At 28.9% G+C, this 72,089-nt stretch overlaps 4 protein-coding genes, 2 long non-coding RNA genes and 1 pseudogene across 9 annotated transcripts; 3 read left to right on the forward strand and 4 right to left on the reverse strand.

Moving 5' to 3' along the window:
* Positions 1-2,362: 2,362 nt before the first annotated feature.
* On the reverse strand, positions 2,363-4,207 carry LOC126552121 (uncharacterized). Its single transcript, XM_050206676.1, has 3 exons — positions 3,558-4,207; positions 3,233-3,490; positions 2,363-3,136 (listed from the first exon to the last, which is right to left on the reverse strand). Exons 1-3 carry the CDS (start codon positions 3,725-3,727, stop codon positions 3,010-3,012), a joined length of 555 nt encoding a protein of 184 aa, XP_050062633.1. The 5' UTR covers positions 3,728-4,207; the 3' UTR covers positions 2,363-3,009.
* A 1,169-nt stretch (positions 4,208-5,376) lies between these two features.
* On the reverse strand, positions 5,377-6,358 carry LOC126551959 (uncharacterized). The gene is made up of 3 exons (XR_007605815.1): positions 6,210-6,358; positions 5,940-6,061; positions 5,377-5,780 (listed from the first exon to the last, which is right to left on the reverse strand). It is a non-coding gene; the product is annotated as an uncharacterized LOC126551959 (long non-coding RNA).
* Positions 6,359-32,843: 26,485 nt separating this feature from the next.
* LOC126552474 (uncharacterized) lies at positions 32,844-36,650 on the forward strand. The gene is made up of 2 exons (XM_050207176.1): positions 32,844-33,292; positions 35,964-36,650. Exons 1-2 carry the CDS (start codon positions 32,957-32,959, stop codon positions 36,648-36,650), a joined length of 1,023 nt encoding a protein of 340 aa, XP_050063133.1. The 5' UTR covers positions 32,844-32,956.
* Positions 36,651-37,761: 1,111 nt separating this feature from the next.
* LOC126552003 (uncharacterized) lies at positions 37,762-40,692 on the reverse strand. Its single transcript, XR_007605861.1, has 3 exons — positions 40,367-40,692; positions 38,169-38,669; positions 37,762-37,832 (listed from the first exon to the last, which is right to left on the reverse strand). It is a non-coding gene; the product is annotated as an uncharacterized LOC126552003 (long non-coding RNA).
* Positions 40,693-43,295: 2,603 nt separating this feature from the next.
* LOC126552844 (uncharacterized) lies at positions 43,296-56,046 on the reverse strand. Of its 2 annotated transcripts, XM_050207883.1 has the most exons (7): positions 55,988-56,046; positions 54,686-55,480; positions 51,926-52,117; positions 50,154-50,299; positions 44,590-44,915; positions 44,330-44,530; positions 43,296-43,956 (listed from the first exon to the last, which is right to left on the reverse strand). In XM_050207883.1, exons 2-7 carry the CDS (start codon positions 54,771-54,773, stop codon positions 43,797-43,799), a joined length of 1,113 nt encoding a protein of 370 aa, XP_050063840.1. In that variant the 5' UTR covers positions 54,774-55,480; positions 55,988-56,046; the 3' UTR covers positions 43,296-43,796. The 2 variants fall into 2 exon arrangements, with proteins under 2 accessions (XP_050063840.1, XP_050063841.1); XM_050207884.1 differs by lacking the exons at positions 44,330-44,530; positions 55,988-56,046 and having other exon boundaries at positions 54,686-55,501.
* On the forward strand, positions 46,173-49,200 carry LOC126552845 (uncharacterized). Of its 3 annotated transcripts, none has more exons than XR_007606288.1 (4): positions 46,173-46,299; positions 46,868-48,129; positions 48,195-48,267; positions 49,142-49,200. XR_007606288.1 is itself a non-coding variant. In XM_050207885.1 (2 exons), the coding sequence occupies exons 1-2, from the start codon at positions 46,218-46,220 to the stop codon at positions 46,736-46,738; spliced, it is 345 nt and encodes a 114-aa protein (XP_050063842.1). In that variant the 5' UTR covers positions 46,173-46,217; the 3' UTR covers positions 46,739-46,761. The 3 variants fall into 3 exon arrangements, 1 of the variants encoding a protein (XP_050063842.1); XR_007606289.1 differs by having other exon boundaries at positions 47,410-48,129; positions 49,142-49,199; XM_050207885.1 differs by lacking the exons at positions 46,868-48,129; positions 48,195-48,267; positions 49,142-49,200 and adding an exon at positions 46,476-46,761.
* A 9,953-nt stretch (positions 56,047-65,999) lies between the features above and the next one.
* On the forward strand, positions 66,000-69,946 carry LOC126552824 (uncharacterized; annotated as a pseudogene).
* Positions 69,947-72,089: the final 2,143 nt, after the last annotated feature.

A 72,089-nucleotide genomic window follows, 5' to 3' on the forward strand; every position in this document is an offset into this window, starting at 1 on the left:
TGACGAGACATGGATAATAATAATTTTGTTGTGGCTTTAAAATGTTAAAGCATTATTATCGACGAAATGTTATCTATGCCAATCATTTAATCGCCCAGATCGGTTGTATGAAAAAAAAAAGTAAAATGTTTGATTTACAAAACGTTTTGTAAATATTACCTCATCCATAAGTATTAAGAACACAAAAATATTTGTTCTATTCAAATTATTCTTTACTAATTATAGCAAATGATGCCACCGATTGTGTAAAAAAATTATTTTATTTTTGCTCGTAATACAAGGTTAATATTACGCATCTTATTTAGGTGTATAAAACTAAAACATATTCACAGTAATCGATGACCGATGTGTGCTTAAAACAAAGACTGAGACGCTGAGTTATACAAATCAATTAGTTTTACCTATAAGCGATACAGTTAAATGTTAGTTAACGCTTACTATTTATATACTAAACTTGACATTTTGGTTAATAGGAACAGTATTTTTTTTTTCAATGCAGGCATGAAAATTTCACATTGGAGGCAATTATTATTATTATTTTTAAATTTTTTAGAGTTTAGAGATTTTAACATGAGTGCTAATGAATATAATACAATAGTTTTTTAATACAAGAATGAATTTTAAATACTCAAAAGAAAACCTTTTTCAATACACACACCAATATATTAAATTTTTAAATTGTTTACAACTTATAAAGAACTTTAACACTAATAATATTCTAATATCAGTGGCATAAGCATTTGTGAATAGCCAATAGCCACTAAAACTTACATTCCTCAGAAAAAATGCATTAAGTAATCATTATCTCCAAATCGACAGTAGGAAAATCTTACTACTCTACAAAGAATCAATTATTTTAATCAAATACCTATTCGGATGTAGGATGTTTATAGTGAAGAATTATAAATAAATAACTATTGTGTTATACATTTTTAATTGTTAAAGATTTATACATTCATTTAAACAATAATGAAAATTATACAATACATTTTACAATTTTTCAAAATGTTAAAATTACTATGGAAAATATATAGCAGTTTTTGAAAACAAACAAAATCATACATCCTCTCATCAGTCATCATCCATATTAATATTTTATTAACTTGAATAAAAACCCTGACCTTAAAAAATTAGAACGAAAACACAACTGTTTGATTAATATAATTAATAATTTATTTCAAAATATTATTGTAGGGTTATTCAATAATAAGTACTTATCATAAATATGGTACAGGAATATTAAGCTTCCAAAATATTTAAAAACAAACTCAGAATATACTTAACAAGAAATTTAAGATTAAAGAAACTTATTAATAAAGCAAATAGACTCTATTCATTACACATCAAATTAAAAACTGACATCAAAATTTAAATAAGATATTCAAAAAATATATACTTAAAAGAATACAAAATTAAGTATACTTAACAAGGAAGACCACTTAAGTGATTGGTGGTACTGGTGTAGTTACGAATATTTTTAACAAAAAAGAATTAAATGACTCTACCATAATATCTTTGAATTAGCTTCAAGCAATAATTGATTTTGAATAACAATTAAACACACAGTTTAACCAAAATGTTAGCCAGTATTATCAATGTTCATTATTTAAAGTGACAAATATTGTATAACTTAAGGTTTTTAATTCAGATGAATCATATAAGTTAATGAAGATCAACATTTTTTGTATATGCTAATCAACTTTTTTATACATATTTTTTATATTTTGTTTATTAAAAACAATAATTTTTAGAAAATATTTAGGTATCTGTAACAGTTCATTTTAAACAAACACGGTCCAAGCAAGTAGATATAGAAACTTATGTGACTGAAAATATATAAAGCACAAAAAAAGAGTAAAGTTTGATGTGATTATCTTCAGATGAATATTTAAGGTATTACTTTTATAATGGGAAATAGGTACTTAAGAATAAACTTAGATGCTTTAGTTAAAAAAAAAAAATGTTCATTTAGATAGAATCTATTAACCCTATCTGTCATAAAAATATTTGTGTATCCTATAAAACTAAATCTAACCAACATTTCATTAAATCATAGAGCATTTATTGATAAACATTTAACGATTAACCTTTGTGCTGAAACTGAAGTTAGTAAATAATTGTCAAACACAGTAGCTGTAATAAATACATTTAATGAAGATTTAAACAATGTAAAAGTTATTTTACTGCAATGTAGGTAGGTATATTAAATGTTTTAATTTAACTATATAATGTAATAAGTTTTTCAGTATATTATGTAAATATATATTACATTCAAAGTTAGTACACAGTACACACATCATAATATATAATATCATCATTCATTATCATATAATAATTAAATTAAATTATATGAAAATATAACCATAATTTTGAAACAGCTTTACATAACACTGTTCAAAGGATAATTCCCGAATGTCAGATGGTCGGATGTTGGTTCCATTATAGCCAGGTACTAATTTGACATCTATATATATGATTGTAAGACTGCCAGACTTTATTTTAACACAAATTATTGTCCATAGAGCATAGTACGATTTATCCAAACCCACAATATGCCCAGACTAATGATGAACAACCACGATGTTGCTACAATAGTGTGAATGGTATAATAGATCACAAATAGGTTTTATCAGACACCAAAATACAAATTGATATGATGATGATAATTTGTTTTTTCATGTTTTTGATAATAGATCCTAGCTCTTCCACATTTATCAGCACAGAGGGTCCCAAAATTTCCAGAAAAATTTAATATTCTGAGAGGATTTCTGGCGATTACAAATCTTACTATAAGAATGGGTACATAGGACCTTGTGGCGGAATTTTTGAACTATGTTCGTAACTATTGGATAAACATTGTCCGTCCAGAAGGTTTTACAGTGTTCGGATTGAACATCTGTACAAATAATTATACTGAGAGTTTCCATAGCATGATAGGATCAATTAGTGATCGCCACCCGCCTGTGTGGACTTTCTACGGTAAAATCTTATTTAAATAAAAAATAAAATTTATAGAAATAAGTAAACATTAAAACAATTAAATGATTCCGTACTTATTATTTGTAGATCGATTGCGTTCTGTTGAAGCCAGAGCGGCCGAAGGGTGTAAGATCGCTCTGGTAGAAATAACCGACAACTAAAATATAAATAATGCATTTATATTATTATGAACTTACTAATATTATATATGTATATATATTATTATTATACATTATATACATGTACTGTATACCTTTCAAAAAAGTTTTTTCTGCATACATTGTTTGCAATTACATTTGGTTCATCAATGTGTGACATGACTTTGGCACCTAAATATAATTGTCTGTCAATTAATTGAAATTGATCAATTTTAGGGTTTATGGCACTTAATTTTGTCTTAGTCACATATTCCCTTTTCAAAAAACATAATAATATTTCTTGAAAAAGACTAATTATCATTTCATGCAAATCGGTTATGACTACTCTTTCAGTCTGGAAATATTGGTTGAATCTGCAAATTTAAAACTATATTATGTACAACTCAACGTCATAACATATTTATATTAATTTATATAAACCTGGTAAATTTTGGCAAAATCCATTCCAGGAAATAAAAATACAGTTTCATAAATGGATCATTTAAACTTTTAAAAATTTCTTCGGTGCTCAGTAGTCTTTGGTTAATCCATGTATCCGTGAAGTATAATTTTAACGCATCCCATTTTTCTAAAATTCTACTCACAACCATGTTTAAAGATAGCCACCATGTTTGTGACGGATGTAACAATCAATGGGGTTCAACTTCCATAAATTTTTGAAATTGTGATAATTCTGCTAAGCGTTTTGAACTACTTTTTAAAAAATTAAATATATTTCGTACAAAATCTTCACAATTTCTTGGCAGTTGCTTGCACGACTCGCTTGCACATAAATTCACCGAATGGCAAACACATTATAAGATAAAAATACCAAGAAATGTATTTTTTAATCGAGAAGCCATCGAATTTACCAAACCCATCATCACGTTAAATCCATCTGACCCGAATCCAATCATATTGGTTTCAGGAATATTATAGGTTGAAAAAGATTCCATTAATAAATTATATAATTTTTCAGCGGTAGCTGAGCAAGGATTCAATGAATTAAATACTGGACGCAAGTCCCAAAACTTGCTTACAATCTTTCCAATATTTTTATCGAAATATCTAAAAATAAATAATTAATACCAATCGTAAATATTTTTTAAAAAATAGCAAATATTAAAAAAAAAAAAATCATATATGATAAAATACCTGACAACTATGCATGTTTTTACTGTTCCGATATCGGTTGACTCGTCTGTTAGGACACTAAATTTACTGTTTTTTAATGAATCAACTAACTCTTCTTTCGCAGAACTACCTATGACATTTTTTATTATAGCCGTCGTTTTGGTCCTTTTTGTTGAGATACCTATCAAAATAACAATAAAAATAAAAGAAAATATTTAAAAACTAAATTCAAATTTTAATTTAGCCAGCATTACCTTTTGCTATTTCCGAATCAGGAAAGCATTATTGCAATAAACCTGGCAGATGATCGGTTGCTAAGAATGCGATATTATGTTCTTATATAAAGGCGGAAATTTTAATTTTAGCTCTTTGGATCTGTGTTTTTAGTTTAAATTTTTTGTCTGTTTGTACAAAATTAGAAATTGATGTTTGTTTTACCGTTCCTGCAGTCACTATTTGTTTGTGTTTAATGCCTTTTCCGTGATTTTTTATGTTTGATAGTTCTGCAACCATTGATGATTTACAGAGACTGCATTTTGCTTTAAAGATGTCATTTTCATCTGGTATCAACCAATCTTTAAAGTCAGGAAGAGAACACCATTCTTTCCTAAACTTTTGAGCACGATGTTGAATTTTTCGAAGTTTACGGGGTGGACCTCCAATATGTAAAGGGTCGTCTTCAAAATCACTCATATTCACGACATATTAACCCCCGGGATATGCACTCGTACATATAGCATATGGTATTGTAAAATAGTAAAAAATCGTGACACCAGGAGCGCTAGGCTCCATAGAACAGTGATAGACTGATAGCACAGAAATTAATGATTATAATTTATAATATTACTTATAATATTATATTATGAATCATTTTTCTGAGAATTCGACATGCATAATATAGTAATAAATATACATAATATAATATTATATTATTAAAATGGTTGGTACTTGTATTATGAAATAGGGGGTACTATCTAGTATTTTGAAAATCAATTATTTTTGTATGTAATCGCCAATTGGTGTTATTAGTACCTCGGTGTTTTACTTCTCACTTTTTCTGTTTTCTCTAAATTGTACTTAACAATGCCGTCAACCAACTGTAGTGTTCTATGGTGTAAAAGTAAAGAAAGAAAACATGTTTTTCCTCAAAATGATGATGATTTTAATATGTGGCTTCAACGGTGTAATAATAACAAATTATTTCATCTTGAAAACTCTGTCGTTAGACGCCGATATGCGGTTTGTCATTTACATTTTGATCGGTTCTGTGACAGCTCAGGAACAAAAAAGTTATAAAAAGGGTCCCTACCAACTTTATTTTTACCAAGTAACAATGCAAAATTGTAACTGCGTGGAATCAACAAAAAGTGGAAACAAGCAGTAGCTTATTATTTTTGCCAGAGCACAACTAAAACTCCTCAACTAGTAAACTGTATCAAAGAAGTAATAACTGCTATCTAATCAACTGGTTTACAACTATTAACTACAGTGTGTGATCAAGGCGGAACAAATAGTGCAGCCATAAAAATTCTAAAAAATGAAACAAACAACCATTGTTTGCAAAATGAAATAAAAAAATCGTTATTTTGGTTTTACAATTAATGACCAAGAAATAATCCGTATCTTTGATCCACCACACCTACTTAAAACTATACGTAATAATTTAATAACCAAAGATTGTATATTCACCAAAAATAATATTACTTATGAAGCTTCGTGGGATCACATTAGAAAACTTTTTGAGTTTGACATTAAAAATGAATCCTGTGTTCTACGTACTCTGCCTAAGGTAAATCAGACTCATGTTATACCTGAAAAAATAAAGAAGATGAGTGTTTCAGTTACAGCTCAAACCCTAAGTCAGAGAGTAGCAGCTACATTAAAACTGATAGCAGATTATGGTAAATCAAAAATAGTTTATTAATTAATATAATATATATTATGTTAAATGATATTTACAATTTGTTTATACTATAGGTGAGGATGATATACTTTCAAAGGCACATGGAACAGCAGAATTCTGCCTGTGTATAGATATGGTTTTTGGATCTTTAAATTCAAGTACAGTAAAATCTAAAGATGGAAAGCCTTTAAGATCGGCAGTTACTGACAAGTCACCATATTTCCATTTTGGAATGAAGCCATAAAAGTCTTTGAATCCATGTATTTTATTGATAAATCAAATGGAAAAAAGCATACGACCGTGCGTAAAGAATTGGATTCAGACACTACATGCTTTTAAATATTTATGGAAAGAGAAATTAAAGAAGATTAGCAATTTTAAATTTCTCATTCCAAGAAATATAAATCAAGATTCAATTGAATATCTGTTTGGATCTATCCGTAGCCATGGTGTTAGGAACATAAATCCAACTTCATATCAATTTATTGCCTCTTTTAAAACATTGCTTATTAATAACTTTTCTTCAGTAAAGTCAGTTGGGAACAATTGTGGTCAGATGATTGTACTGTCTTGGATAATTTAAAATCATTTCTCAATGGTTCATCTACTCCTAATAGTACTTCAACTTCATATGAAAAAGTAAATATACATTTATCTCTAGATTTACAAACAATAATACCTAAAACAGTGACATATGGATTAACTATAGGTTATGTTAGTGGATATATTATTCGTTGGATTTTGAAAATTTGTAATAACTGTACAATTTGTAAAGGTGATATAACTCAAACTACTATAACCAATGATTTGATTAAAGCTAGGTGTTATTCAAAACAAAGTTTGAAAAATCCAACTAAAAATTTTGAAAACATAATCGAAAATATTTTTTCAGTATTATCACATTGTATGCCGAACATTTGCTATGAGACAAACCTAAAACAAAGGTTAGATTTTGCAATTGAATTAAATGTGCAATTTAATTTTAGCTGTAAAATTCACAATCTTAAAGAAATAGTCAAGAACAAAGTGATATTGTTTATTTTCTTATACCAAAAATATAAATAAAGTATTGAAGGGAGTTAATTACTGTAAAATTAACGATGTAATTGTAAATATGGCCAGTACATACTATAATAAACATAAAAGCCGAACAACTAAAATTAAAATTATTATAAACAATTATTATAGGTAATTAACCATTATTATTATTATTATTTTATTATTATAATTTTATTTTTATTTTCAATAAGACAATTATGTTTTTTCTTTGCAGTTTTATTTAAAGTAATTATGTAACACAGGTAATTTCATTCTTTACTTATTACCTAAATGTATATAGTTTGTTTTTAAAAATTTAATTTATAGGTATATATAATGTTGTTATATTTATTTTCAATAGTAGAAACACACTGTGGTTGAACTATACATATTTTTTGATATAATATTTTGTGTTTTAAATTTGAAATTTATCCACCATGTTTTCCTGAATAATTTGATTTCATTAGATTATGCCGTTCAAAATATAAGTTGCTGTATAAAAAGGTAAAAGTAAAACCACAATTTAAGTTAATATGTATATCTTGATTAATTACTAATCGTCAACCAGGCATGAATACGAAAAAAAAATATTTGGGGGGGGGGGATGTTCAAGACTTAAAACACAGACCACGGTTATAAATTATGTCTAGGTACTATAATAGATAACCGTGGTTTAAATGCTTTGATTTTACCATTCCCGGTCAGCGCTAGATAGGTAGGTAGGTTTAGGTTTAGGACATTGAAGCATGGGTGATGGGTTCGATTTAAGTAATCGACAACAATTGTTTGCAAAATATTTTGTAACCAGGATCGAAAATAGTTCATAATCGCAACACCCGTAGCGCTTCAACGGGTACCAACTGCGACGGCTGAGTTGCCGTTCTATATTATCTTTATTCTATGGGCATTTGGAGGCCGACTTCCGAGTATCCGATACGAGAATTTTACCAGATTGTGGTCGCTTAGTACAACAAAAATCCGCAGAACGCTAGTAGTGAGTTTGTCACTTGTTAATAAATGTTAATAATGTTAATATATTATGGAGAATAGATTCAAACGATTTTATGACTAATTGATTTATTTGATTTACTTATTAAATTGAGTTAAATATATTTCAGATCATTTATGTCAATGAATAGATTTTGAATAATGCCATGCTGCCATGGTTATATTTTAGATTTAGAAATAAATTAGTTAATCTTAATACTAAGTACCTATTAATTAGCTATCATGTTATAACTCATGCGTTTTAAGCAAATATTGAACACTCTTTAGCGGTTATAATGAGAATGTACTCAATCATAAACTTATTATTTTCTTATTAAATGAATAATTAGATACGAAGTTATACTATTTGAATTAGAGAGTGAGAAGAAGTGAAAATTATTATAGTGGCTATTCACGTGAGGGCCAGGAGTACTGGACCCTTGGAGGGAAAAAACCGGTACATATTCCTTCAGTAGGTATACGAGTAATTATGTTCTAAACTTAACTTGGAATTCTGTGTCCAAGTTCTGGCTAAATATAATGTGTGAAAAAGATAAGGTTAAGTTAAAGTTAGACTTTAAAGAAAATATATTAGGCAATGTTCAGCAAAATGTAAATTTTGTGAAATATTAAAAAGTAGTTTCATCAAAACGTGATTTATTAGTAAGCAATTGCAATATAATATAAAATTTACTACCGTTACTACTCTAGCGGCCGTTTCGCTACAAGGGTTCAAATGTAATTTAATATATTGCCGCGTTTTTTTTTTAATTAAAACGTAATTACTGAAAATCCTTATCCGTTTTATATATAAAAGAACAGTAATTTTTTATGTATCCATTTTGTGACAATGCTATTTCAATTTTTATTCACAGCATTTTTCCAAATACCTTCCTAAGTATCACCACGTTGCCCAATTTTCAAAATTTTGATTAGGTTAGGTTTTTCATTCTTGTCATACAGCTCCTTATTGTGTTTTTTTCATAAATTCATAGGTTTTCATTGTACACCTGTGCCATTTATATTTCTTAATATTTTTCTTTCACATTTAGCAAGTTTTCTACTATTGTTTTTCGTCGTAGACCAGGTTTCAGATCCGTAGGTTACTACAGGTCTATGGTAGCTTGTGTACAAAGTAGTTTTTGACTTTCTTGATAGCAATTTTGATCTGAATAACTTGTTTATGCTAAAGTAATACCTATCTCTATGCGATATTATTTCTTTAATTTCCATATACATGTTATTGTTGTTGTTTATATTAACACTCAAGTATTAGAAGTTATCCACCTTTTCAAAATTCATACTTCCCACATTCAGGTTTGACTGATCTACATTTCTTCTAGACAGTATCATAAGTTTTGTCTTTTTTCGTTAATACATAAACCCATGTTCTTGCTGACTTTTATTAGTTTAGAGAGTGAGTGGGTAATTTCTTCTCACGTGTTCCCTAAAAGAAAGATATCAGCAACATATGCTTAGACAGCTTCTCCACCAATAATTTCCATTATTCGATCTTCATAAGATTCTCTTATAACTTTTACTAGTCTCAGGTTAAACAGTGTTGGGGATAGATTATCTTCCTGTCACAATCCTGAATTAACCTTAAAGCCTGTTTGTAGTCATTAAATACCATATATAGGTCCTTTTCGAACTAATAATATTTCTCCATTGTTTGTCTCAAGGTAAATATGTGGTCAACAGTGGATTTACCTATTATAAAGCCACATTGGTATCTTCCTATGATGCCCTCTGCGTAGGTACGTCGTTATTATTCCTGAAAGGAACGTTAAAAATATCTTATAACAAGTTTCCAATAATGAGATTCCTCTGTAATTATTTGGATCTAATATGTCTCCTTATTTTAAAAAATATTGGACATAGTATTGCCGTGTTCCACTCCAGGCATTACTTTGGTTTCTCAAAATACCTTAATTGTTTTTTGTATTTCACTTTTAATCATTTCTCCTCCATTTTTTAGTAATTCCACCACTACGTTGCTTTTCCCAGATGATTTGTTGTTTTATAGTTCTTTTATGATGTCATAGACTTCCTGTATTGATAGAGTTCTAATATATGGTTCCGCCTGACTATATTGCATAACTATTTCTTCGTATGTCGATGTTGGAGGTGTGTTATTTAATAGATATTCAAAATGCTTTTTAAATTCTTCTACCGCAGATTCCCCTTTTGTGCCTAACTCATCTAATTCATCTAATTCTATCATGATATAAATCATTATTTCTTTGTTATTGTCCTTCGTCTGAATTTCTTCGGCATGACGGATGTATTTCTTCCAATCGTTTATTATGACTTCGTCTAATGCTTCATGTATTAACCATTCAATGCCAATCATTTTAAATATATTATTACATTTCATCACTTGGTCCTTAATACGAAACTTTATCAATTCTATTGGATTATATTTACAGTGGTGAGATGGCGTGCGGATTACCTCATGGCATTTTTTAATTGCGGTTTTATTCAGTTTTCATTTTTTTTTTTTTTTACATGGCAATAGATTTTTAACTATTTTCCGTAAATCAATGGGTGGAACTCTCATTGGATACAATGTTTTTATTTGTTAACCTTTGTTGTACATCGGCTTTTTTCAATAACTTTTGGATACTATTTTTCTCTGACAATTGAATACCAAACTATATATCTGATTGTTATAATCAGTTATATTTCCGGTATTGCTCAAAATACCAATTTCGTTCCGTCTACAAAGCCGTAGCGAGCACATCTAGTTTAACATACAATAAGTCAACCTCCTTTACCAGTTGGAACCTTTAGACCTCAGAGGTTCTTTTATTTGCTGGCTGTGTGTGGCCCCTTTTATCAGGTGTCATATTATTAGCAGGAGAATTCAATTTTTTATTACAAATATTGCGAAAAATTTAGTAGTTTCACCAAATATTTTGAGAAAAAATCCCTTGAAAACTTTAACTAAGAGTTTATTTTTATTGGGAATAAAATAATGAATAGTTGTATTCCTTGTTTTTTTTTCGGCGTCAATCTACGTTTTCGGTTTACCTTTTTCTCGTGAAAATTTATTAATCCAGAAATATAAGTAGTTCTTCTATTGTGAGTTATCATTAACCAATATGTAGTAAATAATTGCTCAAGTAATGTATTGTCAATTTTTGAATTACATTTTTCCCTACAGTTTGGTAATTCTTTAGAACATCTGCTTTCAATAACTTTACCTTTATTAGTGATATATTTGTTACCAGAATTCCTGTTTGTCTTAATGTAACTACGATACTGAACAGTATCACCTTTTATGATAACTCTTACTTTCCTACCAGTTGGATGAGCCTCTTCTTCCTTGTTATTGAACAATAAAGTATGTTCTGATGTGCTAAGAATATCATTATAAGTCAATAATAAAGTAGGTTTTGGGATGTCAGGAATATCATTGTTAATCAACAGTAAAGGATGTTCTGGTGTGCCAGTAATAATACTTATATCATCCGAATTCTTAGAATACTCTTCAAATCTGTCATCACTTACTTACAGCCTAAAGTAGAGATTGAATCAATATAATTATTCGAATAGACAAAAAATACTATTTTAAAGCAAAATATAAAAACATATATTTACTGAAATTATGTGGTAAATTAGTGAGGTTAAAACAATGGTTTCCGAACGTGATTATATTGTGTTATATTATTTTACGTACTGTTAAATATAATAAAAAGCGCTGTCCAAAACCACCAGCAACATTATTTCACTACCTAAAAACTTTCGACACCTACAATTTAATATACTTAAGTTTCAACTAATTATTATTATTTAATTTTTATCATGTTGAATTATAATAAATACAATCATCTATTGTAATAATTTTTATAAATATTTTTTTTTCATGTTTTTTTAGCAACTAAAATGTTTTGTTTAACAATGAAAACTTAAAAATCTATATATATATAAAGGAATTTGTTCTCCGGAGGGATCACCGTAGAGTAAAAACCACAGGGCAAATCTACTTGAAATGTTCAGGATGGATTAATATTATAATTTCACCGTGTTTAAGAAAAGGTTTTTTGAAATTCAACTCCTAAAGATAAAATTAAGTAGTTGGAAGTATACAACAGTGGCACCATCTATCAAGCAATATCTAATATTTATTTATTTAGATTATTAAATTATTATTATTATTATTATTGATTAGAGGTTGTCATTGGCTATATACTTTGTATGGTAGTTTGCTTCAAAACACTCAGGAAAACCAAAAATTTTTACAAATATATTTTGTTGGCGAATATGAAAAAGAAATTCAACTTAGATTTTTTTCTTTATCCAGAAGTTAAACGAGCATTAGTCAAACAGCTACAAAATATGCTGCATACTGAAAATAAGTATATTCGTGAATTTAAAACCACAGTAGAGAATGCAAGTAAACATTCTAATAATTTTAAGATGGTGATTAACGCAGATAGAAAACATACTAATGGACACAAGGCTGTTACAATGCAGCAACGGCTAATGAAGTAGCTTTAGTAATAGTTGGGCAGCAGTTTGAAAAAAGAAATATTATCATTTAAAGCCACGATAATCGACTACAACGGATTAGTGAATTACACAGATCCTACGACGCACTTCAATACCCTCTAATGTTTTGTTATGGAGAAAATGGATACTCGATAGTTGTTTTACAGAATAATACTCAGAAGGATGCAAATAAAAAATTTCTCCATAAAGATAAAATTGTATCAGTTACAGTTATTTATTCATACAGAATTATGGTTAAAAAATAACTAGATAATCATTTACTTCGTTATGGACCATTGTTAAACCAATACAGCAGATAAATATATTCATTTAAAAGATGCAGTTGGAAGACAAGATGTCAAAACAGATCAACTTGGAACATTAGTTATGTTGTCGTCATTTTTTTTCGGAGGTCCACGATATATGCATGAACGATCCCAAAATGCACTGACGAAGATTGTTTTTCACATGGTCAATTGTACGTGGCATGCTCCAGAGTCAGTACGCCCACGAGTTAAGTTATTTTGGCACCAACAGGAATTACAGCTAATGTAGTTTATAGAGAAATATTATATTAACAATGAAAATCAGCTAAATAAACAATTAATATAATATGACAAATTTTTTTAAACAATCTTATTTGTCTAATTGACGACAATATTTAATTTTACCAGATAACAACAATTAATAAACCCGGCAACGACGGGTAATTCAGCTATATATAATACCATATTTGTATCTTAGGTAATAAAATAACAAGGTATTTTTCACATCATACTTAAAAAATTTATTATGTGTTTTTAATATTTATAATTATTTTAAAAAAAATAGGGATGGACCTTAAATCTAATTCATCAAATTCAATGATTTCATTGGAACATTATGAAGTTTCAAATATAAAATTTAAAGAAATTGCAAAACAATTCATTCTTAATTTACCTGAAAAATTAGAAGAAAAGAACAAAAATTATAATGAAGTCAAAATAAATGAAGAAGTTTTTAAACTCAGTGTATTGGAAAAATTAAGTGACATTAACCAAACTGTAACAATTTCCGATCTAATACATTTGACAAATGTAAAATCGAAAAATGAAAAAAAAGCATTTAAAAAAATGTTGAATAATAAAGAAAAAATTATGCCACATGATATAGTTGAGTTGGTGAATCAAAAATATTTATATGACGATTTGAATAGACATTTTATACGGTATGATTTAGATTTAGAAGAAATTGAATACATAAAGTTATCAACTTTGTATATTGATAAACAGTGGATAGATGTAAACAGTAGTATTAGCCGAGATAATAATGATTACATATGTAAGTTCCGCCAATTTAAACAAGTAAAAAAATCGTTTTCACAATTCATTGACTATATAGAAAATCGGCTGAAAAATATAAAAGACGAAGTGAATATCGAAATAGCTAATACTAAAGTTCCAAAAAATGAATTAGAAGAGTATACACATGTTTATGAAGGTGTTGAGAATGAAGTACTTAGACTAATGAAACGCATAATGATACCAGAAGGTTGTTACATGATTTTAACATGGTTAAGTCCACCAGAGTGGAAAAAGAAGCTTAACATCAATAAGTTAAATTATGATTTTGTTAGATCTGATTGTGATTTTATAAAAGAGAATAATGATGACTATATGAGTTATGCTCATCAAAAACCATTAGAAGAATTTGCTAAAGAAGTTCGATTAGAACCAGTATTAGAAATGTACTGGGAATCAGAAGAACAATTTACAAAAAAATTAGTCATGTTGGATAAAAAAACAAGAGATAATATGTCTATTTTGGATATGATAAATAATTCTCATAAAGTAGCAAATAATAAGCAGCAATATTATGATGGTAGACGTAAATACAAAAATAAAATAAAACAGAATATAGTATCAAACATAGATGGAATCAATCAAATTTTAACTGCAAATCACCAAACAAGTTTGAAAAATATGAAATCTATATTTTTTAATGACACATTATTTAATATAAAATTAATGTCATTAGATATTTATTCAGAACTAAATAAACCATATGGAGATCTTACTAGACCTTCTAAAGTTATTATACCATTATTTAATCAATTATATAAAACGATTAATGATTCAGATGAATTTCCAAAACATCTATGGAAAAAAACAGAACAAATATTGAAATTAATCGAAGAGAGTAAATCAAAAAAGAATAAGAATATAAAACAAAAGTGTGAAGCAGTGAAACTCATTCAACGTGAAGCTAATAAAATATACGATTTGCCTCTTCCAAATACAAGGGTGCAAAAGCTTATACCTAATAGATTGATGATACCTAAACAAAAACCACCGAAGAAACCAAAGAAGGCAACACTAAATAATGGACAGCTCATGTACTTACAATGTTTTACAAATTTATCTCCTACAGATATCACCAATAATATAACTTCAGTGCCCATGTTCAAGATGAACTGAAATAAGTTTAGCAACATCAATACCTTGTGTGTCAAATAAAGCTGAACATTAGTTGATATCTAGCGATTGCTATTATTTATTAAAATACTAACAAATAATTCAGTACCTACCTATTATTTAATTTTGTTTATTTTACACACTAGAACAGCGTTTCCCAACCTTTTTGCAATGGCGACCCATAAATTTAATCTTTATTAGGTACGTGACCCCTCGCTAAAAAAAAAAAAAGTACGCTGTAAAAGTGTAAAGTGTAAATAAATAAGATTTTTATTATAATCAATTTTATCATTGAGTTTTTTATAAAATACAATATACTGAACAATAATAACTTAATAAATAAATATAATCGTAATAACTTTACGTCATTTATTCTACAATTCTTGTTAGACTTCACATTATTATTATAGAGTATGAAACAAAATATAACGTAAGAATTTATCAATTTACGGCTAAAATAACTGTAATCGTAACCACGAGTAGCGACCCACCAAAATACTTTCGCGATCCAATAATGGGTCGCGACCCATGGTTAGGGAAACGCTGATATAGATGTACCTTCTTATCACAGTACCTACCTAATAACGTGTTGTTCAAAAATGTTTTATTATATCGAATTATTTGTACCTAGATTAATTATACAGAAAAAAAAATTATAAAAATAGAGGCCCGTGACACCTATTTTTAAATTTTCAATAGCTAATCTAAATGTGGATTATAATGAAGATCGACAAAAAATAATATAAGCAACGTTGTTCGCGCTAAGCAATCTGTTTATCGCGGGACGGTAGTCTGAGCGACGTCGATAACGTCTTTATTACCTTCCTTCCTCTACATTCACCGCTCCGTCCATATAATCGTGTAATTATTATAATATTAATATTGTTATTTATTCTCTTTGTTTTATATTATTTTCTATTTTACAATTATAGATCGGCTTTATGCTGTATAATATGCTTATTATCATTAACTTAAAAATTTTATTATTTTCTGGACTTTATTTTTTTATTTACTGCACCCAAATTGTATGTTCACGTTTACTTTCACTTATTTCACTTATTAACCAAAAATTGCCACAAAAGCATCTTCATCAGAACTCATATTGACGACTGGTGTCTAAAAACAAAAATGAATCGGAAAAAATATTATATCTTGTTCGATTTTGTTTTGTCCAGGCACGTAGCTAGGATTAAATAATGAGGCCATTAGGGTGGTCTAATTATGGCCATCATTTTTCTTGAGTGGCCAAAATTTCTACCCCCCCCCCCCAGCATGACTAAAATTATGTTTGTATTGTTTATCATATAATTATAGAGTCTAAATATAACATTTAGTACAATATGTAGGGTTCTAAATTTGAATAAACAAAAATTAGATCATATTCATTATACACATAATCTGTATATTATAGAAACCTTATCTATAATATATATGAATTAAATATATTCATCAAATTTATGTTAAAATAAATACAATTTAAAAAATAATTTTACGATTATTATGCAAATTAATAGCAAATTTATCTACTACTTCTTCCAAGTCCAAAGATTTTGCTATCTTCTTTTCGATGCTCATTATAGATAAATTTGATAGGCGTTCATCCGTAATTTTATTTCACATGTATGTCTTAAGTATCCTTAGGCAAGAAAAAGTTCTTTTGCACCCAGCACTCGATACTGGAATTGTAATTGAAATTATAGTCATCTTGTATGTTTCATTAAAAACGATTTTATACTTTTCCAATAAATCAACAAAATTCATCAAATTTGCGATTTCTATTTTATTTTATTTTTGATATTTGTTTATTGTGTTTAGTTTTATTTTAAGTTCTGATTTAAGAAGTTCTGTATTCAAATTGTAATGTTGTGCTTAAGGTTTTAGGTCATCATAGCTCAGAAACTTGGCATTTTTTGGATGGAGATAATCAATAGCATATAAAATACTGAAATTCATGGAAAATCGTTTTTCTAACTCGTTAATAATTTTATCTAAAATTAGCAAGAATCATTTTGTACGAAAATCATTTTTTGATTGAGCTTTTTAATTTTCTAATGATATATTTTCATCAATAAAAAATGATTTAAACTTTTGAGGAACACGCTTTTTTCTTATATTTTGTATTTGTTCACTGGTCAATGTTATATTGTTTTCTTTACAAATATTCAAAGCTTCTCCGAACATTTTTCAAAACATATATAATTAATTGATCCACCACATTCATGAAGCGAATCGTTTGAATCATTTCTCATATTTTTAAGAGTCATAATTAACGATTTTATTAATACCATACTTTCTGCCATTTCGGCAATAAGGCCTTGTAAAAAATCACTAACTTTTTTGAACATAGTTAGTATGTAAGAAAAATTTCTAAATTCAATACAAAGTTAAAATGTATTTGATGTAAAAGACCTTTAGCAGTAACTGAACGATCTCCTTTATCGTTAATTAATTTATGAAGTAAAATTAATAATGGACTTAGAACTTTTTTAAAAGCCAAAGTTGCAAAACCTTGTGCTTTCCATCTAGTTAGACGGATTTTTTTCCAATTCTACAACTGATTTTAAGTTAATTTTTTTTTTGAATGTCAAAAAAAAGCGAATGAACTGCCGAACCTGACACAAAAACATATATTCTCTTCAACCAAATCAAAAAATAATTTTACATTAATAATATTTTACATATGTCGGCAATAACTAAATTTAGTGTATGGTTATAACAATGAACATATATTGTTTGTGGAACTTCGTCACTAAATAATTTTTGAACACTATTTAATCTACCGCTCATTACCGCAGCACCGTCGTAAGTCTATGCCACACATTTTTAAGTACTGCTTTTATATAATTTAATAAAGAAGACGCATTTAATTGTTGGGCAGGCTTATAGTCCAAGAACCATTCATGTATTGAATCTTGAATATAATAAGGTACTACTACTGATAATTGTTCTGTCTTGCTTATATCTTTCGTTTCGTCAACTATAAGAGCAAAATAATTACAGCTTTGTAGTTCAAAGCTTATTTTTCCAAAATTATTTGATTGAAAATACTTATCATTTCATTTTGGATTTAAGGACTGGTATATTTGGAATTTTTTGGTACATCGTGTCCTACAACTTCACACTGTTCATTTATTAAATGAAGAAGTTCTAAAAAATAACCTTACCTTAAAAAATATAATAAATGAAAAATTGTATTTACACTTTTTATGTTTACCTCCTAGCAAGTCCATCCTTTTTAGACCAAAATGCAAATTTCATCTTATGATTTCAGTGAACAGCTATTAAATTTTTTTTAAGGATTTTACGACTGTTAATAAAAATGATCGGATCCCTCATAAAGTCTACTCATTTCAACACATCAGTGATGACTATATTCGTTTCGGTCCTTTAGATAATTGCGCTCATTCCCTTTTAAAAACCATATGAAATTTCTCAAAAAATATGTAAGAAAAACCCACAAACCGTAACAACAAGCAATCAAAGAGTAGGTAAATGAATACACAACTTAAAGACCGACATCTGAAAAATAAAATATAAATTAATTAATTCTCATTAAAAAAAAATCATACCAATAGATCAATAAATAAAGAACTCATCTCATTCTCAGGTATTCAATATTAAACAATGACTTAATAATTTTAAAATACTAAGCTTAAAACTTAAGAGATTGTGGTATAAACATGTGACTTGCAAATTACCGGGAAATTCGAAAACTAAATGATACCTATAATTAATAAAATTAAAACACAATATAATAACTATTTTATTCTTTATTATTAATTCTTAGTTGTCGTCCCTAATGGCCATTTAATATAATATAGTTATGTACAGTCATAATAAATTATGTCATTAAGGTGTTCATTATACAGTGATTTTAAAATGTGTTACAGTTGTGAAGTGTTGAGTGTTTATTAGTAAGTTCATCCGGACGAGTACTGTGGCTGCGATAGTGGTGAAGGTGACCGCGGCAAAGGTGGCGATGACGTGTAGACCTTAAGTATGGAATTGGTGACGGCATACTGGTTAATATCGTATAAGTACTTAAGCATGAACGATTGAACGAACGAGTCAGCAGGCTGCTTACTACGGGACGTATCGCCAGTGACCAGCACGTGGACGCGGCCGTTCGTCACCGGTTGTTCGTTTATCGAACGTATGAGGAATTGGCATTCGGTGAACCGCTGATGCGTAATATTCACGTGGATCTGGTACTGACCAACGGCCGGTCCAGGGTCGCGCGCCTCCTCAGGTCCGCAACCGTCCACGTGCGTATACTGCGCATCGACTGTGAAAAACCGCCAGGCGTCATGCGGCACACCGGCCAACGTCGTGTAGTACCGGTATACGAAATCCCGAACCGGTTGTTTAGTTACGTCACTAAACTCTATTGCACTCGGCTCCATACTCATTTGCGGTTCGTCCTCGGACATGTTTTCTTTAATATTATATTTTTACAATAGTATTTGTTATCAATTATTTATTTATTTATTTAAATAATGTTATGTTGTGTGTCGCGATAGTTACGACAATGATATCGACGATGATGTTGTTAATTTATAAGTCCAATTATAAAAAGTCATAATTTTTAAATCAATGCTTTAGATCAGAGATTCCCAACCATTTTTACTTAACCGCAAATTTTTAAATCAATTTAAAAATTTTCACGGCACATTTAAATAAATAATAACGAATACACATAAGAAATGTCATTACAGACCTATAAACTATGGGCAGCGCTTAGAGAGAGGTGTTAAGCTACGATAGAGTGACCGAGGAAAGAAACAATGTTTAATTTAACATACTTAGTACCTAAATGATATTTACGAAAAACCGTACTACACAGCTGATGTTCTAATTTGTAAACAATGGTAATTAATATTTAAACTTATGATGGTTTATTTTTAAATAAATACATGGCTTAACAATTATAAAATAAGCTTGTTAATATATTTAAGCGTTGGTTTAGTAAGAATTTTAAAATACTAAACTATCGATAATAAATTATTCTTCTTCTTTGGGTCTGTTTACTTTCTAAGAGTTTTTGCCGCCATTAGTACACTTCGACGCCTAACTATATCTTGTACTACTTCTCTCCAATCCCCAACTTAAAAATAAATTCTAAAATACTGACATCAGAGAATATAGATTTTCATAATACTATTGTGTATAAATAATTTTGTTGATTTATCTAATAAAATATAAATAATATGTTAATATTTAACTGCCTAGTAGGTAAATTGAATGAAAAAAAACCATTTTAGTATTAAATATTTAAACATTTTAGAGAAAAAAAGTGGACTTAATTTTAATTGTATACTTTGTATACTTTAATTGTATTTTAATTGTTTAATATGTAATAATTACCCTACCCCAATCAATCAATCAAAAAAAAAAAAAAAATTGAAAAAATTAACAGGTAACATAACCGTTAATGTTAATAGTAAAAATCAAATTTACACCCACTTCATGTAAGTAAAATAAAGAAAAATCAGATCATTTTGATTTGTTTTTTTCACAAAATATGTAACAACACATAATTGTTTTATAAATTATTTCTCACAACTGATCAGTTCACAAAGAACAAAACATAATAGAAAAAAAAATAATTTGTAAACCATGTTTTTTAACTTTTAGTAATACGTCAAATAAAAATAAACCATGGGGTCAACATGCCCTTGACAGTAATTTTCCAAAAATATAAACTCTGTAAACCCGTAATGATTGAACCACATAATGATGAATGTATATAATTTAAAAATTTTAATCAGGCGGACCGAATTTCTATTTTAATTTATGCCGATTTTTAATGTTTTTTAAAACCAGTTAATAATATCATATCAAATAAAACTAAAAAAACACATTATCATAAATCTATGAGCTATGGGTTATTTGTTAAAATTGATTACAACATTGTCCCGATTAATAATTTATAGAGGTAAAAAACATTTTATGGGCACTATAATTAACATTTCCACAAGAATCTATTACTTGTATAAGACTAATCAATGACTAAATTAATAAAAAAGGAAGAAACACAATATATTAATTCAACAAAATGTGCACATTGTTTAAGGCTATTAAACAATTATTGAAACCGTAAAGAAAGTTAGAAACTATTCACATTTTACTGACAAATATTTAAGACCGTTATGTTTAGAATGTAATATTTTGGCACAAATTCCCAAATTTGTTCCAGTATATTTATATAATTTTTCATATAATGGTAATTTTATTCTACGCACTGTAGGTTGCAACGATAATGACATACAAATTATCCCAAATTCAAGTGAAAAATATACATCATTTAGTAAACAAATTTTAAATAATTTTTATATTAAATTTGTAGACACTATTATGTTCTTACCTGAATCACTCTCCAATTTGGCAACTAATTTGGGTGAAAATAAAACAAAGTTTCGCCAAATTACTAAACACTTTACAATAGAAAACATTGATTTAGTTATTTGAAAAGGGGTATTTCCATATGAGTATGTGGACTGTAACTCCAAACTTAAAGATACAACATTGCCACCTAGGTCCAAATTTTATAATTCATTAAAAGACGATCATATTTCTAAAAATGATTATATGCATGCATGTAATGTTTGGGAGAAATTTAAAAGAAAAACCCTAGGTGAGTAAAGTGATTTATATTTATTAACAGACGTGTTAATAATTGCTAATGTATTTGAAAATTGTAGGGATATTTTTTTAAAAACTTTTAATTTAGTCGCTTCTTACTATTTGACTGTACCGTGTTTTATGTTTGACGCGATGCTTTTTTATACAGGTGTAAAATTTGAGAGAATAAAAGAGTCCAGATTGAGAGTGGAGTGAAAGGTGAGGTATGCCAATTTTGTAAGACGATACGTTAGGGTTAATTTACCAGGTGTGGACGGGATTATTTACAACGAGAAAAAATCGCACGTTTACTTAATGTATTTTGATTGTGTTACTTTATATGGTAAATCGATGCTTGTAAGTTTACCACTCAAAGATTTTGAATAGTGTAATGAATTTTCACTAAACTTTACTATAATAGATATACCTAGGTTATACACTGAAAGTGGATATGGATTACCCCGAAAAATTACATGATGATCATTGCAATTTGCCTTTTTTACCACAGAATAGTTGTCCCTTTAATACCAAAATTAATAAACTGCTAACAACATTACGGATTTCCTTAGACGACAGGGGGTGCTCGAGCACCCATAGCCCCCCCCCCTCCTGAATCCGTGCCTGTATCTATAACAACAAGGGTGCATTTAAAACCATAATTTTGTTTAGAATGAGATTGTTCATCTAATAAATCAGCCTACCAACGATTATCTTTAAACCCTGTTATAACAGTGAGCCTAGGAAATATTTTTCTTGCTGGTCGGTGTAGCTCATTTGCTATATTTTCTAACGTAGCCATTATACTATAATATCCATTTCATGAAATTTTTCTAAAATTGATACAATTTTATTATTTACACCAGTATTACCAACGCTTCGAGATGATGTTAAAAGATTTAATCTGGCAACCAACTCGTTTAGATCATCATAGGTAATAAACTAATTGTGGTTGTGGTATTACGTCTTTATGTAGATCGGAATATTTCTTAATCTATGGTGATAAACTAAAATTAAATAACTCATCAGTTGGAGGTTCTTTAAATGTTGGAATAACTGGTTCTAGACTAAACTCAAAAGATTAATTTCTTATAGTCGTATTTTTATGAATCTTCTTTTGTTTAGCGTTGGAGATAGATATATAGTTATCAAATTATTTTAGATTTAATGGCAAAGAAGTATTCAATTTAGCATTGTCAATTTTGATTATTTCTGCATTTAATTAGTTTTCCTCAATTTTCATACGCTCAAATAAATGTTTAAGAACGTTCACCCATTTAAAGTATCTTGGTGTCTTAGGTTTCCCATATACTTTTAAATGAGCTTTAGTTATCTTTAAAATATTATAATATGATTCTATGTCAGCTATTTTTTGGTTCTTTCTTTCTCACATAGAAAAGACCAAAGACCTGCAGTTCATAGATAGTAATTATCGAGTATATTTAAGTTACCATGGCCAAAAGTTACAGAAAAATCTGATATTTTAACTTTACTGATAGCTTTATCATAATACATGCCGTGCGAGCTATCATAACCCCGTTTTTGGAGGCATATTTAAAAAAATTATTGTATGATGAATTTGAATTATCGTCATTTTCATCACTTGCATATTGAACTTCTATATATTTTTTTTTCTGATAGTATGTTCAATGGTTCGAGAATCGGCTTAAATGATTCATGAAAATAATTATCAGGATCTAAAACACCACGTTTCGTTTCCATTATTTTACGTTTAAAATTTATTTTGATGTTATTTCATTTTCTAACAAAACTTTATTCATTTTTATATTAAAAAAATAAATCTATATAACTGTCTTGAATGGATACGGTAAATATTGTGTAGTCGGTGACAATAATACAACTGTTTATATAGGTATATATATTGACTAATAATTCTGTTACACCCGGTAAATGATTATTTAATTTTTATGAAAGTGTGAAAACCACATCTATATCTTCCCTCGGCCACTTCACGGGTTCTATCAAAAACCCATAATCATTGTAATTCCAGCATAAATGTGAAATTTTTCTGAATTCTAAGAAATTCATATCTACAGATGAATGATTATTGAATATATGGTGTAAATTTTTATCATCAAGTATTATTAAAAAGTTTGAATTATCTCGCACCAACTGTTATGGTATCTTAAAAAATGTTTGTGCCAGATAAAATAATGAGCTAGCATCGGAATGTCTACTCATAGTGAAGAACTCACGGATTGGTGAATGATTAACTAAAAATGCATCATCAAAGATGAAAATTGAATTTTTTAAAGCAAGGTTAGTTTTAATAACCTTTTTAAAAGATGATTAAGTTAATACTTTTTATACCATCTATTATTTTGTTTTTAATAAAACATATTTTTCCTGACCAAAAGTTTTAGAATATCAATAAATATTTCCAAACCTTAACTCGTTTACGTGTGTGATTATATTGTACATTATATTTGTCTTACCTGAGCCACTAGGACTAGGGCCTACTAAAATATCTCGTATAGTATCTGGCAATAATGGCCCATGTCTTGATGGTTTCTTTATTGATTGGGTATCTACATTATCAATATTAAATTTAACTTCCAGCTCGATTAATTCCATTTTGTATATAAATATAACTTTAACTATTATAATATAACAGTTGTATATAATGCGTTCAACTCGCAAAAGGGGTACAAATAAGACTGGTAAAGGATTATTAAACACCCTTATAAATAGACTTCCATTTGAAGCTCATCTACCAGGTTATCAATTTTGTGGACCAGGTATCAGATTTAAATACTATACTAATATATTGCTTATATGTTAGAGTAAGATATATACCAATATCACCTCTAAGTATGACCAATAATATATGAGATTTATTTACTTAAAATATTACTTATTAGATAACTATTGAATTAGTAGTTGGTACAAAATTATGATTAATGATTTATTTTTGTTAAAAACATAAAATTCATTGACCTAAACTTTGTCCAGCAAGAGAATACACTACGGATCAACCAAAATCAGTTTTTCTACATATCCTAAAGCGACACCCTGACATAGAGAAACCAGATTGTGGTTGGGGGATATACAGAATCGACATGGTCTCTCACTGGATAGAGTATATATGTCGTAGGCATATAGTCAAATCAGGCATTTTATTAAATGCCTAGGCATATAATCAAAGAATTTAATGTTGATCCAATTTCACTATCCGCCTAGACATTTAGTTAAATGCCTAGTCTAGTATGACTAATTGCCTATTTCATGCCAGGCAAATAATAAAAAATCATTTTGTATTATTTTAAAAATTTGAATATATTTTCTATCAGTTGTTTATTGCTATTTTATGTATAAAAAAACTATGAATTATTTATTAATATGAAAAACACGTAGGTATAAGAAATAATATGTTTAATTTTATGTTAATTATTAGTTAATATTGTTTTAAAAATTAAATCATAAATATATACAGGTCAGGCACGGCGCCAAGGGGAGGCAAGGTGGGGCTCTAGCCCCCCCAGAAAACAGATCAGCCCCTTCGCCAGCCCCCCCACTAAAAAATATGTACGATAGATATTGTGTAAAATATCAATATTTAGCTTATATAATATATTTGTCACAACTAAACAAATTGAAGAATAAATTAAATTTATTATTTGTTTAATAAGGAAAAAATTTACTACAATTTCAATAAAATGTGTTTTGAAATTTGTAAAATAAGAAAAAATCTTTTATTTATTTTTTATTACCTTTATTGAGTACTAATTACTAGATGAAAATGAACAAATAAACGTATCCCAAATCATTGTATTATGTTGTTATATGATACTAAAATATTTATATTTCATTAAAATAACCTCAGTATTTGTTGAAAAATTTTAGCCCACGTAAAAAAAATATTTGCCCCACTCTGCCTCCCCTGGAAAAAAATTCTAGTGCCGTGCCTGATACAGGTAATAACTAATTAGATGTGATAGTCGTAAATGATAGTACGAGTATATTGTATAGCCTAGTATAGTCTATAGTACGAGTAGTGAGTACTATACATTCTTATTAAATAAAAATAAAAGTTCCATTGGTTTTTACCTTGGAAAATTAACGTAGGAACTTTATCTATATTGAGTACCGTGGAACAAATTATAATCTTATCGATTATAACGACAAAAATATGACGTTACGGAAAAAGATACAGAACATGCGATTGAATTGTACAATAATTTAGTTTAGTATGTGTATTACGTTTACGTAAATCGTATGTAGTGTGATCGTGATTGCATGTAATATTGTAACAGAGGTATACCTATTGACATTTTTTGTATATTTTAAATTTTGATTGTTTTTATTTGTATTTTAAAATATAATATAATGTCACACAGTGCATTGTTTTATGAAAAATTAAAATCAATTTACGACAATCAAGATAAAAAAAAACCGTGGAGTCAGGAAGACTACGACAAAGCTCTAAACGAAATCAATGATGCGAAATTGAATCGAGGTAAAACTAAAACTCAAAACCAATATTATTTATGTCGTAAATATGATCTGATTGAAGTAGGAAATATTAAACATATTATTTTAAAACCAAAAACTAAAACTGAAAATATTATTTATGTTGTACCATATGAAAACTATTTTGAAAAAATCGAAGAAAGTCATAAAGCAACTAACCTAACTGGTCATGGTGGAAGGGATAAAGTTGAGCAGTATTTAAAAAATAAATACAATATTCCTAGAATAGCAGTCCACATATTTATTAATTTGTGTACAACTTGTAACAAAAAAAAATCAAAACCTTGTAAAGGCGTCGTTGTAAGACCAATATTATCGGCAGATTTTAATTCAAGAGGGCAAATTGACCTTATTGATTTCCAATCAACACCCGATGGAAATTTTAAATGGGTCATGAACTATCAGGATCACGCAACCAAATATTTATATCTTCGGCCACTTACTTCAAAACGAGCCACCGAAGTTGCACACGAACTTTTAAAAATTGTTTTGGAACAAGGAGTACCTTAAATACTTCAGTCTGATAATGGGCGAGAATTTACAGCAAAAATAATTGAAGAATTGGCAGAATTGTGGCCTGAATGTAAAATAGTACATGGGCGGCCACGACACCCTCAGAGTCAGGGATCTGTAGAAAGATCAAATCAAGATGTTGAAAACATGTTGCGAGCTTGGGTCGTAGACAATAAAAGTACCAAGTGGTCAATCGGAGTTAATTTTGTACAGTGGCAAAAAAACATTTCATATCATCGAATTTTAGGTCGTTCGCCATATCGAGCCTTGTTTAGCACTGAACCGAAAGTAGGTCTTAGTTCTACAAACTTACCTGCCGAAATTATTCAAAAATTGTCAAGTGAAGAAGATTTTGAAAATATTTTACAAGACAATTCAGAACATAATATTGACAATATACCTTCAAAGGAAAAAAAATATTGTGACATAAATAATATCTGCAATGTTTGCGAAAAACCAGGTAGTGAACTTCAATGTACTATATGTAAAAGAAATATTCATTCTGACAATTGCAGCCATTCTATAAATAATAGTAACGATATTGAAAATATTTGTCTGCTATGTAATAATGAAAAACAGATAAAAGTTAACCGCATTGAATCTTACAAACGACAAACAATCGCAGCAAAAAAATGACAGAAAATAGTGAAAAACTATTTAAAGAACTAAAGGTTGGTAATCAAATAGTATTAAGTGTTCCAAAAGTAGACCAAGGACCTCTCGATAGTCAAAATATAAATGGGTTAGTGATAGATAATGCCAACAATTATATGCCCTAAAAATCTATAAAATATGTATGCAGTTATGCCCTAAAAATTACCAAAATATGCCCTTAAAATATGCTCTAAAAAAAATGTTATTGTAAAAAAATGATTAAATGATTAATTTTTTTTATGTATTATACAATTATACTATAGTCTATAATAATACAATTATTATTTATTGCCAATGAATAATGATTTACAAAAATGTGTGATATTAAAAAATATTTAAAATTAAAAAACAAAAACATTAATCAGATGATAAACATTTTAATTTTTACCCGATGTTATTACATTGAACAATTAATGATTTGTATAAGTTTTCAAACAGCATTGAGCGTCGATTGTCCGTTAACAAATTTTTGTAGCGTGAAAAGGAACGTTCTACATCAACGGATGTAATAGGTGCGTATTTATAATGTAACAAATCGTTGCTGGTCAAATTTTCTGGAATACCTTCTAATGTGGATACTTCACCGGATAATACTTTAGAAATTTTCGTAAGAATATGAAAACCATTATTTTTTTTAAAAACATCTTCACATTTTTTATTAATATCAGTGCCATTTGTTCCACTAACATCACATATTTTACTTCGCGCAGTTTCTATTAATTTAATTGAGTCAGCTAGTAAAACATTCTGGCTTTCTAAAGATGTTATGGTAGTTGGTAAAAATCCATAGTTTGAATAAATAAAAGTTAAATTTGCTTCAACTTGATCTTGAGAAATTAATTTTTGAACTTTGTCTATTGAAACGGCGTCTTCAGGGTTCAATTTCTGTGTTACATTTCGAATAGCTTCTATATGTTCGCAATAATACATTGAAGCAGAAATCCATGTACCCCATCTTGTTAATATAGGCGTTGGAGGCAATGGTATACCTGGAGCCTCAGTTTTAAACAAATCAATACGACTTGGCGCTTTTAAAAATATTTTTTTTGTGTTTGAGACAAGTTCGTCAATTTTTGGAAATTGACCACGAATTTTTTCTGCCACCCGGTGTAGCCCATGGGCCACACAAGTAACGTGGACCATTTTTGGATAAAAAGCTTGTAAACAATTAGCTGCCTTGACCATATATGGAGCGGCATCGCTCAAAAACAAAAGTACATCAGGATGTCGGATTCCATTAGGCCATAATGTAAAAAGAGCTTTATCAACAATTTGACATATTGTAGAGTGGTTGGTTTTTTCGAGAATACCGGAAAAAATTAAAAATATTTTACCTGGTTCATCGGCATTTAAAATACCAATAATTACGTTTGCAATATAATGAGATTGTACGTCAGTAGTTTCGTCGATCGAAATCCAGATTTTCTTATCAAGCACTTCTTTTCGTATGGCGTCCATTGTCTCATTATAGCACTCATTGACATAGGTACTTCTTAATAAAGATACTGATGGAATATCTTTATGCGTATACTTTTCCAGAAACGAACGAAAATAGGTATTTTGTAATTTATTTAATGGTATATTGGCTGCTAACAACGTTTTGCACAAATCTTTATTGAAAGAATTAATTTTTGATGTAGTAGGTAAAAGTTGTTGAGTCTTTTGTTGTTGGTCGCCGAGTCGTTGAATACCACGTGAGTGCTTAGACGTTTTAAGATGTTGTAAAACTGTAAATCGTTTTTCACATGTAACCTTTGCCTCACATATTTTACAAAACAATATATTCCCATCCGAAGAAAATATATTTTCTCCAAATTCAGAGATGTAACTATTGATACGACTAGTGTTTGAAGTTCTCACTTTCGGCATTTTAAAACGGTCGATTTAATAACGCACCACACGAGTATAAAGACCGACTGACGACTGTAATAGGTGCGATATAATATAATATGATATTTATCTGAGATAAATTATCTCTATGCGATACTGTTACCGATATACGGACATATAATTGTTGTAAGATTAGATAACCACTTTTCATAAATGAGCTGAAGTATCAATAATAAGGTATATGAGTGAAACAAATTAATATTTTGTAATTCCCGAGTTTTTAAGATCTTAAATCCAAAAATATGCTCCAAAAATATACTAAATGCTAAAATATGCCCTAAAAATGCAAAAATACCATAATATGCAAAAATATGCGAAATAAAATTTTGTATACAGCATCGTTAGGTTATAAAACAAATTTTGGTATTAACTAGCTATTTTTTTGACCAACCAATAAAAATATGCAAATGCATACAAGTGTTGACCCTAGTGATAGACATTCGGAACGGCGTTTATCAAATTGGCACAGAAATTGGTATAATAAAAAATTGGTGTTTAAGAGAAGAACTTCAACTAGTGTCAAATAATGGTTTAGAAGACAGCAAAATACAAAAAGACAAATTTGTGTCCATACGCGAAGCAGTAGCAAACTTATCAATTTTCAATGGTCAAGGTTTTGTTAAATGTCAATGTCAATCAGGAAAGCGACAATGTCAAACCAATCGGTGCTTATGTTTTAAGAAAAATCTCAAATGTTCAAGCAAATGCCACCAAATAACAACATGTGACAACAAGTAATAGATAACAAAAACTTTTAATTATAATATAACTTATTTATTTATTTTTTATTATTTCATTTTTCATTTTCATTTTTTATAGTGGACACGAAATTAAATATATTATTTCACATAATTATTATATTATTATTATTATTTTATTTTCAACATTGTTGACATAGTAATAAATAATTCATAGTTTTTGTATACATAAAATAGCAATAAACAACTGATAGAAAATATATTTAAATTTTTAAAATAATACAAAATGATTTTTTATTATTTGCCTGGCATGAAATAGGCAATTAGTCAAATGCCTAGTCATTTAATTAAATGACTAGGCATTTAACTAAATGTCTAGGCGGATAGTGAAAAATTGGATCAACATAAAATCTTTTGACTATATTGCCTCGGCATTTAATAAAATGCCTGATTTGACTATATGCCTACGACATATATACCAGGGGTGGCCAATGAGAAGACACTCGCGAGCCATCAAATATATTAATAACTATGGAAGAGCCAAAATAAAAAAAAGTGTATGACGAGAGACATGGTTTGGGCAATTCCTGATATATGCTGTTCAAGTTAGGACCATACTCAGCTGCGATGTGTTGCAATAGACATGGCATTACTAGGTACACAATAAGTGTTTGGTATTTGACTGTGAAAGTAACAAATTGGTGCTGCCTGATAAAAACCGCTAATCACCTAGTTTATCTTACTTGAATGTAGTATAAATAGTTTTTTTTTTATCTTGATTGTTCGTAAATTGATTTTAATTTTTCATAAAAACAATTGCACTGTGGACATTATATTTATATATTTTAAAATAACAAATTAAAAACAATCAAAATTTAAAATATACAAAAAATGTCAATAGGTATACCTCTGTTACAATATTACATGCATCACGATCACACTACATACCGATTTACGTAAACGTAATACACATACTAAACTAAATTATTTTACAATTCAATCGCATGTTCTGTATCTTTTTCCGTAACGTCATATTTTTGTCGTTATAATCGATAAGATTAAGATTTTAATTGTTCCATACGGTACTCAATATAGATAAAGTTCTACGTTAATTTTCCAAGGTAAAAACCAATGGAACTTTTATTTTTATTAATAAGAATAAGAATGTATAGTACTCACTACTCGTACTATAGACTATACTAGGCTATACAATATACTCGTACTTATCATTTACGACTATCACATCTAATTAGTGATTACCTGGTCCTGTATATATTTATGATTTAATTTTTAAAACAATATAAACTAATAATGAACATAAATTAAAAATATTATTCTTATACCTACGTGTTTTTCATATTAATAAATCATTTTCATAGTTTTTTAACATAAAAATAGCATAAAACAACATGATAGAAAATATATTTAAATTTTTAAAATAATACAAAATGATTTTTATTATTTGCCTGGCATGAAATAGGCATTGAAATAAGCAATTAGTCAAATGCCTAGTCATTTAATTAAATGACTAGGCATTTAACTAAATGTTCTAGGCGGATAGTGAAATTGGCTCAACATTAAATTCTTTGGGACTATATGCTCGGCATTTAATAAAATGCCTGATTTGAATATATGCCTACGACATATATACCAGGGGTGGCCAATGAGGAAGACACTCGCGAGCCATCAAATAATTAATAACTATGGAAGAGCCAAAATAAAAAAAAGTGTATGACGAGAGACATGGTTTGGCAATCCCTGATATATGCTGTTCAAGTTAGGACCATACTCAGCTGCCGATGTTTGCAATAGACATGGCATTACTAGGTACACAATAAGTGTTTGGTATTTGACTGTGAAAGTAACAAATTGGTGCTGCCTGATAAAAACCGCTCATCACCTAGTTTATATCTTAACTTGAATGTAGTATAAATATTCATTAATTAATTTAAAGTATTATGTTTGTGTTAGTTACATATTGTTAAATGTTAGGTATTATTTAGGTGTTGGAACTAATCTAAAATTAATTTTTAAGTTCATATTCAGATAATGTATATTTTACTACTATTTTAATTTTGTATGTCACTATTATTAGTTTATTAATTGTAAAATTTAATTATTTGTATAATTAAGTTAAGTTTTGTATTAGACTTAAACCTAAGATAACTTTGTAAATTGTTAACTAGTCATATCTAATAAAAATTATTATTATTGTATGTTAAGTTTAAAATAAGTTATTGCATGTGTTAAGGCTTTAATCACAAGATACCGGTCATTTTGTGCTATGACGTATCAATTGTATTTTGTAATATTTATACATATCTACATTGATTATTGTTATATCTATACTCGCTGTAATAATCTTATTGACTATCTTGTCTGTAATTTCCGAGTTCAGTCGTGAATATACTGTCATATGATGAACGCGCTAGTGCGAGTGACTGAAATTATTATAATATTATTATACAACATTAAAGGTGCATTTTATTTCATTTACCAACGTCGTATTTAGTACAGTCCATACCAATTCGAAACATAAGTCCAGCAATCCGGATGAGAAACCTGTCATTGCCATCAAAAAGCAATATACAGTGTACTCATATCTGCGTCTAAGCAGTAATGTAAATGTACCAGTGTTTTCGGGAAATTATAAAAATTGGACATCATTCCACGATATTTTATTAGCCCTTAAGGTGCGTTTACATTGGAGCCCGAACGCGAACGAATGCATGCGAATGGTAACGAACGAACCAATGTAAACGGTCTAGCCGAACACGAACGAATGGGCTCGTTCGCGTTCGGAAGCGTTCGCTCCGAGGGTGGTCTGATCAAAGAAAACCTCCGTTCAGTTTAAACGGCATTCGGCCCGTATTACGATTCGTGACTATAGCGCCCAAACGGTACTTTAATAAAAACGCGTATTTGTTTTTTTATGTCATTTTTTGTGATTTTATTTACTATTATATTATGGAGTGGACTGACGAAGAATGCTTACAATTAATTAACTTATATAAATTAAGACCAATCCTTTGGGATCCTACTGATCCTCAATATAAAATGGTGAAAAAAAAAATAGATTTTTGGACGGAAATAAGCAAGGAACTAAACCTAAATGTAAATGAAGTGAGAAAAAAAATGGACAGCCTTTTAGCTTCTTACCGAAGAGAGAGACAACGTGAAGCCAGTAGTGGACGTTCAGGAGCTGGAACAGACGAGATTTATCGTTCAAAATGGTTTGCATTTGAAGAAATGAAGTTTTTAAATGATAAATTTAAACCACGGATTACCAAAGATACAGTTGATGTGAGTAATTTTATTTTTTTTATTTATAGACTTATAGTACATAAAACTGTGCACAATTTAAGGTGGTTCTTATTAGTAAGGAAAAACATTTTGATATTTTTTTTATAAAATATTTTATAGCTTTATAAAATACTAAATAATTGTATTTTAAAATATGTATTAATAATTTCTAAGCAGGGCCTAAATAAAAAATAAATTAATACTGTTTACCGTTATAAGAAATGTACGTGTTGAACGTTATAAAAATGTTTTGAAACTCTTCTTCTAAGTACTTAAAATTACATATAGTTAGTATAAAATTGAAAACCATAACATTATAATATTATATCTTAAATACATTTCTATTCATTTGTGTATACGTTTAAACGGAACCCAACTGACCTTTTTCTTTGTATACTGGACCCTGATTATTACGGTGCTTATTGTCAACAAAAAAACCGTTTTTTTTTTCGATAGTCAGACAATACTTGATAATGATTACCAAGAAATATTCCGAAATACGTCGGCTTTTTACAACACATCTAAATAATGATAATTATTTTTGTACCTATCTTATATTAGATTCATAAATGTTAAATAAATAAATAAATTCTTTATTTCGTTATTGATAAATATTTAATAAATATATTAACACAATTTATATTTATACTAGTTACTTACAACTTTCTACTAATATTAAAATTATGAGTAAATTCTATGTCAACTATTTCTGATTCTTATGCTAATTTTGATTGCCATGGCACTGCACCAACACTTGAAAAATATTCAGCGAATTCATCTCGAATTTCTTCTGCCGAACGTGATGATCTTCTTCCAACCCTTTCCATAGGAGTGAATGCACTGTTAGTCTGTATTTCTTGTCTCCACGTTCCATCGACAAGGTGCCCTTCAATTTCATGATCAATTAAGTCCGTTGGTGAATAAATATCTCTCGTTGACTTTTCTTTTCTTATAAAATTGTGTAGGTATACACATGCCATTACTATAACCTCAGCCTTCTGAGGTTCAAGTAGCATCGGTTTTCTAAATACTCTAAATACGGCAGATAGAATACCAAAAACATTTTCGAAAACTCGCCGGGCTCTCGACAAACGGTAGTTAAAATTCTTTTATCTGATCCCTTTTCATGAGAGCCGGGGTAAGGTCTAAGTACGTTCTGTTTTAAAGGAAATGCTTGATCTGCAACAAATACGTATGGCACTGCCTTTTCCCGTCCAATCAATTTTTCTGCTGGTGGAATCTCTAATTTTTGTTCTTCAAGCTGTTTAAAAAAAGATGTATTTCAAAAAACTCCGGCGTCTGAAATTCGGCCCTGACATCCGACATCAGCATATAAAAAATGTAATCGGCATCAACAACCGCCATTAACACTATACTGAAAGTTGATTTATAATTGAAAAAATCACTTCCACTACCAATTGGTGCTTGTAGTTGTACATGTTTCCCATCAATTGCACCAATGCAATGGGGAAAATTCCAAACGTATTCATATTTTTTTGCAACGTTTAACCACTCTTCTTGGGTATTAGGTATCTAAAATCGACAAAAATATTTAACATCTTATTATTATTTGCTTATACAAAACATTTTAAATCTACAGACTTTAGCTATAAAAATGTAATGTTTTATCATACATTTTTATTTATTAACTACCTAAAAATAATTTGCAAGTATTCGCGATATGTTGATAAATTTTGTCAAAATTTGATCTGTATATACATATTACTTAATTTTTACTTAAATATACTAATATTTTTCAACTGCTATTACAATAACTTATGAGAAACGTTGTATTATATTTTAAAGATTTTTTGGTCGGCCAAAAAATTTTTATCGTTATTTAAAAAAAAAATACTTAGAAAATTGAAAATTTCTATTGTCTATAAATAGCTCAAAAAAATCAAAATACTTTGAAAATATAATTGTGTATAGAAAACGCTAATATAAACATTTTTTTTTTTGTTTTTCTCGATTTTTTTAAAAACTGTTGGAAAATGTTTACTTTTAACCTTTAAAATGCACCAAGGATATCCACTTTGCCCTCGGAAACCATCCCCAAAGTTTGAAATTGAAGCATTATTTCGACTAGTTATGCTGTACACAGACAAAAAAAAAAAAAACTGATTCTGTTCAGAATCTAAAATATGTAATAAGAAAAATTTTAAATTATTTTAACGTGTAAAAATAAAATAAAAGATATATATATTTTCATAACCATGCGAACGCAAGTACTGACATAGTTAAAAAATATTTGTCCACTACTACGCTTGTCTAAACTTTAAATACGTATAATTCATAAATTACTCGTCCTTAATTCGATTTTTATGTATCAAAATGCTCAGAAAATTATTCTGCTTTGGAATATGAAATTAAAACTATGTTGTCGTTCAAAAAAGAAAAAAACTTAAAAAAATATAAGGAAAAAAAATATTTAAATAAATATTTTTTTAATAAAAACGTTGTTTTTCAACAACTTGAAAGTTGAAACTATATGTAAAAAATATTATAAAATATATTTTGTTTTCAAAAAAAAAAACTTTTTGAAATAACGAGTATTTTATGATAAAAGAATCATAAAATATGATAAAATAAACATTCGATTAAGATTCAAGAATTATTCGTTTTTTTCGCCGAAAAAATGTTGCATAATATTTATAATTTCTTATTGTAGCCGATTGTCACGCATATAGAACATGATAAATCATGTGAAGACGTTATTGAAATCGAATCTATTGTGGAAGATAAATATAGTGAATATGACACAAATGAAGAGCAACCTCAAAAAGAAAAAGTTTTTGTTTCACCACAAAAACCAAAGGGATTAAAAAGAAAAAAAAATCAGGAAGACCCTACGATAACCGAAACATATAAATTAATAAAAGAAATTTCCAATAAAAGGCAAACACCTAAAGTGAAGAATGATAGTATTGTTTTTGGTGAGTATGTTGCCAGTAAACTGGAGTTATTTGATCAACGTACAAAAACAATGCTTCAACATCAAATAAGTAGTCTTATTTGCACTACTGAAATAAACTATATTCATAATAATCCTGGTAACCAAAATTTTCAATTTAATATTAATAATCAACCTTCAGCCAGTTCAGCCAATTCAATGTCATTTTCATCTCCACTGTCATCACCAACTGCATCATCTATTCACTCTATGTGTTCCACTCCACCTCAGTCACCATATTACCCTTCTATAGTGCAACAGCCTTCTTATCATATGTCTAACTTCCAACGTACATACGAGTATCAATATCAGCAAACACCGCCTATTAACTACAACACATCAGCTAATGTCAATACATCAGAAACTATCCCAATTGATGACCTAACTACTATGTCAAATTTATAATACAGTTTGGTCTGAAAATTTAAAATTAATTTTTTTTTTTTTATTATGTTTTTTAGCTTATACTTATAATGAGTTTATTACACTGTTATATTATTAGAAAAGATATGTTGTTATTTTAAAAAAGAGATATTTTAATTTTGATTTTTTAATTTTTAATAATATTGTTATATGGATTATATTTATGTTTATTACAATATTATATTATTAGAAAGGATATATTGTTATTTGAAAAAAGAGATATTTTAATTTTGATTTTTTAATTTTTTATAATATTGTTATATGGTTTATACATGATACTTATAAGTTTATTACAATGTAAGTATGTAAGCATATATTTATTTTTTATTTTATAATTATAATATATTTAAAAAAATTACCTGTATGTAGTCTTGTAGAACTTCAATTATGGCCGTACAGACCTCTGGTATAATGTGTGAAATCGATGATTTCGAAATTTTAAAAAACAATGACAAATTCGCAAATGAATCTCCTGTCGCCAAATACCTTAATGTCAAAGCGAGTCTTTCATTACAGGGTATAGCTTTTTGAAAATTTGTATCTTCTTTTCGAATTTTAGGTTCAACTAATGTCAGTAATTGGTTAAATGTTTCATATGACATTCTACAGCAATTTTTAAAATGATCACCGCCATCTTTTTGTAAATCGCTTAGTAACATTCCATTACTTAAACCTCTATTACTATATAACGATGTCATCCACCAGCGACGTTTTCTTTTTGTCTTCGATTTTTTTTTTATCAATGCTTTCATGAGTACAAAACTTGAAGCAGCTAATAACAAATCATCTTCTTCGCTTGATGACATTTTAATTATAAAAATTCAAATATTTAAATTGAACACAAATCTTTTACTAAAATTTTTTAAAAAATTCAAATTTTCAACAGTCTTTACTAGACAGCAGCTTGGTCGATACTGAATGTATATTTTTTTTTTGGTATTTAGGAACGAATATTTTTGTGAGAGCGAAGACCAGCGAATGCGAACGAGCGAACAATGTAAACGGTTGTGGCCGAATATCTAGCGAATATGCGTTCGTATTCGTTTACTAGCATTCGTTCGTGTTCGGGCTCCATTTAAACGCACCTTTCGTATCGGCCACAACCGTTTACATTGTTCGCTCGTTCACGTTCGCTAGTCTTCGCTCCTACAAAAATATTCGTTCCTAAATACAATTTTGGTATTAATACACATTTAGTATCGACCAAGCTGCTGTCGAGTTAGGACTGTAGTTGCAAAGTTGAATTTTTTTAAAAATTTTAGTAAATGTTAAAGATTTTTAGCCTCAATATATTTATGTTTAATTTAAATATTTGAATTTTTGTGATTAAAATTTCATCAAGTGAAGAAGATGATTTTTTATTAGCTGTTTCAAGTTTTGTGCTCATGAAAGCGTTAATAAAAAAAAAAAAAATCTAAGACAAAAAAAAACGTCAATGGTGGATGACATCGTTGTATAGAAATAGAGAATTATATAGTGGAATGTTACTAAGTGACTTACAAAAAGAAGGTGGTGATCATTTTTTTTTTCATATTTAAGTACTCCATAAAGGATTTGTCCACATCAGTATTTCCTCTCTTCTGAAATTTTCCTTTCCTTGAAGTTAAAGGTATTTTACATGTATCACTTAACGATTTTTCATTAGAAACATTGTCTTGTTGTACTTGTATTGGACATGAAGGTAGTTAGGTAGGACAGTTGGGTGATAACAGATCATTATCTACGTATGATAGTTAAAAATCTTCATATTCTTCGTCATTATCTATTTCGTTTTGTGTCTGATCTGCAGAATCTTGTGCTAGCTCAGTTGGACTTTGTTGAGGGAAATCAGATAAATTTCCAACTGGTGTACCCATGCTCTTATGAATGGAAGCACAAATTGCATGAATTCTGTCAAATAATAAGGTTTTTTATTTTTAAAACTGGAACCTTTTGCAGGGGGTTTCATATGACGGACAAATACGGAACGGAGGTTCTTCCATTTTTCTTTACACTCGTTTACTATAAAATATCAATAATAATTAATATTTAAATAATACAAAGTCTAAAATAATTGACGTTGAGTTTTAATTATTCAGACACTACCGTATTGCTGGATGATAAGAATTAAAATGTAATAAATTGTTTGCAGGTACTTAGCAACAGGATCTACTTTTGTATCGCTTGCATTATACTTTGCTAAAGGAGTAAGTACAGTTATATACATAATACGTGAAATGACAAAATTGATCTGGGAATTATTGAAAGATTCTTATATGCCTACAGTCTACACCAACTGAAGAAAACTGGAAATTAATAGCTCAACGTTTCTATTCACTCTGGAATTTACCAAACTGTTTGGGAGCATTGGATGGTAAGCACATATGAATCGATAAATTACCAGGCAGTGGATCAAGTAATTTTAACTATAAAATGTATCATTCGATAGTATTATTGGCATGTAGTGATGCAGATGGTTTTTTTACTACTATCGAAACTGGTTATGCTGGTAGAAATTGTGATGGCGGAATATTTCGAGCATCAACAATTAAGAAGTGGATTACAACTAGAAGATTAAATATACCATTCCCTTCAAAATTATTAGATGATTTAAATGATTAATATTTTCCTTTCTACTTTGTCGGCGATGAAGCCTTTCCATTGACACCATATTTGTTGCGACCATACCCACAGAGAAATCTTAATAATGTCAAAAGAATTTTTAACTACTGACTAAGCCGAGTTAGGAAAACTGTAGAATGTGTTTTCGGAATGATGACCGAAAAGTTTCAAGTTTTAAGCAGTGCAATTCGCACCCGTAATACAGAAAGAGTGACTGATATTATAAAATCTGTGTGCATTCTTCACAATTTCATTCGCAAAAAAGGAGTTAAATATACACCATATGAACAAGTTGAAAACACTCAAGATAACATCGATAGTACAACGGTATTACCAATTCAAGACCTTGTGTTACGTGATAGCGCTTCCGCTAATGAAGTTAGAAATTATTTAGCAAATTACTTTTTCACTTCCCGAGCCTCTATTCCATGCTAATGGAACTATTGTGTTTAAACTTTAAACTATAATAAATTACCTGTTTAAGTATTAAAATGTGTTGAATAACTATATTCATAATTTTCTATTTAATAATAAACAAAAATATTTGAAATTGTTTATTTTATTATTAAAGTTATTTTTTTTTTTGTATTTACACTTAAAAAAAAGAGTATTATTTATAATATAGTTATAGTATCTTGTGTACAGTACCGTTATCTAATGTAGACGTGTATTTATAAATTATAACCACTAGAAAATCCAATATATTTCGATATTCGTCGATAACTTTACTTTATCGATGTACATTATCATGGGTTATTTACGATCGAAATTTATGCAAATATCAAAAAATGCAATTAATGCGCATTTTTATTGAAATATGCAAAAATAAGCAAACAAATGACCCAAATAATCTATACATTATGAAACGTCGACATTTATAATCAAAATTATTATTATAATTAAGTGAATTGTAGAAGAATATGAATTTTCGTATAAATTCGGGCCCCAATCATAATAATAAATTAAATATAAGTACATAAATATATATACAAATTATAATTAATAAATAATTATAAATAATACATTATTTATAGCCACCTACTCAGAACCAATTATTATAGGTACATATTATTTTGATAATACTCGAATATCCTAACCTGTGAGCTTAACTTCTATGGCTACTTCACTCCAAGCTTTTTCCGTTAAATTTCTTCTGGAGAGATTTTTAACGTATAATTATATAGCTTGGGATGCTTTTCTATTAGTTGCACAAATTTTATATTAAAATTCTTAACCATGTTATACTATTTTACTATTTTACTATTTCACGAAATAAAAATTACCTAGCAACTAGATCAACCAAAGTGGCGTGGAGACCGGCATGTCTAGTCTGCCAGTTGACTAATCGCGTCAGTTCATCAGTCGCGGCGACTTAAGTAGCACCGTCTGAACGTCGCCATTCAAATACACATGCGCAGTTGCCTAGTCGCCCAGTCTCCTAGTACCTAGGTGATCGCAGTTTTTTTTTAGTATCTCCGTGTGAGGTAGGCCATATGATAAGAAAGCTGCTGCACTATAGAAGGGTAATATGGTGACTGGGGTGGAGTGGAAGACATTGAGTGAATAGATGATGCAGTTGGTGGTGACAGTGGAGATGAAAATGATATTGAGTTGGCTGAACTGGCTGAAGCTTGATGATTAATATTAAATTGAAAATTTTGGTTGCCAGGATTATTAAGAATATAGTTATTTTCAGTATTGCAAATAAGACTACTTATTTGATGCTAAATCATTGTTTTTGTGCGTTGATCAAATAACTCCAGTTACTGGCAACATACTCGCCGAAAATAATACTATCATTTTTTACTTTAGGTGTTTGCCTTTTATTGGAAATTTCTTTAATTAATTTATATGTTTCGGTTATCCTAGAGCCTTCCTGAATTTTTTTTTTTTAATCCCTTTGGTTTTTGTGGTTAAAACCTAACTCACTTGCTCACTTTTATAATTTCAGAACATCGGGTAATATTTCATTATTTTCTCCAGAAAATATTATGGAAAATGACGAAGCAGAAAAAGTATTACTAGATTTTGGAATTACAGCTGAAAACGCCGATACTTCGAATTTGTTTGAAAAAAATGATGCACCATTGAACGAACCATCGCCAACATCGATGTTGGAAAAAAAAAATATTAACAGAAAAAATACCAATTCGCCTTCTTTATTCCAACAGCAACTTTTAAAAATTTTGGATAAATCTCAAAATAAAAACGAGGATGGTGATGAAGACAAACATTTTCTTCTGTCATTATTACCGGTAATGAAGGCAATTGATAACGCCAGTAAAATAGATGCTAGGATTGAACTGATGCAGGTCGTTCAAAAATATTCTAAAAAACGTTCAGTCGAATCAGTTTCACCTTATTGTCTACCCCTTCAACCAATTCAGTATTCGTCATCTATTTCAGAATTGAATACAACAAACGAGTATACTTTGCAAGCTCCCGATAATGTAATTCCCAGATTGGGTTACAACTGACAACCTGACTATTAGGTCAATATTAAATATTATTTAATAATAAATTTTATTCTAATTTTTTTTTTAATATTAAAAGCATACATGACAATATTTCTTTGTTTCAATATAATGCTTGGTATTTACCATTTATTTAATTTGCATACAAGTATATAAAGTATTTAATTTTGATTTTATTGGAGAAGCCATAACAAGAAAATAATAAACTTATTTATTCAAATAAAAAATTAGCACTTACTTTAATGTAATCGATAACCTTTCCACTGCCGGTATTGTATCTCCTTTGATATTTTTCTCTTTTTTTAAGTCACTTTTTACAATATTTAAAAGTTCATCAAATGTTTTTACAGACATTTTGTAATAACTAAAAAAATTTTCTGGAAATCGTCGTAAGTCTTCGTATAATATATTGAATTGGCCTTTTTTTTCCAATAGGGATGTATCGCAAACCTCCTGTTTAAATATTTCTCTCCTTCTTCTTCCAATGCCTCATTTATGGCAATTATTAGGGCTGGTGTAATTTTCGGCATAATGTAAACAGTAAACCTTGTCCTACGAACTAACTACTGTAAATGATCGATCGACGAATGTCTATTATTAATTTGTGCTATTCGATTGCGATGATGCAATATTTATATTATTGATACAACAATTATGGGGTTTACAATTTTTTTTAGATATTGTACAGATATCCGCGGCGGAATACGCTCGACGGATACGCCTTGTATAGCTAATCCGACGGGAAACGCGGCGGAAAACACCGTATATAGCCCCAGCCTAAATGTAAGCTAAATCACGCAATCTATAAATGCCTAACATTTTTAGCATTATCAATTTCCGATAGAATTAAACGTGTAAGTGATTTAAAATTATACAAAATTTGTTTAAGACAACATTTTAACAAAAAATGCAATATGTGTCCATGTCCTAAATATAATAAACCACATAACTCATTGTTACATCTATTATATCTATAATATATATATTATTCACTTTTTAATAATTAATGTATAGATTATTTTGTTTTTATTTTTAATTGCACAAAAATAATAATTATTCACCAATATTCCATTCATAAACAAATTTATTTAGTATTATTATTATATACTAATTTTTGTAATTACCTATATAAAACACATTGATTTAAATAAATAAAATACATTGTCTAGTTAACTCCAGAAATATTTTTACCCTCGCGCAGTGGCATAAATAGAAATTTTTCAAGATTTTCTGTGAGTTTTGAGGAGTATAAAACCCTCTATTGCAGCTCTATCCTAATAGGAATGGAGTTAAAAATACCACAAATAGGTAGCTCAAGAATGAATCCAAGTAGTATCTCGATCATGAAAAATAAGAGATACACATTTATTTATATTCGTTCTGAAAATTAATAATGTAATTATTATATAATGTATTATTGTAATGTAATAGGTAATTTAAAAATGTTGTTCAAATATTTCAACAATTTACTTCGGTGGTTCTCTTGAAAATATTATGGAAAATTTAATTATTTTTTTTTAATAAAAAGCGGAACAGATTCACTATTAAGACGTTAAGTTTAAAGTAATTGTTTAAAGAGAAACACTTTTTTTTGTGATCACAAAATTTAAATTTGACTTATGAGTGCGGTGCACTAAGGAACATGCACACATTTTAACGTTTTAACAGCGTCATACGCCGTCACATTATCCTCATCCATCAATCAGTACAAACAACGAAGTATGTTACAATTTTTATTTATAAAAATAACTAGTAAATTTATAAATGAATATGAATAACACGAAGTATTATTTTTGTTTCTCAGACTTATTCTATGATCGTAGGCTCTCAGTTATAGTGTTTTTGTAGCATTTATTTATTTCATGAATTTGTTTTTAATTTATAAGCTTTTAAATGAAATTTACGAATACATGAAAAAAAAAATTAAAAAGTTGTACACTTAATAAAAAAAGAACACAGGTTATTTGAAAGATATTACAAAAACATATTGTTACAGTAATACTTAGAACAAACTGTATTACTTATTATATATTTATAATCATTATTTACGGCCTTAACCTTGAATCCAACTATAACCTGTAATATCTGAATATGAATTTATTGTTGTATTTAACGAGCGCTTATGTCTTAACTGGATTTGCAAGAGCCGTTGCATGAACTCCATTGACAGTGGACGTGATTTATTCTTGTCCATGGTAGCAGCCATTTCGGTACTATCAAAATTGTCAAAAAAAAAAAAAAAAAATAATTAAAAAAATAATCGTAAATATTATATTAATATTATATTATAATTCTAGACTTTCAAAGTATTGGATGCACAACAATAATATTTCTTTTATTAATCATTATTCTAGTAAAAAGTATTTACATTTAAAACTGTGTTTAGATCATTGGAAAAAAGGAGAATTTTCGTGCTAGTCTGACTTAAAGAAAAAAATATAGCTAAAAAATGCTGAGCCCAATTCAATGGTAAACCAAAAACATTAGTGCTACACACGCCACTATAAATAGATGCATAACTTTGGTACTACAAAATTATAATCAAATAATATAATAAGTAATGAGGCATTTTGCTAAAATACTAACCTCTTGTTACTGTCTTGAACCACTGATCTCCTGGTCTTCCTGAAGGGGTTGGGCCGATTTCCGAAATTCTGTAAAATGTATCCCCGTCTCTCATACCGCTTAGCTATCGATTCTATGGACTCGGTGGTTGTCATATCAACCAACGGCGGTGTTGTTAACACGTCGAGTTTAGTCTTGTTAAATAGATGCATAACTTTGGTACTACAAAATTATAATCAAATAATATAATAAGTAATGAGGCATTTTGCTAAAATACTAACCTCTTGTTACTGTCTTGAACCACTGATCTCCTGGTCTTCCTGAAGGGGTTGGGCCGATTTCCGAAATTCTGTAAAATGTATCCCCGTCTCTCATACCGCTTAGCTATCGATTCTATGGACTCGGTGGTTGTCATATCAACCAACGGCGGTGTTGTTAACACGTCGAGTTTAGTCTTGTTAAACAGCAGCAATACAGAGCCCTTATTAAACTGGGGGATCATTTGCAGAAGTGAGGGAGAAAGCATGTGTAACAGGCCATCACACGAAGTATGCCCGCTAATAGCTATTTTAAATGTAGTGGCATCTCCGTTAACTGTCTCGTACATCTGTGGTAAGGACGAGGATAATGAGAATTAAAATTAATCAATATACATTATATATAAGTATAAGTAGTATATAAGTAACCTCAGATTAAAGAAAAACAAAAATCCAAGAACAAATTAAATAAATCTATGGTTAGACCAAATTACATCAAACTATCGTTTTACGCTTTAAGTTACAACTAATAATAAATAAATAATTTTTTAAATATTATAAAAATTGCTTAAAATTTCAAATAATACAATTACAGTAATATATTATATGTATTAGGGTGGTCCTTAGTAATAGAGGTAACATTTTTGAATTGAGACCCCTAAAATCTGATCTTATGCATATAAAAATAATGTGTGTAAAATTTGGTCAAGATTGATTGAACCTAAGACGTGCCCCAAGAGGGTTGATTATTTGAACTTAGGGTAGTTTTTCAGTTTTTCCTAATCATCTCATAAACTATTCTACTTACGATAAAAATGTATAAAACGTTTATTATAAATAATCTTATTTTCTAAAAAAAATGTTATTATTGGTAATACGCCTAAATCTATTTATTTACATGAAAAACAATAATGAAAATAATGTGTACATTTTCTGCTACATATCGATTTTACAGTATCTCCATACATTTATTGAATATACGAATAAAAAGTCTTATGTTAAATTGACGAATTAATGATATTATTTTTTCGTAATTGTCGTAATGGATGCATAATATTATTGGTTGCATATTGGTCATTAACTTGTTTACATCTGGGTTAAAAATAGAATAGAAATTATCTCTTTAAAAATACATTCACAATAGTGAATGAATAACCTCACACTGTATCGAAGTAGTCATTTGGTGATCAGTGACTATTAATCGTTTATTTATATTTTTAAATATTACTTTAAAATGTCGCGAAAACAAGTGTTTTTGGTTGGGATTATAAAAAATCAAATAACTGGTGGAAAGTTACCCTCAAAAGAGATATTTTAACTTTTTTTATAATATGCGTGTTTTTAATCTTAGTTTACAAGAAAACATGTCATTAGTTATTGACGAGTGTCTTATTTATTGGAAAAAAACTCGCATACCAACACATCATCGTTCGGATTGTATTGCTAAATGCAAAAAATTGTACACTGATTTACGAAACCTGGAAAATCATAAAACTCGTACAAGTGAATTAAATAAAACAAACGAAAAGAATTTAAAGATGGCTTAAAAGATTTGTTTGATATAGCACATGGTAACGCTCTATCTATGATAAAAATTGACGAAGACAAACAATTTTTAATTGCACAGCGAATAAAAGGACGGCCAAGGGTGTATGCTTGGAGTTGATACGAAACAAACAAAAATTGAAAAATTGAAATTGCGTAAAGAGAAACAACAGTCAGTCCTTGAACCAGGTATGTGTTATATAATTAAAAAAATATTTTTATTTTTTATAGTAAAGTATTTAAGCCGTAAATATTTATATATATTTTATTTGAATAACAACATAACTGATTTCTATCCATTTTATTTATTTAGATTAACAAGTTAATCCATTAATTTAACAAATTATTTTTTTTTAATTTATTAGTACACTATTCATCTTTGTCCGACTATTCGAACTCTTGTTGTGGTATCAATTTGCTAGAATCACCAAATCGTTTTATTCCTAGTACATCGGGTATCCAAGATAAAATTTTACCTGAATCTGGGCCAACAAAAACAAAAAGAGCTAGAAAAGAAATCATATCTCCACGATTATCAGCTGTTTTTGATAAGTGTAAAATAAGTAACAGGGATTGTGTCCATATATTAACTGCAGTTTTAGATGCAATATCGGTAGATCCAAATTAATATATCGAACATCAATAAAATCTGCCAGGGAAAAATTTACACAGCATATTTTTAAAGAGATGAAATATAGGTTTGATAATTTAAATTTTAAATCATACGTACTTCATTGGGTTTCTAAATTATTACCAGACATAACTGGACATTTGAAAATTGATCGACTTCCAGTAATTGTTATAACACCGAATGTAGAACAGTTGTTAAGAGTTCCAAAACTTGATTCGGATACGAGATATGAAATAAGTTCTGCTGTATATGACACTCTAGAGAAATGGTCTTTATTAGACAAAGTACAGGTTTTTGTATTTGATACAACTGCTAGTAACACAGGTCGATTAAACGGTGCATGTCAAATATTAGAGCAAAAACTGATCGTGATATTTTATACTTGGTATGTAGGCATCATGTGTATGAAATAGTTCTGCAAGGTGTATTTACTGAAGTAAAATTAGCAACAAGTACAGGGCCAGATATTTCATTATTTAAAAAGTTCAGAAAAGAATGGAACACTATAGATACAAATTCATATTCAATATGGTCTACCGATAAAAATTTGAATGATATTTTAAAAGACGTTGCTGACGAAACAATACAATTTTGTATAAATAAAATTAAAGAAGATTTGCCTAGAGATGACTATAAAGAATTTCTTGAATTAATAATAATATTTTTAGGAGGTATGCCATCATGGAGGATACGTTTTATAGCTCCAGGTGCTTATCATCTTGCACTATGGATGGCAAAAGCGTTGTATTGTTTAAAAATATTTTTATTTCGATAACAATTCAAAATTACGCAACGTGAAGAAAAGGCATTAAAAAGATTATGTTGTTTTATTATTAAGTGCTATGCAAAATCATGGTTTTTAACTCCAAACGAAATTACAGCTCCAATGAATGATATAATGTTTCTAAAAAAATTAGAACTGTATAAAATAAACGATAAAGAAGTAGCAGAAAAGCAATAATGAAATTTATAAATCATTTATGGTATTTGAGTGAAGAGTGTTCTGCTTTTTCAATATTTGATGAAAGATTAAGTATTGACGCACGATTGAAAATGGCTGAAAAATTTTGCAAGAACAACCTGAAAGAGAACCACAAAAAAATTACATTGTGAAGTTTGAAGATGTACAACACTTTCTCGATAAAGATTTACCTTTGGATTTGTTAGGTCCCAATTCCAAAAATGTATTCAAAAGATTCAATATTCCTGAAGATTTTTTAAAAGTTCAACCAGAAAAGTGGCATGAATTAGAAGAGTACCAGAAAGGAAAAAGCATATTAAATTCAATAAAGGCAGTCAATGATATGGCAGAACGAGGAGTCTAACTTATGCAAGAATATAACGACAAGTTTATAACAAATGAAAATCAAAAACAATTTGTTTTACAGGTACCTAAAAATAAATCGAATATTTCAATATTAATAAATAAATAATATTATGTTGATATTTTTAGGTGGTTCAAGATTACAGAAAACAATATCCTGAATTTACTCGATATACTCTTAAGAAACCATATACCTACTTAAGTAATTAATTAAATATTTTTTTTATCTCATAATATAATTAATAATAATTATAACTATTATTTTTTTGAATTAAATAAATGAATAAAATATGTTTGTTGCATTTATAATTCATAATATAGCATTTGTATTGAAAATTTAATTTTAGGTTAGTTTAATAAAATACTATTATTCGTATTATTCATTGATTTATAAATATATGCTAAAAACCATCGATAGTGGAAATGGTGCACATTATATTTATTATTGATTTTATTGTAAGTCAATAGATTTGAGCTTATTTTTTATTATAACATTTTTCATAGGAAATAAGATTATTTATAATAAACGTTCTATACATTTTTATCGTAAGTAGAATAGTTTATGAGATAATAAGGAAAAACTGAAAAACTACCCCAAGTTCAAATAATCAACCCTCTTAGGGCACGTCTTAGAGTTAACTAATCTTGACAAAATTTTTCACACATTATTTGTACATGCATAAGATCAGATTTTGGGGGTCTCTGCTTCAAATTTTGAAACTTAAAAAATAAGGACCACCCTAATTTGTGCAACGTGCTGTGATGTCATATATATTAAATAATAATATACATAGGTATCAAATCATAGATAATAATGACCAAATCCTAATGGGAGATATTTCTTAGAAATCATAGACGAGTTCGTTAGAATAAATAATGATCAGTTATCTTGGGTCCAAAAAGTGAAGGGTAAAAATCAGCCAAAACACAATTAAATTTAGTAAGCGTAAAACAACGCTATAGACTATTAAAACAACTTACGCTATAGACTATTGAAACAGCGGAGCAGCTTTTCTTGGAAACGCTGGCCGCATCGATAATATTAAATTATATTATTATATTATATTATTATATAGCGGTATCGTTCATGGTCACATACGACATCATCGCACACGTGCTAACAATTTCACAGGAAATCATCGATATATGGTTGACGCAAATGCGTGGGAAGAGCGGATGCACGTGCACTGATCAGCAGAGACCTGCCGGTACCGCGGGGGTCTCTGGACGATGTATAAGAGGGTCCAGATTAGACACATTTTAGACGTGATTTACCAGAGTTAGAGCGAGCACTTTCACGCCACCCAGTTCAATAATTTTATTATTTGGACTTAGAATATTTTTCAAAGTTTAATTTATTTAATTATTTGAACATAGAATATTTTTCAATAAAAAAAATACCTAAAATAATTCAACAAGTCTTCATTTTTTTTAGATCAAACCACTCGATACTACATTATTCTGTTGCTTGTACTTGGCACGTTACATATGTATATATAAACTTAATATATATGTCGAAAACCATATTGAAAATTAGTTTTTTCGCGAAAAGACTAGACTTTTTGCGATTTGATAAAATAAAATAATTAAAATGATTAGTATCATAAAATGATTTTAATTCTTAAAAGGCCTAATTGCTCTTAGTCTGTATGCATTAAACCTAAAAAACAACTGGCTGTTTGGAAAAATAATAAGTAGTTCAAAAACGGGCTACCCCCTTGAAAAGAGCATAGTCTTTTCGCAAAAACACTAATTTTCCATATGGCCTACGACGTACATAATTTTAAAATTGAACCTCTTGCAAGCTACAGCATTCACTGTTATACCTACAGAAATATTTTGAATTTCATAATAATACAATATACTTATTATCTAATTCTAAAATAGATATACCTATATTACTTACATTATGAATTATAAAATTAAAAATACTAATTTACCAACATAATAATTTATTATTAGGTAGTAAATATTTTATGTTTTTGAAAAAGGTGTAAAAATAAAAAATATATATACATTAATTATAATAATTTAAAAAACAGAATGATGGATCTGATTTAATAACAAATTTAAATTTAATCTACTTACTGCACATTTTTGATAAGGTTTTCCCGTTTTGTTTGAGGTTTCATCGTATAGCCTTAAGTACATACGCCCCTTATTGGTGTTTTCTGGCAGCACGGGTGATTTTTTCAGACAGTAAAAACTTAAGTGTTCCATACCTAAATTATGCGCTGGTGAACGACATAAAAAATAAAAGAGTTCAATGAATTTAGTATACTGGTATAGTATGAGGTATGGATATGTATAATAAACCTGTTTTTATAAACTTTATCACTATCAAATATTAAATATTGTTCTGAAATACCTATGATTTTATTGTTTTTTATAAAGATAAGAGATTGATGGGCAAACCGGTTAATTTGATTGCAGGACCGTAGCCCATTCAACTTCCGTTTTAAATAAAGATCAATTTCTAAAAGACTCTGGTTTTTTACAACAAAAATTCATTTTTATTTCATATCAACTTAAAACTGTCTCATAAGAAGTGTGGTTAAACATATGTTAGTGTAAACTAAATAAATTATAAAAATTATAAAGAAAAATAATAGTAGTGTTAATTTTTTACTCTGCATGATGTGCCTATACGGTACAATTATTATTTACGATGAAAAATCGTAGTATAATTACAGAAAATAAGCCATCTATTGAACAATACAATTCTATACATTTTGATCAATTAAAAAATCAATTTTATTAAAATCCATAATCCTAAAATGCAAATATTTGTTGATTATTTTTTTTTTTCATTTTTAAGGTATTTATAAGGTATAAGAAAGTAAACAAAACAAATTATACAGTGTAGGGCTTATAATATTAAATTTTAACGTTAAAAAAATGAAAAAAATGTTTGTAAAAGTAGAAATATATCAAAAAAAATATACATCGGGTAATTTTTTAAATAATCCATACGTGTTATTTCACTCGATAAAAATTTATCAATAATAGGTATTCCTAATGAACTTTTGTTTTTTTTTTAATTTAGGTGCACTGACTTAACTGAGCTTTAATTTTTTAAGCTATTTAGAATTTATCTTTTCGTTTAACTTTTTTTGACTGGAGCTGTTAAGAAATAAGTAAACAATAGACGGGATTACGGGAGCCGATTAGGATACACCGAACTGCTGCAGTACTGAGTGCTGCAATTCTAATACTTACGTAAGCGTAATCGTATAAAATGTCGAAACGTAAATGTTTGTTGATTATCGATAAATTTTATATTTTTAAATGAAGTCAATAAAGGAGTTATATTGCGAAAAAATATGGTATTCTGACAAGTTTACTTACGACTATGTTAAAAAAATGCGAAAAGAAGAAGATAATCAAAAGATAGTTTAAACTGACTATTCACTTATTAGACTAATGTATGTCGTGGACTTTGCTACAGTCACATCACCGCGAGTACTTAGTCATTCCTAGTTAGTACTTACTAGTGTCAGTAGTATTTTTATATAGCAGTTGCCTATCTATTTTTATTTGTTTTATTATATTAGAGTATTACATTATTATTCATATTATAAAGTACAAGTATTTTATTTTAGACAATTACCTGCTTTCTCACAACCATCTCAAACTTACCGAAGACGTACCTACTACGTCGTTAAATAATTAATGTGGTAAGTGGTAACGCCCTCAGTGACCTGCACGGCTATCACTACATCGGATAATAATATGAATTGTTTATTAAATAATTAATGCAACTAAGGGTTTACTGTTTTTAAACGAGAAGTGTTATCTTTGTCATAGACATAGAGCAGATTCTGTATTATAACTAAAATAGTAGTTTTTATATTATGTACCCTGATCACGACTACATTGCCCGCCATGTTGTACTCTATCAAACCACAAGCTGTACGATTGCCTCATTACGTTACTAGAATTGTAGTTGATATAGGCACAACCATTGATCACCAACGAAATAGAACTCATCACGGTTACTTGATATTCTGCGGATTCGAGCGGCGGACATCCATCTTGAATTTGTGGAGTGACTGTAATACATGGAAAATAAATATAATAAGTTGGTTTAGTTTATATGATGGATAAGCTAGGCGTGTTACGAGTAAAATCAAACTGGGTATATAGCATTTTGAAAAATAGGTAGTTAATTATTCAAAAACTTTGTGTAATTAGGTTTAAGTGTAATAATTTAATGATCAATCTTTAAATTCTTTAGAAGTTTAGAATCTGAATTCAGAAATAAAATGTAGCTTTACGTATCCTAATGAGTCTATTAAAATAACTTTTAGTACCTACAGTATAGTTAGGCTTATTTTTATGTGTATATGGTAGATAATTACAAATTTACAAAACACAACATTTTATCAAAATTATATCAACATGTGTTTTAATGACGTTATTATATATGAAAAAAATTAAAATATAGTAAGGAAAATATAAAATATTACATTAAACTTGACTACCACTACCCTTAAATAAGGTACCTTTTTATGTTATTTGGTACAAATCGAATTGCGGAGTTCGTCGATTGCGTCCCGGACACAGGTAAACGATTTTTTCCCTACCTTTTCTGTGTTCCGATTGCGTCCTATTGTTTAGTAGGTAAGCGTAAATTGACAAGATAAATCTAATATATTTATAATTTCCTTTACAATTTCTTAAAACTGTTTCACTTAAAACCCCTTTTTTTAAATGATGTATATTATTATTATTGTTTAACTCTGACGACTGACTAGATATGTATTTTTTGAGTTCTTTAATAATTCAACACTCAAAGTTCATTCGAATTAACAAAACAGCGAATCGACTCAAAATGTTGCAGTAGGTATGTAATGCTTGAGAAAATGTACCTGCAAGTACCTACGAGAAGTAAAGAAAATTATTTCAAACCAAAAAAAACAATTCCGACAACTTCATATTTTAAGCCCCGATAACTTATAATGTATAATAATATTGAAACAACCTCAAGGTCTTTGTCAATGCTTATCACAAATGGGTAGTAGGGAGATCATGTGAAATATGTGTATTATATATATATATATACTACTCCGGCCACTTTAATTTATAGTTAGGTATTATACATTAATTATAATTAAATAAAAAATTTCAATATTATAAAGTCTCGATTAACCGTGGTTTTTATTTATCCGTATGAACCCCTCCCAACCATTACCCCTGATAATTAAGGTTCCATTGTAGAATATTTTTAAGTACTAATTCTGATCCGTCACCTTTAATATTAAAATTCAATCATAATATTTTTTTTGTAGGCGTCCCCGTAAAATAATTATAAATAATAAAATACTGTAAAAATGTTTAATTAATAAAAATAAAAAATAAAAATATAATAATTAAATATTTTAATATTATTTAATAATTGAATTCTGTCTAGAAATAAAGGAAAAATATATTGAAAAAATATAGGAGCCGATATTACGAAAAAATATAACAATATATAAACATATAAAATAATGCATATATATTATATATGTATATTTATAATAATAATTATAAATAAATATAATAATTAGTAAAAAGTACTTAATATTAATTAAAAGTTAGCTTACAATAATTATAAAATAACTTAAATTTTGGTGTATTCAGGCATCAGACCATTAAAACATAAACCACCTTTTTCACCAATCACTGGAAATAATATCCTAGGCTGACTAATTATCTTCGTTCGGAATCGTTATTCGTATACAATGATACTTATCATTGGATTCAAATTTAACATTCCTATATAGGTAGTGATCCACACGGCACCTAATGTACAGCAGAGCAGTACCCATTTACTCGCTTTTTTATTTTGGTGACTATTGCATTATATTACATAGCCATAAGTTAATTTATTACAAACTTATGAATAATAACTTAATACTCCTATTATAATATTATTTTAATTTGATTAAAAATATTATAAAACGTAGTTATTTTTGTTTTCAATCTTTCTTTTATTGCAGTTATCGTGTTTTTTATTATTAAAATATTAAATTGATTAATTTAAAATATTTATATACAGTAGAAATTGTTTATAATAGGTACCTTTTTTTAAAAAAAAATAATTTAATGAACTAATAAATAGTTTCAATACTTTATTTGTGATTTTTTTTTTTAAATCTATTTTCAATGGTTTTTTAAAGAATTTTTGTAAGATTTAGTTAGCTTTATTCCATTTATTTTAGTTTTTATTTTATTTTATTTGTTTATTTATAATTATTTACAAATGAAAATTGATACTTATTGGACGATAATTTTATCAAAATTCAATATTTTAGATTAGAATAATGATAATAATTTTTAAAATTTCTTGTTGAAAATTATTTGTTTAATTAAAATATTGAACCTCTTTTGAAACTACCCATTTTCCTTAGAGAAATATATAAATGATTTAAATCCACAGTCCCTTTATCTGCGCATAATAAGTAGCTTCTTAACACCGAAGGACAATTACTTAATAAACAACAACAACAACAACAACAACAACAAAAAGTTTTATAAATGATAACTACTATATAATAGTAATTATAAAAATATTATAAAAATAACTTATTCAATTCTAAAAAATACGAAATGAAAAATGTAATGTATTTACTCGCCTTCTAGCATATCCTTATCCGTTTGCAAGTCAGCTCCGGCACCGATACTAATGATGACAGTTATTACGAGTACCACAAACGTCGACATCGTGATGTTGTGCTTTTATAAATGCGGGTCGAGAAAACGAGATAAATGTAAGTCGGCGCACCAATGTTGAGAATTCAATAAAAGCAGGTAGGTATCCGAACGGGCAAAAGCAACGGGTTTGGAAGACTGAAACACGACGGAAAATGGAATATTGTACAATAGCTGCACACACATTCTCCGTGAGTTATTTTATAAGGCATTTCGACGGCAATGATGGCGGCGGGAGTGGTGGTAGTCGTTCCCACCACCAGCCGCGTAACACCAGGCTTACACCGGATGCACCTGCGTGTGCACACGTCCTGCCCTACGGATTAATGTTCAATATTGTGGTGGGACACGCGAAACTCCGCGCGCGATAGCGTTGTCCGAACGCGATTGTAACCGCCGCCCAGACGAAAGAATTCCATCGCCACCGCTGCGGTGTGTGGTGGTGGTGGTGGGTGACCTTGATCGGCGCACAACCTCCGTCCGCTTCTACTCGGTGCCGAACGACGGCAGACATCTTGATAATATAATAATACAACCGAGCCACGAACTGGCACGAACACCCGACTAATGGCCGGCCGGTCGAGTGTTTTGTGCGTCCCGCCGAACGGTGGATGATCAAGACGACAGTGAAAATATCAAGCTTTTTGTGGTGATACAAACGTATGTTCCGCTAGCAATATTTGATAAGGTAGTGCAGGGTTCCCAAACACGTGAAAAAACTACAAAATACACAAAAATCATATTTAACCAATAGATACCGCAAAACACTAGCAATACAAATCAAATTAAACAATATCCGACACCTACGAGGTACGCGGGCGACCAAGTTTGGTATTTTTTTTTAAAACCCATACAAGTCCGTCTCCACTTTAATATAAGTTATAAGTTATAAGTAAAAAACAGAAGTCTTAGGTATATACACATAGGTGTGCGCAGACTTCTGAATCAGGTATGGTTAAATTTAATCTGACACCCCCCCCTCTGTCATGGCGACCCAAGAAAAAAATTGTAGAAATTTCCAATACAAATTACGAAGTGACCTTTTTTGTTGGTGACTGGAAAATGTTAACAATCAGCCCTACCCGTGCGCACTCCTATGTATATACATATATACTACTATAACAGATAATTATAAATAGTAAAATATAATTGTTAATTGATAAGAGGCCAATATAGGTAATTTTTTAAAAGAAATATTTCAGTACTAAAATGTTTTTGCAACTTACAAGTGGGCGTCATAAATCTGTGTTTGCGGGGTGGCCTAATCTTGATTTTCCGGTTATCTGAAAAATATATTATCAATAAATTAAAAATATCTAACTAGTATTTTAACATAATAAATCTAATCAAAGTATATTCAATTTTTGTTAAGATTTATACATGCCTAAAAATCATTAAAATACATACATTGCAATATATACCTACTAATGTTTATAAATATGTTGATTTCAATAAATAAAACAATAAACATTGAATAACGATTAGGATAAATGGTAATATTTTAATTACTTATAGGCAAATATATTTACCTATTAGGTATATGTAGTTGTTTATTAATGTTATGTTATATTAACTTTGAATTTTTGATATAGATATTTTATACGATTAAGAATAACAATTTTATTTATTAAAAATATAAATTATTTGTGATAAAAACATAATTATCGTAAATATCATCAATACCTTTTTTAAGGCGCCTATGGCATTTTGCAGCTTTGTGGCCTTTTTTGTGACAGGTGTGGCATTCTGTAATTAATTAAAATTTAAATGTTTTAATCAAAGTAGGTATATTATGTTAACTGAAATGAAATTAATTATCAAACGTACTGCCGTTAAACATATGCTGCTGCTGCCGCTGCTGCCCTTGCTGCTGCTGCTGCTGCCACTGCTGGTACGGTTGCTGTTGTACCAGCAGCTGCTGGTACGGTTGCTCCTGCTGGAACGGTTGCTGCTGCTGGTACGACAGCTCCTGCTGGAACGGTTGCTGCTGCTGGTACGACAGCTTCTGCTGGAACAGTTGCTGCTGCTGGTACAACAGTTGCTGCTGGTACGCCATCATACGGATCATATGGATATAATTAGCGGGAAACATCTAAAATAATTACATAAAAATTAAAAAAGCTTTAAAAGCTGCGCGTAGCGCATTAATTATATTGTGTAAAGCAGTTTTGTTTGAAAAACCTCTATAATTCTTGTTAGCCACAACATTAGAAAGCAATGCTACTAAATTGTTTACCTTTAAACATTTTTTAAAATATAAACAAACAACAAACTACAATTAATAATGTATTTTTAACTGTGATATAATTAATTTATATTTATATTTATTTAATGGTTATGGATATTATGATTAAGGATAGTTTTGTATTACCTATTATACACGTATACGTATTAAACTATTAAACACAGACGTGCATGGCACGCCATGCGTTCGACATCGAGATAGTCGCAATAACGCACAAGTACCTTATTATAATTAAGGAATTATAATCTAGGAATTTATCAGCAATTATAAATTAATATTGTAATTAATTGATAATAATAATAATATAATATATTTAATATTAATAAAACAAAAATGGAAATACTTGGTACTTACAGTGATATAGAATATAGATCAGGCAGATCAGCACAACCGCAGTACCGCACAGGTCTGAGTACGATCAAAGATTAAAATCTAAGGAATAACAGCTACAGACATCGACTAATAAACGACCAATTGATGAAGAGAAAAATCGATAGAAAATAATCGATTAATTATTTGAAAATATATTATTTATATATATACACATAATCATATATTATAAGACTATTTATAACTGCAATAGGTATTGGTAGTTTATGGGTAATTCCACGGGATTTACAATGGAAAAATAGTATACGTATTGTAAACAATATATATAATAGTATATATAGATAAACATAAACTAGTATACGCAGGAATACGAAATCTTTATAATCTTTATTATAATAATAGTAATTATATCATCATGTTTTTCTGTCGCCACGGTCAGAAATAACTAATAAGTAATAACCTACAGAAACATTAAAATAAATAATAAACGGAAATATCAAATAACACAACAGCCAACTACCATTTAATTACTGATTATCAAGAATCAGGATATTAAGCATTCACAAAGTATAAAATTACTTTGTGAATGCTTTAAATTTGTACCACAGAACATGATATAATTTTATCATGCCACAGAATAGAATTATTATAGAATAGTTTGTACTATATACTTTATGTTACAGTATACTGTTATGGTTTTTGATTTCGTACAAAAATGTAGGTATCTATATACGAAAATATTAAAAAATACATAATATGTATAAAAAAATATCTAGATAAATTGATATAGATGACCGAAGTTTTCATCTAAGATAAAAAAATAGATGATCAGTAGATTTTTATCTAGATAAGATAATAGATAATGACATTTTCATCTAGATAAGTCCCAACACTGTAATTCTTCAAGATGATCAAGACATAAATCAAAATCATAATTAATTCCAAAACTCTTCGTTCATTTTGTCTAACAAGGAGATGTATGATAATTATGCAGTATTAATAGAATTTTTTGTTAATATTTCCAAGGAAAAAAATGAAAATGGAGCAAAAGTCAGTGGTTATAGCAAACAATTTCTTATTTTTTACTTTTTGTTTTATACAGAAATAATGATTATTATTTTTGAAAGGGTTGAAATCTTAAATTCAGAATTTCAATGAATATCTTTAATTTTTCAAGAAGCACAAAAGCACAATTAAAAATTAAAAACATTATCATATCTATTCAACAACTAAGAGACACTTGATTTGAACTTATGGGAACGTCATTGGTCATTGCTATTTAAACTATAGTTATTTCGGAGTTATTTATTTCATTATTTGTAATACGCGGTACGTTAAATACAAAAGGACAGAAATGTAGACATAATATAATAATATGTATGGCGTATAAAACGTATGATCTTTATTATACAGTAATACAGTATACACGATTATGTTCTTTATATTGGTTTCAACTGTTTAAACCAATAACTATTATTAGGGCAGATGACTTGTAGGTAGCTATTATATATTATAAGTATGCATTTCAGCATTTGTCTACCTACCCAAAATAGGCAATAGGCATACATACACATACGATTGAACACAAAAATGTAAATTTATCGGCGTACGCGTAAGTCGTAAAACGAAAAATATGTAAAGATGCAAGAAAAACTTAAGCTTCTTTGTCTTAAATATATTAATAGTGAAAAAGAATAAGATATTTTTATAATTGCAATAGCAAATATAATGCGATAATTTATATGATATTAATACGATATTTTATACAATTTATTACCTCTTTTTAAACAGATTTTTTATAATTTTAATTTTAACTGACTATATTTATTTAAATATTATTTAAAAGTATAATCTATAACTATTTACTGTAGATATGATTATTATATAAGGCAACACATTATTTTTATTATTATTTTATTACCCACTGTATTATAAAGTATAAAGTTATTAAAATGTGCTTTAAAAATGAACAAATTTATAATCAACAAAATTATGAGTATTAAAAATACAGATTTTTATAATTTTTTTTTATTTGGATATTTTGTCCTATACATTGATTATTTTATCCCTGGATATTTTAAACTTGGATATTTTACTATAGGACAGAGGTAAAAAAATTTTAAAATTTTAAAAATGTAAAAAAAATAATTATATAATACTTGATAAATATTTTATTATATTTTTATGAATCAAATATTTTTTGTATTCGTTAATTGTGTGGTTTAAACGTTGTTTGTCGGCTAATGCCATTTTATTGAAACGCCCTTTAGATGCTGATATAGTTTTGGTGCAGGTCTCTTATGTTTTCTTCAGAACTGATATAACCAAATGAATAGAAGGGTGTGGATTATGAAATTGCGCATGTATGTACTATGGAAACTCTCCGATCCATTTGTTGTACTAACAACAATAAAAATATATAAGAAAACTTGTTAGGTTATAGTATCTACTATGTTACTATGTATAGTTATTTAGTATTACCGAGGATTTTCTGATGGCTCTTGAGCCCAAATTTTTGGCGGAAATAGACAATTATCTTCTACGTACGTATTTAATATATGATCAGAAAATAAGCATCCTATATCTATATTTGAACATATAGATACAACTATACAAGTTCAACGAATGTATTTTCTATCTCATGTGGACATGTGGTGATAGGAATGGCAACCCGAAAAATAGTTTCAACCATTTTCCTAACTCGTCGTCGTTAGTATATTATGCTGTACGGAGTTGCTGCACAGCATTTATCTGTAAAGTTAATACCTTTAATATTATAATTTTATAATGTATATATTTATAATACATTTTAACTTTAATTACTTTTCGCCACCAACACTGTCCTAAATGAAATCGACATGCTTGAATTTCAATACTTGAGAATACTTCTCGATATGCTTTATGGGCGCTTATTTCAAAATCTTAATGTATTTTGCGAATAACAAGTTTTTTGAAAATAAGTTTTTCACACAAAGCTGTTCTGTAATATATAATTTATGTTCAACACAATCGGCATTAATTTCAACCCATGCTTTTATTTTTTCATTAGTTTGTAATTTGTTGATTAAATTATGTCTGATTTTTTTTTTATGTTTCAATTTGTCAAATTTTTTTCAAAAATATTTTAAATATTATCGATTATAGAATTAAGCATTTTCGTTGGTGCCTTAAGGCCTGTGTTAAATGAAGAATAATTTATATTTATAATTAGCATTTGATTTTTATCATTTAAATCTTAATATTTATAAGATATTTTATAATGAATGCTATTACCTCACATCGATTCTTGGAAAAAATTAGTGAATGAGGATTACTGGATAGGTATATAGATATGTACTATAAAAAACTAATCATTACAGGTTTGATGTATGTAAAAATAAAATAAGACGATGATTTTTGGAAAAATAACATGGAAACCAAAATTAAAACGTTTTATTTAGAAAATCTTTAACCAGTCTTAATCAAAGAAAATGTAATGCAATAAATCTTTTAATACTTTTTTTAATACTAGCCCCCTGTGTTGTAATTATTGTGTAGACGTGCAGTGGTGACGTGGTGTGTGTCAATCTAACACCGACTTTTCCTCATTCTGTATACTAATACTACAGCAATATAGCATTACTATGATGGTAATGCCAGTGTAACCGCGAAAATGTACCTCAGTGATATTTTACCCCACTGAGTTAAAATATCACTAGCGATTATTTACCCCGGTAAAATTTCGCTAGGTATATTTTACCTCTCCACGGGTAAAATTTCACTAGCGATTTTTTACTTCCGGTAAAATTTTACTAGCGATTATTTACCCCAAGTAAAATCTCGCTAGGCATATTTTACCCTAGTAAAATTTCACAGATGATATTTTCATAAGTGAATATTTACCCCGGGGTAAAAATCTACTAGATTTAAAAAATTAGGTATTCGATTTAGAAACAATATGTTTAGGTATTTATAATGTGTTTAAATTCTTCCTCTTACATTCATAAACATTGACACTATACTAACAATTTATGTAGGTAGACAATACATAAATCTTTTACTTTAACTTAACTCAATAAATTAAAATTGTAATAATTTATAAATTACTTTTAAAAGACAACTTAGAAACCTATGTCTAACTTACAATGGTTTGCATTAACTTATTAAAAAGTTAAAAAGTTAATTTTTTTTTACTTAGCTTTTTACAGTTAATTATCATTATTTTACAGTTAAGTTAATTAATTTTTTTTTTTATCACGTGGAACCATCAGACAAAACTTGGTTATTCTTTCGATTTTGGTAATTTATTTTTCAGATAAAATAATATTATAATATCATCAATTCATAATAATCAAATTATATTTTAATCAATAGGTACTTTAGTAAATACTAAATAGTAATAATTAGTATTCTATCTATTGTATGGACTGGTTATTTTTTTTACTGAATTATTATATAACTTTTGGTGAATTAGTAAAAACATTAATACTCCTTGAACAATCTTTTAAATAAAATATCAATTACTTAGTTAACTGATAAAATCACGATTTTAAAGTTACCTTTAGTGTGCTTCTTATTACAATTCTAGTGTTTTCTTAATTGAAGTTCGATAGTTAGGATCACGCCTAATATTTAGTAAAAAAACAAATTTATAACAATTTGGCTGTAAAAATAGTAAAATGTATATTATAATATATTATTCATATTATCAATAAATTATGATTAAAATTAAATTTTTAAGTACAGTTGAATTAGATGCGACCACAGATTATATCAAAGGAAAGATCTTAAACCGTGGAATGCGGCATTGCGGCAACTCCATTATCAAAATAAACTGATTAAATAACCATTGAACAGTGTAGCCGCAGCAAAGATTTAAACCAAGTTTTATTTTAAATCTCATTCAAAATTAATGTATTTTACCCGCCAGTATGGAAATTCGAAAAAAAACATTATTAAAAAACAAACCTTTTTAAAAGGTTAAAACTCAATTTATTTTTATTAATTATTTAATTTTAATTTATTTTGAAGTCAACCGCGTTCGAACACTTTGTTTTATTGTTATTGTTGACTTGTTAAAGGTTGAATAAGTAATAAATAAAGAAATTGAACAGTAGCAATAGATTTTTTCGTAGGTCAGAAAAGTACTAAATAGCTGATGAGTCGAACAGCAAAATATATTTGGTAGGTAGGCAATAAACACACAATTGAACGTTAGCAATAGATTTTCAGGATTAAGATAGGCAACAAATTGACGATTAGCAATAGATTTTGGGAACCCTTGAATTCTCTTATCAAATATTGCTAGCGGACCGTACATGTGATACAATGCGTATGCTATATTACGGTTCGTCGTTTGTAATTATTCAGTACACGACAGCTGTGCACTTTTTAGTTATACGTGTTAGGTACCTACTCATTGTCACCGACGAAACTCGTCTTACCACTTTTATTCGCACTCGAATCGCGTACCGTAGGCACGACGTCGCTGTCGTCCGACCGTCGAGACGATTTTTTTCCGTGTCCAACGTTCTCCCGTCTCACGCACGACCACGCACAACATTTTGACTGGCTCCGACGTGACTAACCGTACCGTAACTCCAAACCGTCGACTTGTTTTTTTACGTCATTTGATGACATCATCTCAATTCGTCGAACGCTTTTTGTTATTTTTCATATTTATCATATTTGTTGTTGTATAATCGATAAAAGTTTATTTTCATTCGACGCGAACACGTCGGACGTTTATTTTTCGTTATTTTGGTAAACTCGTAATCGTCATCGTAATTTATTATTAACTAGAACTACGATACCAAGGTGGATATATACGGTGGACCAGGGCCTAAAATTTTCAATTGTTCGTACTACTCATATTTCAATTAAAAGTTTATAACAAATGATGTACACAGATGATGAAGATTCTTCTGAAAATTGATTTTAATTATCAATTAGATATATAATATTAATAAATTTAATAAATATATTAATAAATAATTTATTAATATAAATAAAAAAAAATGCATTTTGAACACATATTTTTTTATTTAGGTAGGTATACTTAATTATTTAAGAAATATTTTTTTTAAATAAATAACTGTTATGAAAATTAAAAATATAAATGTCCTTATATACACTTATTTAATTTATTAATTAACTAATTAAATTATTAAAACGACACTTTATTATCTAGTAAATTTGTTTTTTTTTATAGATTTGCTTTTAACAAATACTCCTTCAAAATATTCTTGTAAAGTTGCTTTTGGATGTATTTTAGAGTGTATATTTTTTTGTTTTAAACATTGAATTACAGCAGGTAATGGATTAAATTGGCTCACAGTACTCATATTAAATTTAATATAAAGTGCGTTACTTAAAACATCTGGAGACAATGAGCTTCTTTTAGAAGTTTTCATAATATTATAATATGAAATCAGTCTTTCAACATCTGCTGAATGAGGCTTTGTAGCAATTATACGAGCCTGTAATTAAAATAAAATATATGTGACAACTCGAGTCATATCGTTCATGATTCGAGAGTCATATGGTCGATTGGTCGCCAACCACGAGCTGAGACCCAAATAGGTCGGAACGTCGTGGATTTTTGTTTCACATATCGTTACCAGGAGTGAGGGAACGAATAATACCAATAATAATAAGAAGAAGAAAAATCATAAAACACTGTTTAAGTTAGAGAGCATTAAGTATATTGTTTGAAAGCGGGCGCCGAGAAAGCCATTGGCATACAACTCGGACAGAAATGAATAAATAAAACACCATAAGAATAATATAAAGAACCCACCAATATGACAATGATAATAAATAACACGTATGCCAATAGGGCAATAATAAATAATACATATGCCAATAGGGCAATAACAAATAATACATATACCAATAGGGCAATAATAAATAATACGAGGGATAGGGATACCGGCCACGGTGTCTAATAGACAATATGTACAAATTTGTGTACGTTACCACTATGCTCCATGATATATGTGCCGGCCGATGGCGCTCCGGCGATCGCGACGCTCTACTCCTCCAACATGGTGATGTTCGTGCGTACGGGAGAAAAAAGTGTCGTCCGTCGGCTTAATCGGCCACGAACGCACGAAACAGACGACCGACGACAGAGACAGTAGGAGGAGGGAGACAGAGCGAGAGCATGTGGAGATATAACTTAATCGACCGATATCCCTATATCATACATAATTCGTTGGTGTGGCCCAGACCATGGAGATGTGAGAGGGGAGCGTGTGTGCGTTACGCACCGGCAGGTATTGTCGTTGATCGGCGGACTTGGACCCACGGGACAAAGTCGGCTTTCCCACGCACACGCAATATTTGTATACCACCGAATTTATGTAAATACGATTAGCAAATGGTCACCCTACCCTGATCGTCACATATATAATAATTAATAACCATATTATATCAATTTAATTTATTCATAAAAAAATTAAATTTTAACTACTTCTATAGTTTATAAATTAAATATTTTAATTTCTAACCACTGAAACGCCAAGTGACTTCCATGCAGTGTTTTTCAATAATTTTTTCAAAAGAATTTCAGAAATTGTTTGATTTTGTATAGTCTCAATGCCACTAGCTTCGCGATATGATGCTACAAATTCATTTAATTCATAATCTGGACAAATAATTTTGTGGCAATTTTTTAACTCTGCATCAGTAACTAAATCACTCAATTTAGCCAATGGTTTCAACATGGACCAATTTGAGGTGTCCAAACGATCATTAAAGTATGTTAAGATATATTCAATTGTATCATAGCGAATTGCGGTGAAACACCTATTTTCAGAAACATAATAATTATGTCTTTTTTTTCCTATTGTATGCTTGGTCTTTCTCTTTATCAAATAATTCTAGATCCATAAGTGTGATTGTATCTAAAACTGAGTTTTGTGAAGAACTTGTATAAACTAACTTATTTTTTAACTAGTCTTCCCAGCCACCAGGAAATGTAGATATTTTAACTACCGTATGAACATTATGAAAACCGAATATTTTAAAATTTTAAAACATTAATTATTTGCTACACACTTTTAAATTTCGTAGTACACATTTCACTTTTCGTACTACACAAAGTGTGTCGTAGTACATACAATTTTAGGCCCTGCGGTGGACCATGACCACGGACTAAGATTAACAGGACTGGAAACGAACAATACTGCACAATATAATGAAAAGATCCACATCTGTTACGGAAAGTCAATGAGCGATTGTGGCGCCATCTCCTAGTCAACGTGTACAAACCTTACATCACAGAATAAAACAATGCTTACATGTTACTTGTTAAATTAAAATAAACCTAGTATCCAAACAATTTAAAAATATTGTAACTAAGTACCAAAAAAGAAATGAACTTAAACTCAAAGTATTAATTAGAATATTAAATTAGTTAAATAGTTAGTAGTTTTTTACATTGAAACAGACTCACCGGCTATTTTATTGTACAGCTCTGGATTGTCTGAAAATTACGGACTAAAAGTCTATGCTAAAAATAAACAAAAAAATGTTCAATAGCTATTTTATGTTATGTATACAATTACCAATATTACCATTTATCCGTATTCATTGTAAAATATTACGAGTAATACTAATTATCAATCGCGGTGACAGTAATAAAAAACTGTAACAATAAGTGCATATTGAAATATTTTAAAATGGTTTATAAATGCTCTGTTCAAACTGCAAGAGTCATGAAAAAACATTTAGGAAGTGTACTCTATTTTCTATACCTGCCGACCCTATTCTAAATACATTATGGAATAATGTAGTTTCTAAAAATAATAATAAAGTTACTATCGTGAAAAAAATATGTGAATTGCATTTTACGAATGATGATTTGGTTAAATCTTATGTAAATTGGCCAGATGATGTTTCTGACCCATTACTGCAAGTTAGTACCTATTTGAAATATTTATTATACCTCTTGAAAAAATCTCCCTTATGAACCATAAATTATGCCATAGTAACCATATTATTTTGAAATTATTTAATCGATACTATTATAATTAATAACTCTTTATTACCTAACAGAGGCGGCTTAAACATGTATATGACTGGGACAGGTATTCATTATTAATATTATTGAAATTATTTGAAATAGCTATACCTATAACTTATTATTTATCCTGAGGTACTTTAATATTTTTTAATCTGTATTATGAGCAAAGCTGGGCAAGTTAGTCATTTTTTTAACTAGTTGAAGTTAAGTTACTTTAATAAAAAAACTATCTAAGTTAGGATATAAGTTAGTTTCTGAAATTGTCAACATTTCTAACTTAGTTAGTTAGAAGTTAGAAGTTATTTTTTTTTATAGATTAAAAAACTTTTTTTGTTAAAATGTAAATAATAAGTTATCTAATTTCAATTATTGGTTAAAACTGAAAAATTGAATTAAACACCTAGTAAAAATGGTCAAAATGTTCTAATTAAGTAAGTAATAATTTCAATTTCTTGAAAATTAATTTGTATATCACTTGTCGGTTATTAAAACATGAAAGGTGAAACAAAATTACTTAAAAAGTAACTTTTTAACTTACCTAATTTTAACTTTCTAACTAGTTAGTGCCCAGCTTTGATTATGAGTAAATAATATATATAAATACATTATAATTAAAGGCATAGCCAGTATTTTTTATGAGAAGGGCTAAACACTTTTAACCTGAGTTATTGAAAATCAAAAACAAAAAAAAAATTAATAAATACTTTTAATAATACTTTTTTAACTCAAATATTCTATTATACAACTAATAACAAGAAATTTATTAGTAAAATTTGTAAGACAATTTCTATATTTAAATTTAAATATTTAGAACAATATAAAAAATACAGCCACTGGGGAGGCTATAGCCCCTTATCCCCCCCTTGACTACTCCACTGATTATAATTTATAATAATATAGTACAAGTTCAAATTGATTTTTTATTAAGTAAAATATCAAATTCATGCAGTGGTAAGTAGGTTGGTGGTACCTAGAATAAATATTTTAGGCTTGCCCTGGTCACATAAAATTGTCAAACCGCCACTGCTACCTAATGTTTTATTTTTTCTTAGAGGAGCATTCCTAAGTTAAAAAAGGGTGCTGTGCCATCATTATTTAGTAATACTATTAACAAAGGCTTTGATGACTGCTCAGAAATTATATCGATACTTGCAAGGCCACAATTCAGCACAGAGGTATAAAAACCATCTAGTTTTTCTATTACCTATAAAATATTATACAAAAAAAAATTGTTTTTTAAATGTTTAAATGAGTACTTTAATACTTAAATTTTATTTTTTGATCAATGTTGATTGAATTCTTAAAACTCTATTAAAAGTTTCAAACAAATGTATTGGGAAAATTGTTGAATAGATAAATGGGATTCTGGATAGTCAAGTACATTATATCTAAAAATATTTCATTTATTTTTTTTTGTTAATTTATTACAGATTCCATTATGTCGTAAAAAACTTGATTGGAATTGTAGTACACCAATTGACTCATCCAGTATAAATTCAAATTGTGACTCTCTGGTGCAGGTGCCTCTTTCTGATGATAATAGTTCTTTCCATAGGAATTTTCAAAACTTAAATAATTCAGACAACCATCAGGTTAATACATCTATTACCTACTGTTTCGTATTTCATTCCAATAAATTGTTTTTATTTAAAACACATTATTCAAAATATATTTTTATAAGATCAAAGAATTGCAGTTTCTAACATTTTTCAAACAATTAAAATCTTCAACCTCCCAACTGGATGGAGTTGCATTCAAAATGAAACTACATTAGTCTTTTTTTCAATGCAAATTCAAAATGATAATATCCCAAAAGCTACTGTTGAAAAACAAATAGTTATCCAACATAATTTCCAAGTGTCATGTTATGCTTTTAATGTAAAATTGAAGCCCTCAAATTTTAACTTGGAAAGTATTGAAGTTGGACTTAATAACATTGAGGAAGTTATTAATTTATTAATATTATTTGATAAGAAAAGTATCTGCATTGGTAGCCCTAAAGCAATTAATTTTTCAGGTAGGTAATTATTTAGTAGTTTACTTAAGTCTTTAGACAATTTCACCAAAATTATTACCAAGTATTACCTTATTTATTAAATTATTTTATTTGTAGGTATTTCAGTTAAAAGTGCAAAAATAAATCATGGTACATGGCATCATTATAAATGTACAATAATTGTTATAGATTCACTTGGTGTTAATAGGTGCAAAGAATGTGAAAATCTTTTTGTAATATTTAGAGTATATAAATCTAGATATATACATGCAGACCTGTAGCCAGACCAAATTTTCAGGTGGGGCAAAGTAAATTTTTTTGGGGGGGGGGCATTATATATAAAAACAATGTCTTTCTTATATTTTTAATATTTTTAGAGGGGGCAACAACTGGGTTTAGGGGGGGGCAACGCCCCATCTCGCCCCCCCCCCCGTGGCTACGGGCCTATATACATGGCAATGTGAAAAAAAATATTTCTCAAACATTAACACCTAATAGAAAACGTTCTTTGTCAAACATAGTTAAACAAAAACATAAATTACAAGTATCTAATATTAGGTATGTTATAAGTTACATATTGTATATGTCTGAAATATTTCAATAAATCTTTTTTTTCTTTGTAGACTTAAGAATACTATGCAAAAAATAATTAATAATCTTGGAAATTTGCAAAAAAAAATGGAAAATAAAACAATTGATAATTTACTATAATGAACAATATAACAACTATAGTTGGGGAAGACGTGGATCTCCTTGTGATTTTAACTGTTCGTTCCCTAGCGACACAAGAAATTTTCTTCCTCAAACCAAATAAAAAAATGTTGAAAAGAAACTATATTCATCTCGAAATTTCGATCAACATCATCTTATTCGAGATCAAATTGTATTCCTCCACGCTTTCTCTGGCTGTGACACAACATCTGCTCTTTCCCATAAAGGCAAATTATCAGCTTTAAAACTAATGACAAAACGAGAAGATCTACGACTTACAACTCAGATATTTAATTCACAAAATGTTTTGAGGGGAAAATTGATTGAAAATGGTATCAAATTTATGCTTGGTATTTATGGAGCACCCATCGACGAAACTTCTCTTAACGAGTATAGATACTCGAGTTTTATTCAATCTGTGAGTAAAAATAAGCCAGTAAAATTAAATCTACTTCCACCGACTGCTGATGCTGCTGGGATGCACCTGTTACGTGTTTACTATCAGGTTCAGAAATGGTTGGGTAATGATTTGAATCCCACATATTGGGGTTAGATTTTAAGGAAAGGTGTCTTAATGCCTAGGAGAATGTTGCAACTCCCTGCCTCAGATTGTCTTCTTAATATGATTTTCTGTAAGTGCGTGAAAGGTTGTGGAGCACTATGCGGCTGTCGAAAACTAGGATTGGACTGCTCAGTAGTTTGCGCTAACTGTCACGGGCAATCATGCTACAATTCACCCCCACTTGAAAGTACGGTCGAGGAGAATGATAATTCCAATAATACTTCTATTAACCTTAACGATGTCATGGAGCAGGCAGCTGAAGAAATTGAAACATCAGAAAATATCTATTATAGCGACGGATATGAGATGGAGGAAGAAGAAGAAATCTAACTCAAAATGTATTGGTACATTTTTTATTTTTATTCGTAATATTGTTTTTTAGTTGTGGAATAGGTCTACTAGGGATACTACGTAAAAAAAAAACGCACCTAGTACTCAACCTCCGTAGGTGGTGTGGAATAGAGTAAGAAAAATGTAGTATAGACCGTACAACGACGATTTTCATAAATATCTCTCTCGGAAAAAAATTCTGATAAATACTAATTTTTACTTAATTTTTTTCTTGAAGCCTTTTGATTGTAGGCTTAATGACCTTTGATACTGTTTTATAGATAATTTACTCAGCTTTAATTTATTATATAGGTAATTTAGTTGTCCAGTTGATATTTTAGGAGGTATTAGTGAAAAACTGATTTTTGAGCAATTTTCACCCTTAAAAGATTAAGCACACGTGTTATCACCGGGGACTTTTAGGAGAATATTCAGGACCCTAAACTAAAACGAAAAACCAATCAAAACCTTTTGTTTGATTTACTCCGAATAGAAATTCTAACTGCTATGGACTACCATCCAAAAATACTCACTCAAAAAATCACTCGGCTTTGATCTGATTACGGCCTAAGTAGTTAGGTTCCTTCCTAAAAAAGCCATAGTACTAACAACATATATATTTAATACTATTCTCAGATTGTCATATTTTCTGATGTTATGGAAATTCTCTAAAATAGGACTATTTTCTAAACCTGACAAACCACTCGATACCCTAACTTCATTCAGACCAATGAGTCTCTTGCCATTCCTTTCAAAAATTTTAGAAAGACTCATTTTAAGACGCATAATATCACATATTATCACTAACAATATACTATACTTCCAAATACTCAGTTCGGGTTCCGCAATTCACCTAGCACAATACATTAATTACATCGAGTTGTACATCCCTTGGAAAAAAGCTTTATTGCTCTTGTATTTTTCTAGACGTAGCACAAGCCTTCGACCGGGTTTGGTATGATTTAAACTTAACAAATTTCTCCCCTCCCCACTATACCTATTAATTAAATCTTATTTAACTGATAGACACTTCCAAGTTCAATTTAATTCGTCGATATCAGAAATCGCACCAATCAAAGCGGGTGTACCACAAGGTGGTATACTTTCCCCTTTTCTGTTTAACATCTATGTAGCAGACCAACCCACTATGCAACAAACCATCGTAGCGGATTATGCCAACGACAAGGTTATTTTATCTATCAATGAAGATCCTATAATTGCCTCATCAAACTTACAAGTACATCTTAACCACTTGTCCGAGTGGTATGATAAATGGCGGGTAAAAATTAACCAAAATAAATCTATACACACAACATTCACACTCAAACAAGGAATATGTCCAAACATTACTCTCAACAATGTACTAATTTCCAAATCCGATACAGTTAAATATTTAGGGTTATTCCTTGACAAAAGACTGACATGGAAAAAACACCTCCAAACCAAACGACTAACCCTAAATAATCGCATGCGTATGCTTAGTCCGCTGCTTATTGGGAATAAGTGCTCCACCCTAAACACCAAACAAATAATCTACAAAGCTCTACTCAAACCAATTTGAACGTATGGACTTCAACTGTGGGGTGTAGCAAAAAAATCTAACACTAATAGAATTCAAACGTTCCAAAACATATCATTCCGACGATTATCCAATGCTCCACCCTATATTTCTAATCACGCTCTTCATAACGATCTTTATATGAAAACAATAGTTGAGGAGGCACGTTTTTTTTACACACGAACATTAACGACTCCAAACTCATCATAACCCTCTCATAAAAGATCTTTCCATCCTTACTCTCCCAGGAAATTCTAACCGCAGATTAAAAAGGAAATGGTGCCGTGACCTTTTACAAAACTTTAATGTCTAACGTATCATGGCCAAATTAAAAAAAAAAAAAAACAACTAACTTATCAATAGTTAAGAGTCACTAGTGGGTGGCTGCTTAATTCACAACTTTCATATATTTTTAATACTCTCATCATATAAACTTATTGTGCAAAACTGTATAGATTGTTTATGTTAAATAAAAAAAAAAAATCTCACCTCTCCAATTAGTTCTGTTGTGTTAATGATTAGTATTTTTATAAACACTTGATAGGTATTATTATTTTTTTATACTATTTAATTTATAAATAATATCAAA

The sequence above is a fragment of the Aphis gossypii genome, chromosome X (assembly GCF_020184175.1).
Source record: "Aphis gossypii isolate Hap1 chromosome X, ASM2018417v2, whole genome shotgun sequence".
NCBI classification, from domain to species: Eukaryota; Metazoa; Arthropoda; class Insecta; order Hemiptera; family Aphididae; genus Aphis; species Aphis gossypii.

Coding starts and splice junctions, on each gene's coding strand:
- LOC126552121 (XM_050206676.1), bottom strand. CDS start 3,727: ATGGTTGTGAGTAGAATTTTAGAAAAATGGGATGCGTTAAAATTATAC. Junction 3,491..3,557: donor ATTTTGCCAAAATTTACCAG/GTTTATATAAAT, acceptor TTAAATTTGCAG/ATTCAACCAATATTTCCAGA. Junction 3,137..3,232: donor AGAAAAAACTTTTTTGAAAG/GTATACAGTACA, acceptor TTTATATTTTAG/TTGTCGGTTATTTCTACCAG.
- LOC126552474 (XM_050207176.1), top strand. CDS start 32,957: ATGGAGTGGACTGACGAAGAATGCTTACAATTAATTAACTTATATAAA. Junction 33,293..35,963: donor TTACCAAAGATACAGTTGAT/GTGAGTAATTTT, acceptor TTCTTATTGTAG/CCGATTGTCACGCATATAGA.
- LOC126552845 (XM_050207885.1), top strand. CDS start 46,218: ATGCTTGGAGTTGATACGAAACAAACAAAAATTGAAAAATTGAAATTG. Junction 46,300..46,475: donor ACAGTCAGTCCTTGAACCAG/GTATGTGTTATA, acceptor TTAATTTATTAG/TACACTATTCATCTTTGTCC.
- LOC126552844 (XM_050207883.1), bottom strand. CDS start 54,773: ATGTCGACGTTTGTGGTACTCGTAATAACTGTCATCATTAGTATCGGT. Junction 50,300..51,925: donor GCAATGTAGTCGTGATCAGG/GTACATAATATA, acceptor GTCGTTCACCAG/CGCATAATTTAGGTATGGAA. Junction 44,916..50,153: donor AACCTTATCAAAAATGTGCA/GTAAGTAGATTA, acceptor TCCTTACCACAG/ATGTACGAGACAGTTAACGG.